Source organism: Castanea sativa, chromosome 5 (assembly GCF_040712315.1).
Source record: "Castanea sativa cultivar Marrone di Chiusa Pesio chromosome 5, ASM4071231v1".
Taxonomy (NCBI): domain Eukaryota; kingdom Viridiplantae; phylum Streptophyta; class Magnoliopsida; order Fagales; family Fagaceae; genus Castanea; species Castanea sativa.
The window spans coordinates 28689101-28761189 of NC_134017.1; the positions used below are offsets into that span (position 1 = coordinate 28689101).

The window sequence follows — 72089 nt, forward strand, 5'->3', positions numbered from 1 at the left end:
ATTGTCCATTTAAAAAAAAAATTATTGTGAAGCACTTTTTTTTTACGATTTATTTATTCTAAACTCTTTAATTTTTGTACTTAATAACTGCTTGGATGAATATTTATGACGTAGTCCCTAATTTGATTTTTAAATTAAGAAATAAAACTCTTTAAGAATAAATAATTTAAGACACATGGTACAAAATTAAAACTCTAATTTATAATTTTAATTTGAATTTTTCTCAGTTTCATCTATTATATATATATATATATATATATGATGTTTATCCGTAACACAGTAGTACACTCATATTGTATCATGTGAAGTATGATCCAATGGGAAACAAACCATACTATTACGTTGTACCAACCGGCAACCAACCACCAAGTAGTTTGTATTGTTCTTTTATCGTGGATCTCCAAATTTCACTAACGCTCTGTTTGTTTCAATAATGATGTTTTCTAGAAAATGAGTAAATTTCTAAAAAGCATTTTTCATAAAACTATCTCATTTTTCAATGTTTGGTAGCAACTTTAAATAAGTTGAAAAACAACCTCTTAACTTCCCTTATTTAGCTTGCTGTGAGATAAAGTTGTTTTCCAAAAAAATTTAATGGAAAACAATCTCTAAAAATAAGCTATACTTTTTAAATTGACCAAAGATAATTTTCCTTTGACTCATATTTTTTTATGCTACCAAACATTGGAAAATAAGGAAAACTATCTTTACACAAGGTTTTCCATTGAAACAAACAGAGCGTAAAATAAAATGAAACTGTTGACCTATTATTTCAAATTTTACCCAATGTTTCATATAATTTAAAGCCTAATCGTTCAAGGAAAATTTTGATTTTCGTTTCAATTTTAAAAATTTTAAATTGATGAGAATTTTAAACCCATGAATTTAAATTTTTATATTTAAATTTCTATTGTTTAGATGAACATATTTATCGATTAAGAAATTAGATACGTATAGAAAATACAATAATGACGGCATTGATAGTAAGAATGATTTTTTTTTTTTTTTTAGAAATAGTGAGAATGATTTGGAGGTGATGACAACAACAACGGTAGTGATAATTTAAAGTATTATTGATTAAGGGTCTGTTTGAGATTTGCTTATTTTGCTGAAACTGAAAATTTTTTACTGAAAATACTGTAGATAAAGGTAAAAGTTAACTGAAATAGTACAGTGAAACTCATGAATAGTATCAAAAAGTGCAATGTGACCCATGAATAATAGTAAAAATAAGTTGAATAATAAAATAAGTTGGTAAAATTAATCATGCCAAATGGACACTAAGTGTTTATTTGGAACAACTTTTTTAGCTGAAATTGAAAATTTTTTGTTGAAAATATAGAAAAATGTTAAAAAATAAGCTAAATAATACAGTGGGACTCATGAATAGTATCAAAAAGTGTCGTAGGACCTATGAATAGTAGTACAATTGAGTTGGAAGTAGAGCTAAGCTGAAAAATTCAGCTCATCCCAAGCGCACACGCACACTATAAATATACAATTCTTATTCTTATTCTTATTGTATGTATATGGTATATAAAAACCCCTCACATTTAGGGTTTGTTTGGGATTCATTTATTTTGCTGAAATTGAAAACTTTTTGCTAAAAGTGCTGTAGATAAATGTAAATGTTAGTTGAAATAGTACAGTGAGACCTATGAATAGTATCAAAAAGTGCCGTGAGACCCATAAATAGTAGTAAAAATGAGCTAAAATAGTAAAATAAGTTGGCAAAAATTAAGCTAGCCAAACATCAGCTTAACTTGACTTTTTATATATATATAAAATTAAAAAAAAAAAATTGTTTACCGGGTTTGGGCTAAACACCTTGAGTCGCCTTACAATAGGGCCCCTTTGTAATCGGACTTTTTTTTTTTTTTTTTCTTTTTTAAAGATACGACTTTGTAATCAGACTGGAAAAGTCAAGTTATTTTAACCCCGTAAAAATAAAAAAAGGAAAACCTTCAAGTTACAAACGTGCTTGAAGCCCGAGTATGAAGCCCACTAGGAAGTGCAGACATTTGTAGACAACGTTTCCGAGGATCATGGTCAATCAAGTCAATGAGCAAAATTTTGTCGGCCTATCAAATTTAGTGGCCGAAACTTCAATCAATTTTAAGAAATTAGGACTTCAATCAGAGTCATTTGTCAGTATCATAATAGAGTATCACACATATTGTATTTTATGTAAAGTAGGGTCTAATGGGAGACATACTATAGCATTACACTGTACCAACAACCAAGTTTTCTTTCTCTATTATTGTGGGTTTCCAAATTTCACTAAAATTAAAAATGAAACTGTTCACCTCTCATTCCAAACTTCTACCTAATGTTTCATAAGTAAAACATAATGCCTAATTGTTCAAGTTGCATTTAGAGGAAGAATTTGATTTTCTTTTCAATTTTCAAAATGTTACATTGATGAGAATCTTAACCCATCAATTTAAATTTCTATTGCTCAGATGACCGTACTCATAAATTAAAAAATTAGTCTATTTGAAAATTACAATAAAGATGTTCTTGAAAAAATTTGAAAATGTAAAAAAAGAAGAAGGAAAAAAGTAAGGTTTTACAAAGCTGTACATAAAAGCTAATGCTAAAATTTGATACCAAACACACTCTTAATGTGACTAACAAAGAATCCTTACTCAAATATGATTAAGATTTAAGAATAAGAGGAGATTGGCTTGTTTATAAAAGCAATGACCGGGTGTCGCACAAAAGAGAAGCCAGAAAGAACAGCCACATAGAGAAAAGAAGACAGACAGAGAGACCTGTATGTGGAGAAGAAATAAATAGTGTATGTGAGAGCAAAGAAAGGACAATTTTTTTAGCCATGAGGCATACACTAGTGGATTTATTATTGTATTTGGAAAATTTCAAGTTTGGCATAAAATTTAAGTAAAATTTTATGTCTAAAATTTCTCATCCAAATACACGTAAAGAAATCAAGACTTCAAAGTGTTATATACAATTCTACATAAGGTTGGCATTAAACATATGCATCTAGCTATTGTTTTTCTTAGAGAATGAAATTTTTTGGTGATTTGAAAATTTTATAGGACGGCCGTCCATGTCTTGTATGTTTTTAAATTACGTTTTAAGGTTTCTCATCATATGGATGGAGGATGTTCCAACATCAATTTTTCATTTTGTTCAAACTGATTTAGCCGTTTCATCGGAATAATATAAATCTACTTCATTCTCAAAATTAAGACTTCCCATGCCTTAAATCTGCTCTCTTCTTTTATTCTTGATTTGAAGTTTTTAAAAATTGCAAAAAAAAAAAAAAAAAAAAAACTCAAAAAAAATCTTTTAAGACCCTAAGATCATCTATAAATTCAGAGAATGAATCTAAAAATTTGAATTCTTATTGGGAGAAATTAAGATTGAAAAAGAAATATATTGGCATGTTGCAATTATACATATCAATAATGTCAGGGTAAAGAGCCCAAAAGTATATATTGGGTTGTGGGCCTTGTCCGAGGACGCTTACTAGTCCGATGATAGATAGACGATAGGGAAGACATAAGAGTCAGAGTGCCACGAACAAACTATGACTGCGAAGGTTTGGGAAGGTAGTCCGAGGAGGAATGCCTCATTGGCTGAGCGCAGAGATTAGAAGGTTTGGTCTGCCTTTAAGAGCAACACTTCGAAAGGTTTTACTGATAAAGATAAACATCAAAGAAATATAGGACAAAGGGAAGTTAAGAAATATCTCAGGAAAAGCTGCTACCATCGCATTGAATGCTCTGCAGACTATAGCTAACCCTCTGGCCGCATTAATGTGAAGGTGATACCTAAACAGTGACAAGCAGCCTTACAGCTACTCCCAAAGATTTTAAGAAGGTGCTGATGGGATAAGGATCAAAGATAATAACTTGACCTACACGTGGAAGGTGGGGATGAAGAAGAGACGAGTATATAATAGAGAAAGAATCCCCTTAAAGGGGGATGGATTGGAGAAAGGAGGGAAAAAACACAGTAGCCATAAGAACTAGACTTGTAACCAAATTCAAAAGAAATATATACAAGAGCTAATCTCCTCGGGTTGTGCCGAAGATGATTTTCTTTGGGTAAAACCAATTTATTTTTGTTTTCTTGTCATTCGGACCCATTGTAATTGTTATCCGACTCATTAGAGCCTTGTTTTCTAGCCCACTCTCTACAAATTCATTGTTTTGGGCTCTTTGGGCTTAAATCATTTTACCTTTTGGGCTTAGGAACCAAATTATGTCCTTACAATGGTTCCGTCTGTGGGGATTACTTGAGCTTTGGTGAGATTAACGTTCAATTATGATAGGCTCGAGGGCAAACCGGGAAGAGTCTGTTGGGTCCTAACGTCAAGATCATTTTGTTAATCTTGTGCGGAGAAGGGACCGGGAGGTTAGTGTGCACACCATACACACTAGTAGGAGCCAATCTCGTAGTGGGAGTCACATTTCTCATAAGGAAAATACTAGAAGCATGCAACTGGAGATTGACCGATTGCAAAGGAGATTATGCCGCGAGCGATGTAGAGGAATTCCCTCGAGTTTTGACCTTTCTTCTAGTGGTGATAGTGACTACAACTACCGGCCTAGGTCAAGGACTCCCCCCAATGAGTCTTTTTCGTGTGACGAGGATCGCCGTTATAGATGGAGAGGGAAGAGCCCGTCTCACAGGGGCTTGGGCAACGATGCTATGAGCAGGGCTCTGAATCAAATTTCTAAGTCACCTTTTACCCAAAGGATTGAGAAAGGAAAGCTCCCTCAGCGGTTTACTCAGCCAACGTTTACCATTTATAATGGCAGAACAGACCCTGTGGAGCATGTGAGCCACTTCAACCAGAGAATGGTTGTACACTTGAAGAATGAAATCTTGATGTGCAAGGTGTTCCCATCTAGTTTGGGGCCCGTGGCGATGAGATGGTTCAATGGTCTGGAGGAAGGCTCTATTACCTCCTTTAAAGAGCTTACAAGAGCCTTTGGTTCTCGTTTTGTAACATCTACCTCTAGACTCCCTGTTGTCTATGACTATGCTAAAGGAGGAAACCCAGAAGACGTACTCTGACAGATACTGAGAAATATTCAATGAAATAGATGGGAACTTTGATGACGTGGCTATAGGACATTTAAGGTCGGCCTACCTACTGAGCACAGTTTAAGGAAATCTTTGACTGGGAAACTTGTCAAAAATGTGCATAAACTCATGGACCACATTGACAAGTATAAACTGGTTAAAGAGGACCAACAACTGGGTAAAGGCAAGGCTAAGGTGGTCCCTCAGAATAGAAGGGATTTCAGGTCAGACAAGTACAATAATAATCGTCCTCAGCGGGATTTTGTTGGACAATCTGGAACTGCTGCTACTCAAGTGGTAAGCACGGTATTCCGAGAACTAGTGTATCAAATCCTAGAAAAAATTAAGAATGAGTCATACTTTTAATGGCCAAATAAGATGGGAGGGGATCCCACGAAGCGCAACCAAAGCCTTCATTGCCACTAGGAGTGAGGGCACACTACATAGGCTTGCAGGACTTTTTGGAATTACCTGGAGCAATTGGTCTGAGGTGGAAAACTAAAACAGTTTCTATCAAGGAAGTCAATACCGTACCGGAGGCTGTACCGATTTAACCAGTGGTACGATATATTTCGGATACCGGTCAATACCGGTGTACCGTTTCGGATTTATCGCTATTATTTTATATATATAGACATACTTGATTATTTATTTAGAATTATTTATAAATCTATATAAGAATCCTTAAATTTATAATAGCATATTTCTCTAAATTAATTGCTTATTTTTAATATGATTATTTATTGCTCAAATATCAACCAATTAATATATCCTTACATACTATATTGTAATAATAATAAAGAACTAAAAAGGTAATATTAATTATTAAAAAAAAACATAAAATGGCTTATCAATTTGAGTGGCAGCCAGCTATAAGTCAAAGCATGTTTGAAATTGCTCATTTCTAGTTCACGTGGGGTGTCAGAAGACTCAGACCTCACACAAAATATATTAAACAAAAGCCACACACAATCAAAACAAAAGGCACATAAAAAAAGAGGACACACACACAACTAAAGTAAAAGCTGGTGCAGTCTCGGTGAAAACTGAAGAAGAAGAAGAAGAAGAAGAAGAAGAAGAAGAAGGAGGAAGAGGAGGAGGAGGAAGGCTGGCAATGGCTGACAACATTGGAAAACAACCGGTGAGGACAAGATTGTGAGCTTTTTGCTTTTAACTTCTTCCATTTTCTTCAAGTTTTCAGTACCGCCGGAACTCAATTTTTCGGCCGAGATGTCCGATATTCGGCGGTACGTCCGGTATAGTCCGGTAAGGACCGGTATTTTAAGCGGTACGAATCATGGGTGTTTTTGTACCGGTTCACCTGCCGGTACGATAAATTCCGGCTGTACCGTCCGGTACGGTACGGAATTCACTCCACTGGTTTCAATATCACCCAATGGGCAAGGAGGCCAGGCAGGGCTAAGATCCTTGGAAGATGCTTCTTCAAGGTCACCTCTGGGCACAATCAACGTTATTCTTACCGCTCCAGGGAGGATTGGTTCTCACCCCTCTAGGGTGATGTCTATAGCTTGGCCACTCACAGAGGACTCATCCCCTGAGCCGAAGAGAAGTAAGATAAAGGTCCAACCTGTATTGAGTTTTTCTAATGAAGATAAGGTTGGAACCGTGCAGTCACATGACGATGCCCTGGTGGTCACCTTTAGGATAGGGGGCTATGATGTGAAGAGGGTGTTTGTGGATCAAGGTAGTGGTGCAGAAATCATGTACCTAATTTGTATTAGGGGCTAAAGTTGAAACTTGAGGATTCGGCATGTTATGATTCATCTTTGGTAGGTTTTGATGGGATAAATGTTATTCCAATGGGCCAGATTAGATTACCGGTACAGTCAGGTTCAGAGGTAGTTAAGGTGGACTTCATTGTTGTGGATGCTTGCTCCCTCTATACCGCCATTGTCACGAGACCCTGGCTTCATGCCAAGGGGGCCGTTTCTTCCACTTTGCATTTGAAAGTGAAGTACCTGTCTAAGGACTAGGTTAAGGAATTGGTTGGTGTGAGAGACCTCGAAAGTGCCCCTAAAAATAGAGAGAGATTTTTAGTAGTGTGCTTCTTAGGGCACCTCTCTTTTTGGGTAAGTGGTGTGGAGTCGCCACTTATTTTTTATACAAAATATATATATATATATACACACACACAAATACATGACTGAATTGTTCCATTCATTGATTGAATAAAAAATTATATATTTGAAAAATTGAAAAATTGAAAAATTACATGGCTTTGGGTCCTAGTTACAAACTACCAAATAAATACATGACTTTTTGTCCTAGTTACATTCTACCCAAAATAAAAATAAAGAAAAGACTTAGATCTGCTTATCCAAAGACCTAAATTTGGAGGCTAGGTTACAGAATGGGAAGGTGTTAGGCACCCATTCCGCCCAGATAGAGTCTGGTCTTCTAGACTCTTGTGACCAATGTACCATTTTATGCATGTCATGAAAGATATGTTGAACATGTGAAAAACATAATTACATGAGTCTATTTTATGAATGAAATCTCTCATTTTGAAAAGAATCAAATCTGTTTTAGTCGGTAAAAATAGTTTGTAAAAAAAAAGTGGTTTTTGGATATGAAAATTCATATCTGTTTTGTGATGATAAAAAAAATGGTTTTTAATATCAAAAAAATCAGATCCGTTTTTATATTTGAAAAAGATATTTTTTAATGGAGAGGATCTTATTCATACAATAATTTCATGCTACATGAACCAAACAAAGCAAACAAAAATACATGATCTCTTTCTTTATTTCAAAAATCTCCATGCATTAAAAAATCAGATCTCTATCTAAAGAAGATACAAATTCCTTTTTGTTTTAAGAAAAATTTAGATCTACATCTAATGAAGATGTAGATCTATTTTGTTTTGAGAAAAATTTAGATCTACATCTAAGGAAGATGTAGATCCAGTTTATTTCAAAGAAAAAAGAGTTAAGTACATGCAGATCTTTAAAACTAAGAAATAGATTATAATAACAATAAAAGACTCAAGAGCATATTTTGATAATCTAAATTAACAAATCAGAATATGAATATTTGAAACGATAAAGCATGCATCATCATGATAAGAGAAGTATAAAAACAAAAGTGTTAGAAAGCAACCTCTTGCATGAGCACTCTTTTACTTGAGAGGATGTTTTAGGGTTCAAAGAAACTTATTCAGATATCTTTGAAAGCTAAAAACCCTAGCTTCAACAAAAAATCAGAGAGGGTATCTAAAAATATGAGCAATTTGAAAAGCCTAAAACCCATGCCTCTCAGAGTGTAAAAAAGGGTCTCTCCCTGGGGGGTCAAAAGTGTGCTGAATTATGAGATGCATCCTCTATTTATAGAGGTTGGAATGCTGAAAAAATAAGCAAAAAACATATGAGGAAAAATCCTAAAAAAAAAAACGAGATTTGGATAAGAGTAAGTTGATTTTTCATATCAAAACTAGCTTCATATTTTGATCATATCTATTTACTCAAAATTCAGATTATGCTGAAATTTTTATAATTGAAGGGAAATTCGATTCTCTACAACTTTTCTAGAAATATCCTAGTTCGAATTTTGAGTTCTACTATGCCAAAAGTGCCTCCAATTGTGAATTTGAAACTTGATTAGTACGTTTTTTTGGTGTTTTCCAACTCTAAGACTATATTTGGACGAATTTTAGAGTTATTTTCATGATAAACCTCATTCCAAAGAGATAATTATGACTTTTAAAATAATTATTTTGAATATAATTATCCCAAAAGCCTAATTATCCACAGTCTTTAAATATTATCAGCTTATTTGTTTTAATCCCATGCAACAAAGTTCACTTTAAGAAAAATACTCCACCAATCACATAAATTCATTTAATTAATTTTAATCATCAACCAATCAAAATTAATTTCAACTAATCACACGTAATCGGCTTTACCCCATACAATGTATGCTGACCGTGCAAACTTGATCATGCGATATCTTTTGATCCGATGACCCAATTTGAAAATCGGGCATACTGTCGTGACCATTAGAATCTCAAGATCATTTTCATGTTATATAATGAATGATTTAATTCATGTCATGCAAGAACAAATTGATGCATGTAATGCAATCATGGTTTTTAGGGTACATGAATGGTCATTCAAGTCATTCTCCTTGATTAAATCATGGGTACAAAATCGAGTGTCTACAGTTGGCAACCAATCTATGGCTAGGCAATGCTTGGTAGCTGCAATTAGGCATCAAACTGAGATGGAGTCCTTGGCCCCTGTTGAGCAGGGCTTATAGCAATCAAGGATGCCAGTGTTATCAACGAGTGCGATGTTAGAAAGGCCAAAGTATGAGGAATTGGAGAAGGGGGTTATAAGTGATGATAAGGAGAAGTTTTTCTAGGTCGAAACACAATTGCCCCTCTCAGGAGAAGGAAGAGCTGATAGTGTTCCTTAGGAAAAATATTAATGTATTTGCGTGGAGTGCTTATGAATCTCCTAGGGTGGATCTAAATTTCATTTGCCATCATTTAAATGTCAACCTAGCTGTCATCCCCAGAAAGCAACCACCTCTGCTCTCATCTAAAAAGCATTCTAATGCTGTCAATGAGAAGGTGATCAAGCTTAAGCAGATTAGGGCTATTAAGGAGGTGTTTTAGCCTGAGTGGTTTACAGTGGTGGTGAAGAAGAAAAATGGGAAGTGGCGAGTATGTGTAGATTTCACAAATTTGAATAAAGCTTGTCCTAAGGACCCCTTCCCCATGCCTCGAATAGATCAACTAGTGGGTGCAATTGTAGGCCATCCTCGAATGAGTATTTTAGATGCCTTCTAAGGGTACCATCAGATACCTTTAGCTTTGGATGATTAAGAGAAGACAGTTTTTGTTACTCCTACTGAAAATTACCACTACAAGGTGATGCTCTTGGTTTAAAGAATGCAGGGTTCACCTATTAGAGGATGATGACTAGGATGTGTGAGCCACAACTAGGAAAAAATATTGAGGTTTACATAGATTATATGGTGGTGAAGAGTAAGGTAGAATTCGAGCACATTGGCTACCTCAAGAATATCTTTGAAATATTGAGGAAACACAAGCTACGCCTTAATGATTCTAAGTGCTCTTTTGGTGTTGGTTCAGGAAAGTTTTTGGGATACATGGTCACTCATCGTGGAATTGTGGTCAACCCTAATCAGATTAAGGCAATTAACAGTTTGCAGTCTCCTCAGAATCCTAAGGAAGTTTAGAGGTTAAATGGGATGACTGTGAATCGATTCATCTCTCGGTCAACAGATAGGTGCAGACCTTTCTTCCAGTTGTTGAATAGGTGGAAGGAATTTGAATGGACAGGGGAATGTGTCCTAGCCTTCCAGCAACTAAAGGAATACCTTTCTCGGCCACCCACCATGTCTAGACCCGAGGAAGATGAGGTCATGTTCGCTTACATTGCTGTAGCTCTCCATGCAGTAAGCTTGGTACTGATACGAGTTGATGATGGGGTGCAGATGCCAGTCTATTATGTAAGCAAGTCCTTACATGAAGCAGAGGTTTGGTATCTACCATTGGAGAACGCCATATTGGCAATGGTGCATGCTACACGTAAACTTCCACGTTACTTCCAACCTTACATAGTGGTGGTGTTGACTCAACTTCCTCTTTAAGCCCTACTTCAGAAAGCTAATTACACAGGAAAGATTGCCAAATGGAGTATGATTTTGGGAGCTTTTGATATCAAGTATATGCCTCGCACCTCTATTAAGGGCCAAGTCCCTGTGGATCTGGTGGTCGAGTTTGCTGAACCTCCTTTGGACAAAGAAGGAGAAAAGCAGAACATGGATGGAAAATCAATTGGAATGGTCTCCTTACAAGAACCTCCATCCTGGAGAGTGTATGTTGATAGTGCTGCTAATCAAAGAGGATTCGGGGTGAGGCTAGTTACGGTATCTCCTGAAGGGATTGTTATTGAGAAATCCTTGAGGTTGGGCTTCTTGGCCACGAACAACGAGGCTGAGTATGAAGCTTTGTTGGTAGAGATGACTATGGTTCAGAAAATGGGAGGAAAGGTGGTGGAAGTGTTTTCAGATTCCAGGCTGGTTGTTGGACAGGTGGAGGGAGAATTGGAAGCCAGGGATCTGAGAATGTAAGAGTATTTAAGTCAGGTTAGACATTTGTAATCAGGGTTCGAGTCTTTCACCTTACAACAAATCCCTAGAAGTAGAAATACTCATGCTGAATCTCTTGCCATGCTTGCAACCTCCTCGACACAAAGTTACCTCAAGTCATCTTGGTTGGGGATTTGTGCAAGCTTGCCGAGATAAAAAGGGAGGGGACGCAGATTCATCAGATTAAAGTGGGATCTAGTTGGATGGATCCCATTGTTATGTTCCTTAAGGATGACATCTTGTTCAAGGAGAAAGGATAGGCTGATAAAGTGCAAAGGAAAGCTCCTTGTTTTTGGTTTTCCGAGGACCAAAAATTATACAAGCACTCTTTTTCTAGGCCATATCTGTTGTGTGTCCATCCCGAGGCAATAGAGCCCTTCCTAGAAGAATTACATGAAGAGATTTATAGAAGTCATACAGGGGGCAGATCATTGTCTCACAGGGCTCTAAATTAAGGATATTGGTGGCCAGGTATGCAAAAGGGAGCACAAGAATATGTGAAGAAGTGTGACCAATGCCAGAGGTTTGTCCCAAACTTTCATCAGCCTGGGGGCGTTCTTAATCCTCTATCTAGTCCCTGGCCTTTTACTCAATGGGGCTTGGACATTGTGGGACCTTTCCCTAGAGCAGCAGGAAACAAGAAATGGCTTATGTTTGACACTTATTACTTCACCAAGTGGACTGAAGTTGAGCCACTGGCAAATATCAGAGATGTGGATGCTAAGAGATTTGTGTGGAAGAGTATTGTCACTCGATTTGGGATTTCTCATACCCTCATTTTAGACAACAAACTTCAGTTTGACAGCAAGGTTTTCAGAAGATACTGTTGTGAATTGGGTATCAAGAATAGGTACTCAACTCCAGCTTACCCGCAAGGGAATGGACAGGCCGAAGTTGTTAATAAAGTCATAGTAAATGGACTCAAAAAGAGGTTGGACGATGATAAGGGCAAATAGGTAGAAGAGTTGCTACATGTTCTTTGGACATATCAGAATACCCCTCGTAGGTCAACAGGAGAAACCCTTTGTAGGCCGTGGACCTTGTCCGAGTACACTTAGTGGTTCGAGGACAGATAGGCGATAGGGAAGACATAAGAGTGAGAGTAACACGAACAAACTATGATTGCGAAGGTTTGGGAAGGTAGTCCGAGGAGGAATGCCTCCTAGGATGAGCAAATCTGAGGTCAGAAGGTTTGGTCTGCCTTTAAGAGCAACACTTCGAAAGGTTCTATTGGTAAGGATAAACATCAGGGAAACATAAGACAAAGTGAAGCTAAGAAATATCTCAGGAGAAGTTGCTACCACCGCATTGAATACTTTGCAGCTAACCCTTTGGCTACATTAATGTGGATGTGATACCTTAACAGTGACAAGCAGTCTTACAACTACTTCCAAAGACTTCAAGAAGGTGCTGATGGGATAAGGATCAAAGCCAAAAACTTGACTTACATGTGGAAGGTGGAGATGAAGAAGAGAGGGGTATACAATAGAGAAAGAAGCCCCTTACAAGGGGATGGATCGGAGAAAGGAGGGAAAAAACACAGTAGCCATAAGAACTGGACTTGTAACCAAATTCAAAAGAAATATATACAAGAACTAATCTCTTTGGATTGTGTCGAGGACGATTTTCTTTGGATAAAACCAATTTATTTTTATTTTCTTATCATCTAGACCCACTGTAATTGTTATCCGACTCATTAGAGCTTAGTTTTCTAGCCCACTCTCTACAAATTCATTATATTGGGCTCTTTATGCCTAGATCATTTTAACTTTTGGGCTTAGGAACCAAATTGTGTCCTTACAAATAATATTATGTATTAATTATTGATCCATAGCATAGTATTTGTGCATCATATTAACATATTTTCTATATAACCACTTTATGTTTGATTATTTTTTTTTTCTTTTATTACCATTGTTATTGGTAAATTACCAAGCCAATGGTCCAAAAAAAAACAAAAAAAAAATGAATTTAATCATTTCATTTAACTATAGTCCTAGGTCCTAGCTAAAGTGAAGACAAAGTTGAAAATCTCGATCCAACAGACTTTGATACCATGATAATAAACCATTCTTGATTGTTCCAATAATTGTATTTGTCCATAATTATAATTGTTACTCTGGCCCCTCAATCATAAACTTCTGAGTCTGACTCCGCAAGCTTTCATATAAATAAAATGCATGCACCTAACTAGTTTTCTATTCCATTATATTACTATTATTCTAGTTTTTTTTTTTATTTAAAAAAGCTGCAGCTTGCAAGGAGACAGTAGTGCCTAGCACAGTATATTTCAAGACTGTGCCAGCCAGTTTCCATGCAGATACCTTACTGACCAACACAGCAAGTAAATCCAAATCAAACTTGCTGTTTTTTGTTATTGCTTTCATCACTAATTAACCAGCCCATTTAAAGAGACTTGAGCTCATTATTATCGATCGTTACCGTCATTATTTTCGGAGTAGCATATTCTGTGTGGTAAGGGTTGAAGTAATCCCAGTGTCTTTATCGATAATCAAAATCCTTAATATTCTTACAAATTGTAAAAATTGCTCCACAAATGCTATAAACTATAGGTGGTTGTTGAATGTTCGTTCAATAATGTTCGCGTACTGTATATATTGTCTTTGTCGTAGATGGACAGGTACTCTTTCGTTTTTTCGTTGAATCAGGTACTCATTCAATTACTCTTGGGACATTGACAGTGATAAAACTTCATTAGTTGGGAGCCAACGAGGTTTCCCACCTTGCCATTGTTGTGGTGGGAACTAGGAAGTATGAACCACGTTATGATACCTCACGTTTATTTGATGCAATTATTATTAAATCTTTTTATATATAAAATTCGATAATTGTGAGAGGGATTTAAACCTGAATATTTCTTCTAAAAATACTATGAAGTGTCAATCAGTTAAGTTACAAGACTCTTGGTAATTCAAAAAATGGTCTGGTTAATAGGTGTTATTATAGTCTTACTCATTTTGTTCATGAATCATTTTAAGAAAATTTTAATACCATTTTATGATTTTTTTATTATTTAAAATCAGTTAAAATTAGTTGCATTTTTTTTTCTTTTTCTATAAAAAGTTTCTAAAATCATTTTTTTAACCAATATTCAGTGGTTTGAATGACATGATTTGGGCATTTGAATTTGGATTTGAGTGATTTAAATTCAAATAACTTGTTCAGAAAGTTTTAAAAGGCAAAATATTTGGATTTGACAAATCCACCAAAGATTATAAACCTTTAAAATACTTGAATTTGAAATAACTTTTAAAATCAATTGATTTAAATCAAGACATTTCAAATCTATTAATTTAAAATTCAAATCCAAGTTTCCAAACACAACCTTAGGGTATTTGTTAACTTTTCTACTGGGAGATATACTTGATAGAGAGTGAGATCGGAAGCCATGTGAAAATTGTGAACATGTGTGATAATTTTGTAGAAGTTTGTTTCCTTTACATCATGTCATTTTTAATTTCGCTTCATTAACTATATATGTGTGTGTGTTCATGCGCGTGATCTAAATACATTTACTCTAATTTGATTGCATAAGTTTTCAGTTCATCAAACTTTTTAATTTTGTGAATCAGCTAATCAAAGATGCGCGTGTTTGTACTTTTTGTCGAAGTTATTTTTCTTAAACGCATGTCAATGTTGTCATGTTGACTGTTAAGTTACGTAGGGTCGTAGACTCTAATGCCAGCTCTCTACTATTATAATTTGTTAATTCTGATTCATTAGTTTTCAGCTTAACAAACGTGTATTTGTCTTTTTGAATATGTATACAAAATTTTGCAGGCCTTTGTTGGAGTATTTTGTCTTGTTTTTGGAATTTTTTTGAAGTAAAAGTTAAACCTAACATTAATAAAAGAGAGATGCTACGTCTACAACATTTTTACAATATTTTAACAACAAATCATAAGTGGTTAGTTGTTATTAGTTCAAATTTGAACTTAACACTAAGATTACTTTTTTGCCCCAACAATAACAACCAGTAACAACTTGCCATTTAAGATTTATTGTAAAAATATTGTGAAAATATTATGGACGTATCATTTTTCTTAATAAAATACGTACCGTCCCTTCACCAAGGAGGATACAGTAAGAGTGATTAAATTACAATCAATTCATTGTTTTGATTCAAAGCCCTTGGCTTTTACAACTTGGACGCGTCTTTGTTTTTCCTCTTTTACCATTTCTCTCTTTTTTCAGTTTTCACTCAATAAGGTTACTTTCTATAATCACCCCAATATAAAACGTCCAAAAGAAATATAACAAAAAAAAAGAGTGAGAATAAAAAGGTTCTTATTGTGAATTAAGGAAATATAAAGAAAAGATAAAGAAATATGAGACTGAGATTATACCTGAGTTTCTTTTATTCTAGTGGTCAACCAGAACATCTATATCTCTATGTTATCTCTGTCTCTTGATGTCTTAGTGTATTACAATGAGAGCTTATGCTCATATATATATATATATATATATAGAGAGAGAGAGAGAGAGAGAGACTGAAGGCTTGTAACTTGTGTAAGAAAATTCCTTAAATCAAGAGCAAAAGATCCCTTATTAGATTGTTGTCTCTTAGAGGGCGTTTGGATCCACGTTCGTGCATCCACATCCGCGTTTTTGCTTTTTTTTTTTTTTTTTACCCAGCCGCATGTATTGACTTTTCAGCCATGAACAGTGCATTTGAAATTTCATTTGTCAAAATTTTTTCATTAAAAATGGGTCCCACAGCACTATTTACACATTTAAAAATTATTTTATTACAGTGTTTTTAGTTTTCAGTTTTCAGTTTCAGCAAAATAAGTTCTATCCAAACGGACTATTAGTATATTAGGGTAGGTGGCTGACAAACCATCCATGCGGACATGAATATGAGCATAACCTCAGTGCCAACTCAATGTATCAGGCAAGTAGGCAACTGTCAAAGGCCCCATTGAAAAAAGGCCCATAAATTTTTAATAATATAGATATTGATTAAGTCTCAAATATTCACCAATAAATAAAAAATATTTTTTTATCAAAGAAAAACCAAAAAATGAAAAATATTTTCATTAGATGTGACAATGATTTTTTGTTTTTCTTGGTTTTAAAATGTAGAACTTATTAATCTCTCACACACAAATTCAAAAAAGATCTCATTAATTTTCTACTAGTAAATAAATTTATACTCAAATTTTATTTAGAGATATTAAATCTATAATTTTATTAAAATTTTCAATAATGATTTTTTAGTATTTGGTGTATCCCTCAATAGATAGTGTGGGGGTAGAATGATTAGAACAAGTATTTGGGTTTTGGGCTTGGTATTGGTGGTATAAGTCTGTCCGAGAAGATTCTTGGAGGCCCATAAGTTTGCTCCTGCTAGAAGAGCATGATGAGGATGTCCGAGGAAAAGCATCTCCTCGGATGAGTTCAGCAGTGATTGCACGACACGTCGTGATGTTTAGGAGGAGAATTCTAGAAGGTTATGTCGGTAAAGATGTGTTTTATATAGTCCTAAAGAGGAGGAACATATGAAAAATATCAAGGAAAAAGTTGCTACCACTGCATTAAAAACCCTGCACCTACCTTTCTGGCCATATTAATGGAGAAATGACCTCTGAACAGTGGAGATTAGCCTTCCAGCTATTGTTTGAAGACTTCCAGAGGGAGATGGATGGGACAAGCATCTAATAGGGTAAGTTTTTGCTACACGTGGAGGAGGAAGGGAAGAAGAAGAATGATATAAAAGAAAAAGAAAGGGCATGGTGAAGGGGGGGGGGGGAGGGAGAGATAAAAGGGAGAAAGAAAGTATTGTATACGGGATCTCTTCAATTTTAGTCTATTGTTCAAGGAAAGAATATCTATATAAAACTTTCTCGGCTTACGTCCAAGGAGGATTTCTTAATGTTTTCATTTTTTGATTGTGTGTGAAGTGGCAATCTAGCCCTCCATCTGTAGTTCAACATCCATAAGACCTAGGTTTCAAGCTCATTCTCTATACATTTGATTGTATAAGGCCATTTGGGCTTGAACTCATCACGTGTTTGGGTCCAGGTATAAATTGTGCGCTTACAGATAGTATTTATTTTAATTGAATAGTTATTAAGTAATACAATTGATTAGTTTTAATTCGTAATTTTACATCTAAAAAAATAGGTTTTAAATTTTAAAAAATCAAGAGTAAAATAAATGTTTTTATTAATATTCAAAATATAAGAATATGCCACACTTTAAATAGTCATCTTAGGCCCCACAACGCCTTGAGCCAGTTTTGCATAATTGTCCTAACAATCTATTTTCATAGTATGTTTGAATCCCCTAGTTTGAATCCCCTAAATGTAGATATATATCTAAAACTTTTCAAGTATTTGATTATTATTTTCCTGGATATGAATATATTGCCCTCCATTCTACACACATAAAACAAGTATTTAGGATTTCTTAAAGATGATCCCAAAAAACTAAATAGAAATTTTGAATATAAGACCTCATGATTCTAATGAGGCTCTGGAAACATTTAAGCTAACCCATCAGGTTGGTACTATATATACCTAGATTTTTTGCCCTCTCCCTTTGCCACCTTTTTTTTTTATGTGTGTGTGTGTGTGTGTGTGGGTGGGTAGAAACGGGTGGCCTTATTAATTAAACAAAGAGTTTATACAACAACAACATTATACGACCTTCGGGCACATAATCTACGACTCCCGAGACCGGCCAAATCCCATACTAAATAGTGATACACAAAACTGAGACAAGTAGTATAAACAAACAAAAGTTGTTGTTGGTGGGCTCCCCATTTTGCTAGTGCATCCGCACATCCATTTGCTTCAAGGTATATATGGCGAGCCTGCACCTCCCAATCTTATTCCATAAGGTTCCTGCAATCACATATCAGAGACATCACATCAAGGGGATAAGAAGTTTTATCAATTAACCAAGATAACACTACTATAGAATCAAGCGCAAGTTGGATAAACGTAAACCCCAGTTGCCAAGCTAACAGGAGACCCTGCCTAAGTACTTCCAACTCTGCCATATTATTAGTTGCTATACCCATCTTTTAAGCTATTTGTATGTTGGACTTACCAAGGACTTCCTCACAAAGAAGGCACCTAGATAGTAGAGACTAGAGACTAGATGCTAAAAGGTCACATGTCCCACCGTCAAGCGGCAGATTGTCCCTAAAATAGAGAGGCTACTTTAATGTGTTTTGATGTTTTCCATGATGGGAATCCCAACCGTATGAAACCATTTGCATGTATAGGTTGGAACGTGAAGCCATATTAACAATTGCCAAGCAAGCTTTAAAGAAAATGACAACACATTGGTATAATTTTGGCCATATTGGTTTCTTGCTTTTGCTGTTCTTCAACTTGTAAACAACATTACTAAACAATTTATAATCTAGTCAAAGAACCAGTGAATAGAAACTGGCTTCTTCTTCAAATTTAGTCCCCAAAACATTGGTAACATCAACATTACTTGTGCATTTTTTTTTTTTTTGGGAATCAACTTATATAATTGTAGCAAGCAATTGTTTCATGCATAGACAAATTTGCTAGTATTTTATTGCATTTATTTTCCATTTCAGTCACATGTGAGCTTGTGTTTATAATAATGACTTCCATCAACTTTGTGTACTGCTGGTCTACTAGTGGTCCAGTAACAATCTTTAACTTGCCAAGAATTCAACAATTTCTTATTCGCCAACTAAAAAGTTTTTCCAGTAGAATTCTAAAAGAAACAATTTTTGGGTCCTATGTGTGTCGCTCAAGTAAATGGCAAGTTTAGCCCTGTTGTGAATTCGTGGGGGCTAAAATTGCATTTTTCAACCCTTTTTTACGCCTAGGCAGTGGATGGGAACTAAAATTTTCTGTGCCTACCAAAAATCAGCGTTAGCCAATAGCCATTAACTCAGTAAAATTGGAGGCAACATTTTCTGTACCCACCAAAAATTAGCATCACTAAAAATTAGCATAAGAGGGAATTGAAGCAGTAAAAGCTTCTTTTTTTGGAGGTAAAAAATTGAAAACACTGAAAGAATTTAAAACATACCTCTAACCATGATTTTTCAAGTAATTTGTGGAAAAAAAAAACTCACAGTTTCTAAAATTTTCTAACCTATGGACTACACTTTTAGAAAGCTTTAACGAAATACATGCTTGTTCAAAAGTTAGGCTAGAGAACTCCCTTTTGTTTTCTTCAGCAACAAAAATAAAAAATTATTGAAATATTTGAATAAATATTTATAAAATAACAGTTCAGGCTGTTCAGCGTATTCTACTCTACAAATAGATTTTTTTTTATTAAATAATAATTTGATAATTACAACTAAACAGATCAAGGATGGATGATTTGAACCTTACATATCTCATAAATACTCGAGACAAGAGGTACAATGCAATTAGCCAATTTCACATTTACGGATTGCCTCAAGGCTCTTTTTGTTTTGTTTTTTTGTTTTTTGTTTTTTTTGTTTGTCTTTGAGAATACTTTATCTATAATTCTTATTATTTAATATAAATCGAACAAATCTAAATATACAGTAATTAATAACTTATTAGAATAAACTCTGTATGATCAAATTAAATCTTGAAGATAATCTTATGTTGGATTTTTTTGTTTTTTGTTTTTTTTGGGACGAATCTTATATTGGATTCTAATAGATGCTACGCTAGCATTTATTTTTATGCCCATTATATTTACATTTGACCCCCCGAACATCTCTTAACTTTGAATGGTAGGTCATGATGTCAACTTCATAGTCCATATGAATCACATTTATTCACTATTCACCATTCACGTTTAAAACAAGTTTTTGCATTTGGATCACATGTATTCACCTTTTGCTTTGATAAGTGTATTCTAAAGCAACACATTTAAGTACAATAATAATAATCTTAATTTGATATTAGTTTTATGGGCACTTATTGTCAGTTTTTATTCCTAACACATATTCCATATTCCCATGTGTTTTGTTTGGTTTATTTTTATTTTTATTTTTATAATTAGATAGTTTGAGGTGGGAGAATTGAACCTTGAATATTTCTATTTGAAATAACAAGAAATGTCAATTAAGTTACAATGCTCTTAGCCCATGTATTATATTAAATGTATAAATTATAATAATTGACTATTGATTAAATTACGCCCCCAAATTTTGACATTTTTTAATTAAATCTTGATTGAATTGCAATTTACAACCTTAAAAACTTAGGATAATTTTGATTTTATTTTCTAAAGTTTCAATTTATATCTCTAATTAGTGACAACTATGATTTGAATTTAGGAGGCCAATATACATATGGCACTTAAAAGACTAATAGGAAATATAATTACATGATATTTTATGTAAAAAAAAAAAAAAACCCAAAATAATGGCATATTCACCATATTTTGTTTGTGTTAAGTTTTTTTTTTTTTGGTTGGGTGCATGAATAAGCCATTTTCTATTTTCTTAAATTAAAATTCCATATATGAAAGAAAAGATTTTTATAATTAGATAGACACCAAGTACAACATATGTAAATTTATGTTATTATATAATTATCCCTAAATTATATTGCTATTGCACAATTTGTATGGAGGAGAATAAACTTTTACGTAAAGAATTAGGATAATTACTGTAAACCCACTTGTGGTTAAGCCCGTTTTCACTTTGCCTGTCCGTGGTTCAATCATTGACACTTTGCCCACTTGAGATGCCTTCCATAATAGATCTGTTACCCACCTCACCCTTTGCCGTTAGAAAAACACATTTTTAGGGAAAAACAAACATAACAAAGATAAAAAAGTTAGGGTTTTTTATTGCTTAAGAACTTCTTTGAGAACAAAATACAGGAATAGCACATAGATCAAAGGCTCAATGAAATCACTTTTAATCTATATCAATATCAACAATCTCATAACAACTCAAAATTGTGAACCAATTTTTACAAGAAGACCAACAATCTCAAAACAACTAGTAGCTTTATTAACAAAAGAGAGTGAGATAGAGATAAGCAATCAACAACCAAAGAATGAGGTAATGAGAAATCCAGTCGTGGGTTTGGATTGTGGTGGATCAGCCATGGGTTTGGTGGCGTGGTGACGACCTTAGGTACTGCTTGTGCCTCTCCTAATTCTCCGTCCTTTTCAGCACAACCAAACACCACCAATTAAGGAAAGGAAAGGAAAGGAACCTTCCAACTTCAAACCCACCCCCAATTCCAACTTCAAACCCACTCTAAATCCCAGCCACAGTAGCAAAACACCTGAATAAGCAACTTGACGAAACCGAATCCGACGATAGCGATAACAGAACCAACCTCTCATTGTCGCCGATAGCGAGCAACGACCTGATTCTGTCATGGGTTTGGGCCCACACCACTATGGTTCACATAGGTCAGCCGAAGGATTGAACCGACGCAACTCTCGAGCTCACTTCGCTGGCTAAAGACAACGATCGGAACAAGAAGATCATTGTCGACGAAGGTGGGGTCTCGCTGCTTCTCAAGCTGCTCAGCAACAACAACATCAACGATCCCAATTTGTCGATCTCCGTTGAAACTCAAATCGCAGCCGCCACTGCGCTTTTCAATATCGCCACAAACCGGGACCGTGTCCGACATGTGGTGGACATGCATGGGATTCCGATAATTGTTCACGTTTTGACTGAGTTGACAATCAGAGTTCAAATCCCAGTTGGGAATAGCAATACTGTTGATTTGTGTTTTGTTCTCAAAGAAGTTCTTAAGCAATAAAAAAATCCTAACTTTTTGATCTTTGTTATGTTTGTTTTTCTCTAAAAATGTGTTTTTCTAATGGCAAAAGGAAGAGGTGGGTAACAGATCCCTAACGGAAGGCACCTCAAGTGGACAAAGTGTAAATGATTGAATTACGAGTAGGCAAAGTGAAAACAAGCCTAACTACAGGTGGGTTTACTGTAATTATCCCTAAAGAATTTGAGATTTAGCAATACCACTTTTAAAAGATAACCATAATGTTCATTTTTCCTTTGTTAGTACTCTAGCTTTATTATATTCCCTTAGCTTTATTTTCCTGTTATAGATTCTGACTTTTGAACCTTATAAGTTATTAGACATCGATAAGAAAAGAAACATTTTCTCTCTCATTTTAATGAATTGTGATATATGAAAAAGATAATAATGCATTGATTATACGTTTGATTATATATATATATATATATATAAACTAGAAATTCATAAAACAAATTTACTAAAAAATTGGGAAAATATGATTTTAACTGGGGAGGAGGCAAGTAGTTGTAAGATTACTATTAATTTATAGATAAACAGTGTATATCATTTTGGGGTTTGACTTACCTCCAATACATTTTTAACTGAACATGTCTTTTTGTTTTAAATATAAAATGACAAGTGATAGTGGGTTTCGATACTATATCCTCCATTTATATTCATTAATAAGATGACCATTAAGTAACATCTTAACTTAAAACAACATAACTTAAAATATTAATTAAACTATATGGCTTTGTCCCATTAAAAAAATAAATATTATACTTTTTTATAATTTTTTTTCTTTTTATTTTTATCAACCCTTCAAAAATTTCTCTTGATCCAAACAACCTTAGAGCAAATCCAAAAATGAAAAAAAAAAGAAAAAAAAAAGAACTCAAGCATTACCAAATATATATATATATATATATATATATATATATTTTTTTTTTTGAGAGACACATTACCAAATATTAATTTGCTTTAATTAAAATCCAAGAAATTATATAAACTAAAAAAATACAAAAAATAATTCAAATCTATTTATCTTTCTCGACTTTCAAACTAAAACTCAAACACAAACCACAACAATTCTTATATTCCTCAGTACTTAACAAAAACCCTAATAATCCCAATCTCCAAACATATCAACCTCCAAACCAAATCCCTGAACAAACATGTCAACAACACAAACTCAATCGAAAAGACAAAAAATAAATAAAAAATCAATGGATGATAACACTGGGAAAGTGAGCATCATCCATTCATCACCACAACCTAGTTGACATCTTGATCTCAGCTGAGTTTGATCCAATGAGCCCTCAGGTTGTGGGGCTCCAACACCACCATACCCATTGAAGAAGAAGATTTTATCTATTTTTTATTTCTCTTTAATTAGGAAAATGTTGATAATTTTTATTTATATTTAATTAGGTGGCATATTTTATTTATATTTAATTAGCTTATGTGCACCTTAGGACAACTTTATTAATATAAATGGATGGAAGGGTTAAAATCAAAACGATATATAACGTAAGGATTGTAGATAAAAAATTTAAAACTTTAAGGAATGAAATCAAAATTACCTCAGAATTTATGGGTGTAAATTGCAATATAATCTTAAATCTCTAACATCTTTTTTTTTTTCAATAATTTAACTTTCATTCGTTTATATTGTAGTCCCATTGTTCAATCTACACCATTGAGTCCACCATAACGACACTATTTTAGGAAGTGAAAAAAATATTAAAACAATGACAATTGACGGGATTGAGCGAAACTAGACAAAATGAGTAAATTGGAAAAAAAAAAAATAAAAGTTAAATGACTAAAAAAAAATATAACTTAAATGATTGAATTGTAAAAAAATCAAATTTAAAATTGTATTTTGTATTTTAGCATTTATTATTATTTAAGTCATGAAGTCATGATTTTGTTTGTTCTAGAAATAAGAATTCTATGGTTTTCAACATTTTACAAATTTGGATGTCAACATCATCTATTTATTATTATTATTTAATATAGTATTTTTACAATTAAAAACTATTAAATCATGTAACATCATAAAAACATTACAACAAGTGTAATGCATCTTTTTGTATATGTGAGTGTAAGCTAAGTATTGACCATGTATTTAAAATTATTCTTTCGCGCTATATTTAACCTTCGACAAATCTGTAGTACATTTTACCAAACAAAAAAAAAAGACAAATCTGTAGTACAAGCCTTTATTGAAAATTATCATACAATAATATTGTAGATTTTTCCTTTTTTCCTATGAGGTTTGTTAATAAAGGTGGGTTCCAATTACCTCAAATAGTAAAACTTTTTATTTTCAAATAAGAAATCTGAGGTTCAATCTACACCTATATCAAAAAATCAATTAGTGTCTTGGTCTGATGATAAAGAGCAATCATTAGGAACGAGTGTTATAGGTTGAAATTTTCTTTCAAACGCACAAAAAAAAAAGTTAATTAATGAAGACTAACTAATAATTATATGAATTTGACAAATCAAAATTTCCGGGCTGACTGATATATAAAAATGAGAGAAGAAATTCTTATGTAGATGTTTATGAAGTGTAATGGACGTTAACAAAAGTTTTGCTAAAATATTGTTTACATCCCTAAAATTTCATGAATTTTTTTTATCCATAAACTTAAAAATATTTATTTTTTGTCCCTAAATTTTCAAAGAGCATTAATAGTTTTTTTTTTTCCTAAATCAAAGAGCATTAATAGTTTATAAGCGAAAATAGAGATGAATTTTAACTTTTGAAGATGCTAGATCATACCTAGAGTTTATATTCACATGTTTAAAGCCCTAATTTTCAAAATTGTAATCATTAATATGTTTTCATGACATTAACATTCTTTGTTATTGATTACAACATGTTTGGATGCTTTGATTGCATGACTTGAATCCATGGCCATCTTATTTTAGAAGACTACGGTTCATCGGGTGGGATGGGTATCTATTGCCTAACACTTTCCTAACCCGTAACCTAACTGTTGATCTTAAATCAACTGTTCGTAAATTAAATTTTATCGTGTAATTTTTATTGTATAGGATATAATTAGGAATCAAAACCTTGTATATTTTTGGATTGTATTTAGGACCAAAGCCTTATAAAGTTATTTTCTATCAAATATAAATTCAATTATTCAATCAATAAAATGAAATATTAATTTTCCTTAAATTAAAATAAGTGGCAACTCTAAATATAAAACCCTTAATCTAGAGGGAACAATATCATCAGTCAAATCATCATTTTGAGAGATAATAACATGAACTCACCCATTCACCTAAGTTTGGCCAAAATGAAATATTAGCGTGCTGAGATCATGGTCTCTCACATGGTGTGACAACATTCTCTCACTGCCAATCCAATTTTCCATGCACACACTAAACATGTGGATATATATTTTCAACTTTTTGGTGACAAGTTTTCCCAAAGGATCTTCAAGTGCATTTCATTTCCACTAATAACCAGCTGTAAACAATCTGTTTTATAAACTACGATAATTAACCTCATCTGGAGGGTAAAACGATAAGTTCACATCTTCAGGGCAAAATTATAATTTTGACCATTGAATTTTCAATTACTTCATATAGAACAAAACTTAAAATCATAATGATCAAAATGATGTGTTATGAACTTATTGGCTCGGACTAATAATAATGATAAGGTTGCATAAACTTGATTAACATATTGTCAAACATTAATGATTTTTCAGTAATCGGTGAAATTATCTTTTTAATATATATATATATATATATATATATATATATGTATGTATGTATGTATGTATATATATGTGTATATATATACATATATATATTTTTTTAATTGGATTTTTAATTTTATGCCACGTGTCTCATTTAATTTTTAATTTTGTGCCAAGTGAATTATTGAGTGTAAAAATCGAAGAGTCCAAATCTAATTAGATTCTAAATTATATTTCAATTGGAGTTCAATTGTTTGCCATGTGTCCATTTATTTTTTAAATTTTTGTGACAAGTGAATTATTGGGTGAAAAAACTGAAAAGTCCAAATCCAATTAAATTCTAAATCATATATATATATATATATATATATATATGAAAAACCATTACATATTTTAAAAATGTATAGTTTAAAGAAATGTAAGCTAATATTATGTATAATTTAAATCTCTTCTAAAAAAATGTATAATTGTGATTGTTTTTAATTGTACCCGTGCATATGCACTATGCCACACACTAGTTGGGATAATTGGACCATGATTTGGGGTGATTAATGCCAAATTTAATGTGATTTGACTTAAAACTAGCTAAAATATAGAAAAATCTTGTGTAAAGAGAGTAAGTATTGTATGAGACGGTCTTATGAGATCTATGTCTCAATACCACGTGAGTCCCAATAACATGTGGGTCCCACACGCGTGAATGGAAAAAAATGTAGGTTTTCACTGAGTCTAAGTGCCAGCCATCCATTCTGATCGGCACTTAAATGCAGTTACTCCAAAATTTTCCTTTTTTGGCCTTTGCATGCTATCCACTCCTACCAACCCTAAATTAATTCACCAACCTCGGAGTGAAATCCTCTTAAGTGACTGTTACAAAATTTAAATACTAAGAAAATAAATAAATTTATTGTTAAATATAAATAAATAATTTATTATATAAATTACTAGATGGAAGATTAAATGATACAAACCCTTGCTAGGTGGTGGAAAGTTATAATAGAATAGAATCTAATTCATTTTAAGGTTAAAATATACATGAAGCTAATTAGAAGATTTAATTAAGGCTAAATGAAAGAATTAAAAAAAAAAACACCACATGGAAAATCAACACACACACACACATGTGTGTGTGTGTTAGTTACACCACCTAATAACTTGTTATTGAATTTATATTTTGAAATTCAACTGTTGAATTATATGTTCTATATGTTCTTAACATGCATGCCAATTGTCATGCCAGTCGGATGCAATTTACCATTCAATTCATAAACCCATCTTTTATGCGTTAGTTTAAGTTACAAAAATTTGAATTTAAACAATTGATTGATAACATGACTATTGATTTTTGATCATCTTTAAATTTTTTAAGTATGGAAAATGTACAAAGATAGTATAATTTAGTGGTGGATTTATCAAAAAAATTCACACGTGTTCGTGCGTGCGCGCGCCCACACACACATATATTATCGAAATTATAAAAATTATCATTTTTTGTATTGTTATTGTAAGATGAACAATTGGCGAAAGAGTTTGACTAATATTTCGTTTCCTATATATTAATTCAGTGAATTTTTTCCCTTTATTTTTTAATTCAGTGGTCTTTATGAAATTTGTAATAGTGTGATCAATATATATTATGTGAACAAGATGTCTTATTAGTTGAAGGAATATGAAATTTTTTATTCATAACAAACCTTTGAATTTTTTGAAGGAGTCAAGAGTCTTATAACTTAATTGGTTGACATATTTTAGTGTTTTTAATAAAAAAATATTTAGGATTTAATCCCCCTTGGGCTCCAACTATTGAATGAGTAAAAGGGTTGACTTTTTATTATTATTATTATTCAATAGTTACAATGGGAGAGAGCCGATTTGTAGCTTGAACATTTTGGTAGAAACTTTAGAATGTGTTAATTGATCATTTATAGTCTTGGCAAATGGTCGACTATTTAATTTCATTAAATATATAATTTCTTGAATAATGTACACAAATGAGAAATAGGATTGTCTATTGGGATAATTTAATTCTTATTCAACATAATTCCTTATTTTGAATGATAATTAGAAGGAATAGCAGAATAGATAATTTTTCACTCAACATAAAAGAAAAAAAGGTCCAAGATTGTGAATTGATATTTATTAAAAAAAAAAATTGTAAACATGGAACGCAGTAAATAGCTTTTTATTATTATTTTATATTACAATAAATAGACTTTTAATCTGATAACTGTGAAAGATTGATAATATTCCTGGAGATTATTCCATAACTTTTGACATTTTATCATCTCAATTCCAAATTGCATATTCGTAAGGTCGTGGCTAAAGAAAATGATGCTGTATATTAAACATTTGGGATATGACTTCTCAAGTTTTAAAAATTTGGTTTTTCAAAGAAAAAAAATTATAAATTTTGCTTCACTCAGATGAGACGAGTCAGCAGGTGAATTTATTAGAGTTTTGAAATTGTGGGATCAATTATGAGAGAATTTATACAAAATGAGTACTCTTTCCAAATTTAAAATCTTATCGACAGATAAAATAATCATTAAAAAAAAAGTGAACCCAAAATGGGGAGAAAGAGAGAGACTATTTCTCACTTTTGTTTCTCTTAAGCATAACAATTCCCAACAATATAAATGAAAAAAATTAAATCACTTTTTGTATTACTTGTTACTTACTACTTAGAAATGCACCTGCTTCCTGGTAGGACTTTAAATGAGAATTGAGTTGTAAAGAAAATGCACATTATGGTGGGTCTAGTTGTGAAGTGATAGCCAAATTAAGGGATGTAAAATTATCTTAAACTATTTTCTGTGATCTTAGTTTTATTGCTTATTTAATTGTTTGGTTGTCTTGACATATTGATGCCTATTTGACAATATTATCATAATTTTAGAATTTCCTCTAATAATTTAGTTAGTTTAATTGAAAATTTCAATTAGCAATTTTTTTTATGGAGAATCAAAATTGATTACTTTAAGGCCTTTGTTAATTATTTTTGAATATTTAATTTCTTAGAAATTATATTGGTTTAAGTATTGATAAGTTTAGTTGCAGTCTTTATTACATATTATAAAATTCATGTCTGGTAGTATTTTTAGAAATAAAATGGCTTTATATTTTAAAAATGCTTAATTTGGATTTGGATTGAATTATTATTTTGGTAGCATTGACTATGGGGCGATCATGTAACACTTTCATAATATAAAAGCTCGTTGAGAACAACTATAATGGGTTCCTTGATTTGAAATAGAAAATTAATTGTATAAAATGATATAAAATCAATGTATTACAGATATTTTATTTCCTTAGAGTTGTATTCATTTGGCAAGAACTTTAAAGCTCAACTAGCTAGTAATGAAGACTTTCATGGTTTAAATTCCTATTTTTCATTGTAATTATCAAATTAAAAAAAAAATTGTATTTATCTGAGAAAATTTGACATATATAATGCTCTATTCATATTTATTGAACATTTATGGACATTGTATGAAATCTACTTAATTTTTTTTCTTCCCTTAGATGCATGGAATCCATTAATTTGGACATTAAATACAATATCTAATCTTGTTTCATTTTTTTTTTCCCCAGGAAAATCTGACTTTTGTGGTCTTTCTTTATGGGTAATTATACAATATTCTAAAAATATAATAATATTGTATTTTTTTACCTAACAGTTTGCTGCGATGGTAAGACCATATCCTAATGGTTTTGATATTAGGTGGGAAGAGGAAGGCCAATGTCATATATGCACTTTTTATAGAAAACTAATTTATGTCTTTAAATTTTATAAATATGACAAAATTTTGGGACATATATATATTAATAGCCAAAACTTATAGAAAATTCAATTAGGTGTTAATTGGATTCTCAATTTTGCATCATGTGTACCATTTAATTTTTAATTTTGTGGCAAATGAATTACTAAATGTAAAAATCGAAGAGTGTAGATCCAGATTAATAGCCAAAATTCTAAGAAAATCCAATTAGATGTTAATTGGATGTAAAAATTGAAGAGTCCAAATTTAATTAGATTCTAAATTGGATTCAATTGGAGTTTAGTTTTCCATCATGTATCCATCTAAGTTTTTAATTTTCGAGGCAAGTGAATTATTGGGTGCAAAAAACGAAGAGTCTAAAATCATTTAAAATTCTAAATTGAAGGTGTGTGTATATATATAATGAGAAACCATTATATATTTTAAAAATGTATGGTTTTAAAAAAGTGTAAGCTAATACTATGTATAATTTGAACATCTTCTAAAAAAATGTATAATTTGAACAGTATAATTATGATTGTTTTTAATTGTACCCGTGCATATGCACGGGGCTACACATTAGTCTATTTATATATATATATATATATATATATATAAATAAATAAATTAATAGGCAAAACTCAAAGAAAATTCAATTATAATTTGAAATTAGAATCCAATTTTGTGCCACGTGTCTAAATTTATGTGAGAACCACAACATAATTATCCACTTAAGTTTGTGCCATATCTCCACTTATATTTTTTAATCTTTGTGCTAAGTGAGTTAAAGAATGCAAAATACTAAGAGTCTAATATTAATGAATTATAAATTTTTTTTTTAAAAAACCAATCACATATACTCAATAAAAATCACCACACAAAAAATATCACTGTACTGACTCCGCATATTCTATCTCATTAAAAATTAGAAAAAAATGATCATAAGTAGTATTAAATTTAGTAAAAATTTTGATATGTGACTAATTATATTTACTTAAAAAATAATAATTTGACTAATTATATATATTTTATGATAAATATTGTTTTTAATTTTAAATGTATGTGTTTGCATGAGTTATATGCTAGTTTCAAAATAGAATACAAAAACAACAATTTGGGACGAAAGGAGTAGTAATTAGTAGACATGGCCAAATGGATGGCAAAACGGGCCAGAATTTTCGGACCTGACCCAAACTTGATTTTTTTTTACCCGAAGCAAAAACGGGTTGACCTGTGACTTGACCTGTGTTTTTTTTGCGGGTTAACCCGACCCGAACCTGAACCATTTTTTTAAACTTTTTTTTTTGGTAAAAAGTTAATAAAATTAAGACAATATTGGTTTGATTGTTTGTTGTGAGCTTTAAGGAAACAATTAAGACATTTACATAACTGCATGCAAATTAATTGAAAGATGAATGGTTGAACATTCTGTAATGAGTAAAAATTTTTAGATATCAAATAGCAAAGTATATGCCAAGATAATTTGATTATAGTAGAGTTAAGAACATAGAATTTAAATTGTAGACATGTGTGAGAAACATTCACAAGTGTGAAAATAGTGAAGCGAAAGTATCAAATTAGCATAAATTATGAATGCTTAGACCTATTTTTAAACAATTTATGTCCAAAATAAACGGGTTTTCAAAATAAATTATGATATTTCCTCGAGTATGTGTTGCTTAAGAATAATATGATATTCATAAAAGAGACCATGTATAAATAAGTAAACAATCAAACTTTAATGTATATCTCAAATTAAAATAGAGTGTCAACCACAATTGATAATAGATTATAAAATTAATTTTCAAAATTGTAAATTTCTTATATGTTTTTATTCTTTGTCAAATGAGTTATCCAATAAGTCATTTGTAATTTTGTTTTATATTTTGGGATGTTGATATTGTGTAGAAATAAAACTTGTGTATTTGTTTTACTTATCTTTGTGTTATTTTATTTTAAATAATAATGTTTGGATTTGTATAATTTTAAAATTATTAAATAAGTATTAATAAGTTTAACTGAGTTCATTCTTGATATAAGTGGTGAATTCAAAATAATACATTTTACATCAAGTAATTTGTTGCGTGACTTTCTAAATGACAAATACATTTTGTTTTCTTTATAAAAAAAAAATCTTGTAAAAAATACGGGCCAACCCAACCCAACCCGACCCAACCTGCTTCTTTTGCAATGGCTAATAATTAGCAAGGAAAATTTTGACAAATTAATTTGGGTTTCAATGATGGAGGTAGCATAATTAAAAGAGAGATTCAACCAAAAAATAATTAAAAGAGATTCTCCATGGTCTCCTAATGCCAAATTAACCGTCCATAATGAGCCCCCTAAAAGTGGCGTGGAAATCTAAGGTTCTTACTAGGGCCCAAACATGCGATAAAACAAAAACGAACGGCCACATCACCCTCTGCCACGTGTCACACATTTAGAGGACACCCTTCTCACCCCCATCAGTCTTTTCTTTGTCTCTCAGTGCACGGGGCCTCCTCTGCTGCTATAAGAGTATAATGCACATCACATGTTAACATTGAGAACAGTCAGACAGAGAAAAGAGAAAAGAGAAAAGAGAGAGAGAAAATCAAGCTCGTTAGCAACAAGGTGAGGCCAGGATTTCTCAAAAATCCATAGGAGAGGTTGAAACTTCGAACCCCTTATCCTATCCTCTTCAACACCTTTCACTATATTTTTGCTTCTACTTATAAAGACTTCTCATTCTCAAAAACTCTTCTCTCTCTTTCTCTCACTCTCCCTCTTATTTATTAAAGTTGTCAATGATTTCTGAATTGGTTGTTTGAAACTGTGTCTCCAATCCAAATATATATATTTTTCTTTTTGAAGTTACAAGAGGAGGGAGATGGCCCCAAAGTCTGGCAGAGGCAAGGCAAACAAAACCAAGGCAGAAAAGAAGAGGAAAGAAGAAAAAGGTTTAATTTGATTCCATTTTTTACTTAAAAAGAAGCTCCTATATGTTTCTTTTGTTTTGTAATGTTTTTGTTTTTGTCTCTACTTCTTCTATGTGGGAAATTTGATTATTGAATCCCTATTTTCCTTTTTCTTGTTTTTATTATAGTGCCTACTGTTCTTGACATTACTGTCATCACACCATATGATTCACAAGTTATTCTCAAGGTACTGGTTTTTTATTTTTTGTTTTTCTCTTCAACTTTTTTTATTTTGTTTATTTTCTCTATGTATTTCTTAATTTCTTAACTAACTAAATTTTGTCTTGGCTGACCAACCAAAATCTTTTGAAGGCAATCTCCACTGACAAGATACTTGATATAAGGAGGCTTTTGGCTGTGAATGTACAAACATGCCACCTTACAAACTATTCTTTATCTCATGAGGTGACCCTTTTTCTATTTATTTTTTTATAATGTTAGATACTCTCTTAATTTATCTAACATTCAGGGTTATAGTTTTTGAATGCTAAATTGGACTTTTAACCTTCTTTATCAGGTCAAAGGCCAGAAATTGAATGATAGGACCGAGGTGGTTACTTTGAAACCATGTATTCTGAGAATGGTTGAAGGTAGGTGAAGCATTCTTACTAGTAATTCAGCATCAACCTTTATGTCGGTCACGTTTTCATTACTCGTCTAATAAAAATTGCTATGTTTAGGTAGAATCCAAATCTTGCTTTCTTGTCTTATTACCATTTTGATGATTTCCTTAACCTTATTACTTATTACATGTATCATGTTCTAGTTTATTCGTTGTATGCAGAAAACATAAACCAAAAGCTCTAATTTATTCAATGAGTGCCAAAAATGGAGATACATGAACCCATTAATTAATATAAAAAGAGTGCGGAGGGAATGATCGATGTTTTAAGGAAATATGTATAAAGTTGGGTAAGACTCATATAGTCACATTTCAAATTAGTACAAATTAGTACAAATTAGTAAGTTGTTGTTTTCACCAACTTTATAATAATGCCTTTTTCCTTCAAAGTAGTAACAATACCAAGTTACCAATTTTAATAATAAGTTTTGGTGTAGTTTTTGGTAAGTTTATTTATAATAAATATGTTTGGGTCTAGTTTTTGATGAACCTACTATTTAAATAAAATGAATCAATACAAATAAATTATACCAAAAGCACCCTGAGAGTTAATTGAAGCACACATGTTTGCAATGAGGCACAAATACATTTGGCTAACTCGGTGAGTCTTTCGAAGAGAGAGTTCAACAATTCCCAAAGTCCCAACTACCATTCTTATTAAAAAACAAGAAAAAGGAAGAGAGAAATTGCATAAGTATCTTCATTCTCCAGTCTAGACTTTCATTGTTTAATCCCCACCGCATAACTAAGTGGCGAAGAACTTGTCTCCTTTGTCTCTTGTGTGAGCGTGCACTGTTTTTTTAAATTCATTTGTATTAAACATGCATTCTTAGTTTTGTTCTAGGTAAACTCATTCAATTATATATTTATTATTAAAATAAAAATATATTAGTACTACACAATTGCTATTCAATATTTGAACTTTCAGTAAAAAAAAAAAAAAAAAAATTGAACTGGTGAGTCTCATGTACAAATTGTGCGTTTGATTGGTTTTTTTTTTTTTCCCACCACTTGTTACTATTCTAATATAATATCAGCTTCTTGGTATTATTTTTTTGTACTAACTCTAAGTGTTTAGTCTGTTTTTTTGGTATAACCTAGATTAGGTGTTAATAATTTTTCCTTCCAGAGACCCCATAAAGTGACTTTCTTCAAAGCAAATCAGAGGGGGGGACCCTAGAAAGTTGTTAATTAAAAAATATATATATATATATATATATATATATATATAAAAAAAAAAATTGAAGGCTCATTGGTTTCGTCGTCAAGCACCGGCACAAGATTTAAGATTTCATTATCAAAGATCCTGAAATGTACCCCTACAAAACTTTTCATATCATTAGCTGTAAAGGCAAAGAACCTTTTTATTTTATTTGTTTTTACCAAGTTAATTTTTTTTTTAAAAAATTTTGAGAAGAAGGTTGGAATTATTTAGAGTTGGATTGACACAATTTTGTTAGCTGAAATTGAAATTTTTTTGTTAAAAGTGTTGTAAATAAAGTTAAAAATTAGTTAAAATAGTATAGTGAAATTTATGAATAGTTTCAAAAGTACAATAGAATCTATAAATAATAGCAAAAAAGTTAAATAGTAAAAAAAATTAGTTTTTTAAGTTAATACCAGACACAATCTTAATCCTCTACATGTCCATGTCTTATATTCTTATATTGTAAATGTATAGACTAGGTAGGACTCTTCTATTTTAGATCAAACTAGTATAGTACTATATAGTACTCTTTTAGTCCTACTCCTACCTAATGAAACATGCTTTACATCGAAGTTTTGAAATAGATGGGTAGCTTTTCAAAAGGAGGATCTAGCTGCTGAAGACTTTTGCCGAATGATTTGTGGGGGGAGAGGGAGAATACAAAATAGAAGGGAAAATGAATGTTTGGTTGGAGGGGTGGATTTTGGAGGGATAATTGTTTTCTTCTCTGTCCACATTTTTGTGAAAAGAGAAGATGAGAGAGAAAGATTATCCCTTTCATACGAAGTTTTTTTTTTTTTTTTTTTTTTTTTTTTCAGTTCAATTTTTTTTGATCTCTTTTAGTATTTTTTTTTTTTGGTAATAGGAGTATAAAAGTAAATTTATAAAATTTTATTTTCTATCCTCTCATTTTTTTCTCAAACAAACAAAAGAGTTTTCTACTCTATCTTTCTACCTCAACCAAACACATATCGGGGCAAACTTCAATTGTTTTTATTCACATTTTTCATCCCACAATTTTCTATTATTTTATTTTTTCATCCCCAAATGGGCCTTAATGAGTTAATGTGAATGGTCAAATCAGCTTCATTGGTAATGTTTAATGGATTTTGCTAATGTGTGCCCTTAGGGCACACAATAATTATTCATTTTTGGAAAAAAATTTATCAGGAATTGAAAAAGTATTGAAAATTGTGTGCCCTTAGAATGGCTTCAATTTCCGAGAAAATTTTACCATAAATGGATGGTTTAATGTGTGCCCTAAGGGCATACATTAATCGGACCCATGTTTAATTTCATATGTACCATCTTTAAAATAGGGGACCGTGAGTTAATGGGTGACCACACCTCTTAGTTAACTTATTAGACCTACATCTGGTTACCTTCTAGCCTAACCAAATTTGGCAACTAACCCAAGACCTTTGATTTTCACATTGACTAATTGTTTGCAAAACACAAATTTTGTTGAGTTTATATGGGGACACAATAAAAATTTCACAATATTTCAAAGTAGCTTTACCATCTCACACAGGAGCCATTAAACATATTTTAAATTGAAGATTGTAGAGGGTCCATGTATGAGGTGATATGCTATTTTATGAATGTAAAATTGTTGTCCCCAGCTTAATTAAATTTTGCTACATAGTATTTATAATTTAATGTGACAATAAATATGATTACTAGATTTAAAAATAATTAATAAATATCATAATTATTTGTTTTGTATTTAATAGACACATAAAATATTAAATTATATAGTAAAATCTAAAATGTGTAGTATTTGATAGCCATTATATATATATATATATATTTTTTTTCAGAGGACTACATTGAGGAAGCCCAAGCGGTATCGCACGTGCGAAGGCTACTGGACATAGTGGCCTGCACCACGAGATTCGCGAAGCCCAGACGAAGCCCATCAGCATCAGAGCTGAAGTCCAAAAAGAGTAAGGCCCAGGCCCAGGCCCAGCCCAAGAGTGGTAGTAACTCCGCCCCACCTACACCGTCCGATGGAGGAGGATCTCCGTCATCAGAACCGTCGGTTGCGGCGGCGGCGATCTCGGAGAACATTGGGATGGTGGCAATTCACCCAACCCCGAAGCTCTCCGACTTCTATGAGTTCTTCTCCTTCTCCCACCTCTCTCCTCCTATTCTAAGTGAGTATTTTATTTTCTCCTTCAATTCTTGCTGCTCCGTTTGGTTCCTCAGAAAATATAAAGGAAAATTAGAAATGTTTGGTAACTCTGGAGACAACACTCATAGGGTTTAAAATGTCACAATTAAAAAACACTCATGGCTTAATTTGTTACTAGGCAGTAGGATTTTATTTATTTTAGGAATTTCCCATTTTTTTATTTTATTTATTTTTTTTTCACTTTTGGGCTTTAAAGTTTGGTTGTTGTCATTTAGGCTCTTTTGGTTTGACCTTTCAGAGCATGTTTTTTTCCCCCTCACAACAATGGCATTCCTGCATTTCATGGTATTTTAGAGCTAGTATTTCATAATAGTTAGACATGCACTTAATGGTTAGATAATATGAAAACGGAATCAAATATTGAAGGGTCGAAATGAAAATTTTGAAACGTGAAGAGTTAAAATGAAAATAACCCAAACTTTAAGTGTCTATATCAGGTGTCAATTTGTTATTTAAACGGTTGTGCAATATTTCTCTTTGTTTTTTTTTTTTTACTAATAATCTGATAGTTCTAATAATGGGGGAGAGGAGATTTGAATCCTGATTTGCTTATAGAAGGAGAGTAGGCAATACCATTGAGATACAAAGACTCTTGGCCATGTGTCATGTGTCATGTTCTAAGTGTAAACCAATGTTATCAAATAAAGAAGTGATTAAATATGCCACATGCCTAATAAAATTATATAGGATAATTGGATAAAGATTAGAGTAATCTCTTTCAAACTATTTTTTGTTGATTTAGTTGACCATTTAGTTTTATTCACACAACTCTATAAGTTATTTAAACGGGTTACATGAATGTCAAATAGGTTGTATGATTAAGAGCAAACATGGGTGATCATTTAAATTTTCACATTCGGAGAATTTTCTTACAAATTTTCAAATTGATTTTTTTGTTGTATAATTTTTGTTTTTCAGATTTAAGGAGATGCGACCAGAGGGATGTGCAAGAAAGGCGTGATGGGGATTACTTTGAAATTCAGGTGCTATTGCTATTCTCCATTTTGTTTTCTATCTTTGTCTTATGGTTCAATGACGGTTGATTGAGCCTATGGTACTATTTTTCATCCCATCCTTAAACCTCTTAGCTTGTCTGAAGGTGATATTTGATCCAAATATCTATTAATAAAGCCATTATTGAGTGAAGTAAAGCGAAGTATTAGATTATTAAAATTCGTTTTGTCCTTTTAGCAAATACTGGACAGGCCTTTTATCAAGCTGATCATTTGAGCTAAGTGACATGGTTTTTCTTCATTAGGGCCTTTTCCAAGAGGTTGTTCAACATTGGCTCATTTGCCATTAGCACAAAACTGGTGGCTAACTTACCAATTAGATCTTGAGCTGAACATTAGCAGCCTAGTGTGTTTTCTAGTCTAGCTGCCATCTTCAATTTTCAAAACAGCTTTATAATACATCATTTTGTAACTTACATAAAATTGTTCTCGATTAAGTTCGATTCTTTTGGAAAAAGAGCATGCTGTTTTTCCTGGGAAGTACAGAACTTCACAACTATTTGTTTGATCATTAAAATTGAACACCAATTCATTCATGCCATGCTATGTATCATGTTCCTTTATGAGAACATGTGCCTCTTTCAAGACATTACTACAACTTTCTTAACATTTTTCCTGTCTTCATGATATTTTTGTTCAATCTTTCTGCAATTTAAGTTGACTGAATCTTATTAAAAAACTTCTTTTTCCATTTTAAATGAAGATATTTAATATGCAATTAATGCATGCAGATTAAGATCTGCAATGGGAAGCTAATACGAGTGATTGCATCCTTGAAAGGGTTCTATACCATGGAAAAACAGTCTCTACAAAGCCACTCCCTGGTGGATCTTCTACAACAGCTTAGCCGAGCTTTTGGCAATGTGGGTACTTTATATATTACTTGAATTTTGATATATATATATATATATATATTTTTTTTTTTTTTCACTTTCTTTAAATCAATTTACTAGTTTGCATATGCTGCATATGAACCACTCTGTATCTCCTTGCAATCACCTCACAGTGAGTGCAAATTGCTAAGTTTAGGCCAATTGTAGTAATTGTCTTTTGATGGTTTATAAAGTGGCACATAAACTTCGTTTATAAAGTAAATTTAAAACTTTATTTGCAACTAAAAAATAAAAGATTATAATTTTTATTTTTTAATATGTAAATTCATTAATCCACTGCCAAACTGCATCACCACATGGTCGTTAATGAATTTGTTATGATTTGCTTAAATTTAACCTTACTTCTGGGAAGCGTTCTAATTTGGTTTCTTTTCTGGATTGAAAAGCTATATTTTCAGAGGAGTTGTTAAAATTCTTCCATCTGAATTTATATTCAAATTAATCAGGTTGTATACCAAACCAAATTTGTAGATTTGCAGAATAACCTTGGCTAGTTGAAGACACCAATGTCTCGGCTAATCTTTCTTATTGGATTCTGCTGAAATTTATTTCATTTGGTGACTTGGTCGAGAGTTAGCTGGAGACTCATGTTTTTCATCTGCTATACTATCTTGCTGATCTGTTTTGAACTTTATTGTTTAGTTTGTAACTAACAAATGTGTTATTAATGCAGGCATATGAATCTTTGATGAAAGCTTTTGTAGAACATAATAAGGTAGATATTCTATCTCAATAAACAATTCAATTTAAAAACGTATTTTATTTACAGCAAAAATGTATAAGCTTTTTAAATAACTCATTGTGTTCTTCTGATTCCCTCCCTTAGTTTGGTAATCTTCCATATGGATTTCGAGCAAATACATGGCTTGCTCCTCCATCTGTTGCTGATTCTCCATCAGACTTCCCATTACTACCAACAGAAGATGAAAATTGGGGTGGCAATGGTGGTGGCTGGGGAAGAAATGGTGAATTTGATCTTCGACCATGGGCAACTGATTTTGCAATTTTGGCTTGCCTACCTTGTAAAACTGAGGAGGAGAGGGTGGTTCGAGACCGGAAGGCTTTTTTACTTCATAGTCAATTTGTTGATGTCTCAATCTTTAAAGCTGTTGCAGCAATACGCCATCTCATAGATTCCAATATGCAAGCGAAGAATACAATAAGCAGTAAACCAGACTCAGTCTTGCACGAGGATCGTGTGGGTGATCTGTCCATTATTGTAAAACGTGATACGACTGATGCAGGCTCAAAATATGATATAAAAACTGATGGCCGTCAATTATCCAATATGTCTGACAAGGAAGTTGCTCAACGGAATTTGCTTAAGGGGTTAACTGCAGATGAGAGTGTAGTGGTTCATGTAAGTACTTTTCTCCTATGCTGCAAGATTATATATGAATGCATGTTTAAAATGTGAGGAATATGTATCTAAATAAGTTTAAAAATATAAGTGAAGGCTACTTTCTAGTTTCTACATTTTTGGATACTATGTATTCAATTGCAGTAGGCTGTCTCTGATTCCTCGGCTGATCAGTCTAGATATTAACTTAGTAATTTAAGCATTTTCAGTTTTCTTTCTATACTGAGCATATGCATGTTGTCCCTACACTAATTCTAGGTTCAATTTTGTTCATTGAAATCGAGTCATCTTTTTCTTTGATATCAAAGGCAATATGTCTATTCCACTTCCTAATTACCCATTATCTTTGGTCTTCTCCTTGTCCTTGTAATGCTCTTAACATGGAAAAGTCATCACCCTAACTGATGCCGTTGACTGATCTTAGTTGCATATGTCCAAACTTTCTCAAATGGTTGATACTTTTGCAGGATACATCCTCCTTGGGCGTTGTCAATGTAAGGCATTGTGGATACACTGCTACTGTAAAGGTTGTTGGTAATGTGAAGAAGGCAAAGTTTCACACTCAAGATATTGAAGTTGATGATCAACCAGATGGTGGGGCAAATGCTCTTAACGTTAACAGGTTTGATCCATAAGCTAATGCCCTCATTACTAAAGAGTCTGGTTTTGATCCATTTGTAGTTGCATGCATATATTGCACACATGCTAGGCAATACCGTTGGCAGGTTTTAACAACATACAGGTCGCCTCAGCTGCATCATATATTAATGATGTTGAGGACGTTCACTGAAAACAGGAAAAAAAGAAAGAAAGAATAGAATGATAATCAGACTTGTTAAGTTAATATGCTTTGTAAGTGAATGACTGGTAATACAAATATAAAAGTTGTTAAAAAGGATTCTCTAGCTTTTTTAGCCAAAAAATGGCAGTATGCCTCTGTACAACATGATGCAGCGGGTATGATTGGTGGCTTAGAACTCTTAAGTTCTTTTGTCTAAAAATCAATAGTAAAATCGTTTTCATAATTTCTGATCAATTCCTTTGAAACTTAAAAAAGAGTTGATTTTTCCTCTCATAAATGTGGAAAATTCTGAAAAGTTAGGCATGTTCTTGTAATGCATAGCTTTAGATCCTCTCAATCAATAATATGCATGTGGAAGTGCAGATTGCTTGGCTCTGAAAACAATTCTCAATGGATTTAGTTCAGTTCCCTTATGCTGGATTCAATAGTAATGATCAAGTACTTTTGAAGTGCTTTAGAGAGTTTAAGATATATTTTTAAAGGTCGACTGTTGCTGCATGCATATTACCCTATGGACTGATTGAATACAAAACTATTTTACAGCTTGAGGTTTCTGCTTCATAAGTTTAGTGCTGAACCATCAGGAGGATGTTGGTCACCTCAGTCTAACTTGGATGGCTTGAAAGTGTCCAGATGTCTGGTCAGAAGAGTAGTTAAAGAGAGCTTGAAAAAGTTAAAGGAGATGCTCGTTGATTCTAAGAGGTCTATAAGATGGGAACTTGGTTCTTGTTGGGTACAACATCTACAAAAGCAGGAAAGTCCAACAGGAAACAAGTCTAAAAGCCCAGATGATGATAATGGGGCTGAACATTCGGTCAAAGGTCTTGGAAAGCAGTTTAAATTTTTAAAAAAGAGGGAAAAGAAAGAAAGTTGTGTAAGTAGCACTGATAAGGAAGAAAATTATTCTAGACCTGGCAATCTGAATTCGGAAACTGATTTGGGAGAGCTAAGCAATGGTGAACTCAAAGGCATAGCAGAATTGGAGAAATTAATTTCTGAAGATGCCTTCTTGAGTCTGAAAGAAACTGGGACTGGTCTTCATTTAAAGGTTTCTTTGGAACTCTAATAATTTTTGTTACATTATGAACCTGTTGATTCAATTTCTAGTACATATGTGCTATTTTGCTTGTTCATTTTAACTGAAATTCTTTAAAAAATAAATTGGGTTGGAGGAAACTACTTAAACCCATTATGTGGTATGGATGACCATCAATGTGTATTGTCATCACATGATTTATTAAGTGATTTTTACAGGTGACATGACTACTTGGTTCCAATTAGCTCAACTAGTAAAGTGTCTTATTGTTGGATGAAGGACCTAGGCTCGAATTCTTCTACGCCAAAAAGAAACGCATTTGTGTGTTGGCCTGATACTCAATAGAAATTATCATAGAGCATATGCCTTAGGTTTCAAATCCTACTTTATGTATAAAAAAAGAAAGAAGTCACATGACTATTAAATAGTCATGTGATTAAAAGTACACATAGATGATTATGTGAATCACCATTTAGAAGGATGAAAGAACTTTGTTCCAAACCGATTTGGAGTGAATTTTTGTTCAAATTTTATTCTTTCCTCTTCTTGTTAGAATGTTTCATTGTTTATTTTTTTTGGTTGTTGTTATGTTGCTATTATGGTACCAATGTTGTTTCTTGTTATCTTTTGGACTAACCGTTTCAATTTGCTTCTTCAAACAGTCAATAGATGAGCTGATCAGGCTGGCACATGAGTATTATGATGAAGTTGCACTACCAAAACTGGTAATATTCTTTTTGTACAGTGAGTTTTGCTCTGTACTTAAGTTTACAATGGTTATATGCGGGGTTATGAACTAGATTCTTGTTTTCTTAGGTAACAGACTTTGGGTCACTTGAACTTTCTCCAGTTGATGGCCGTACATTAACTGACTTCATGCATTTAAGGGGACTACAGATGCGCTCTTTGGGTCGAGTGGTAAGAAACAATCCCTCTATTTCTTTCTTCCTCCCTACCTCCTCTAACAACATTCTAGGGCAAAGCCGTTCTGACTTTGGTCTCTAGAAAACCTGGAGGGGGAGGATTTTAAAACTAGTAAATGTGCAGTGTTTTGTTTCTGTTGGTCCTAATCTCATTGTACAAATCAGGTTGAACTTGCAGAAAAACTTCCCCATATACAGTCACTTTGTGTCCATGAGATGCTTATTCGAGCTTTCAAGCATCTACTTAAAGCAGTTGTTGCCTCTGTTGACAATGTAGAGGACTTACCGGCGGCAATAGCTTCGGCTCTGAATTTTTTACTTGGAAGTTGTCAGATGGAAGATAATGACAAAGAATTGAATGACGACCGTATTCTTAGATTTGAATGGTTAAGAATGTTTATAGCCAGAAGATTTGGTTGGACACTTAAAGATGAGTTTCGCCATGTGAGAAAGTTATCAATTCTCCGAGGTCTTTGCCATAAGGTAATTATTGCTTTTGATTGCTCTTGCTACTATTTTTTTCTCAAAGCATGATCATTCTTTATACTTGTTATTCTTCTCCCAGGTTGGATTGGAGTTGGTTTCCAGAGATTATGACTTGGAGTGCCCTTACCCATTCAGGAAATACGATATCATCAGCATGATTCCTGTGTGTAAGGTGGGAATCTCTCTCTATCCCTCATCTATTCTGTTTTTGATTTGATGGTTACCATCTCTTTGTGCCAGATAATAGTGACTTAAAATAGCTTAGACTTTGAAGTATGTTTTTGATTTGCTAGTTATCATCTCCTTGTGGCAGCTAAAATGGCTTCAAAATATCTCTGATTTTTTTAATTTTGTTGAACAGCATGTAGGATGCTCTTCAGCAGATGGACGGAATCTGTTGGAGTCATCTAAAGTTGCTCTTGATAAAGGAAAGTTAGAGGATGCTGTTAATTATGGAACAAAGGTACTCTCCCATTCTGTCCATATAATAAAGGCGTGTGCACTTTTCTTAGAAAGAGAATAGAAACTGACCTCACTGTAATACTCGCATTTGAAGGCACTAGCGAAGATGATAGCTGTATGTGGTCCCTACCATCGAACCACTGCAAGTGCTTACAGTCTTCTAGCTGTTGTTCTTTATCACACTGGAGACTTCAATCAGGTAACAAAATCTTTAGTTGATCTTTTAGCTTTACTTGTGGGAAGTTGAGCCAAGAATCTATCTTTTATTTCTTGAAGCTGAGTACTAATCTTCATTATATAAATTAAAGGGCCCTATTGTGTCTAGTGCTAATAAAATGTATAATTTTCAAATTCAATCTATAGCAGAGGTCAGATTACAATAACCATACAAACTGGTCAAACTGAAATATGCTTTGTAACAACGACAACAACAATAACTGAGTCTTAGTCTCAAAACTTTGGGGTCAGCTATGTATCTTCAACAGACTTATTAAGGTCAGCCAAATGAATTGTATTAGATTCATTCACAATAAAGTAACTAAATTTTATGTTGGCCATCAATCTACCACAACCTTCCTTCTTTTTCCAAACTTGGGACTACTTGTGAATGAAATACATGACGCCAAGCACAGACACAGGTGGAGTTGATGGCCAATGTGTTTAAATGTTTAAATCTATGATGCACTTTAGAATCTTTTGTTTTTGTTTTGTTTTGTTAATTTTATTTTTTATAATTTGAACCATTTACAATTTGTGAGACCATCTATGCCTGCCAACTGGTCTTGTAGCTCTGTGTCTAAACTTTGGTTGTTACTGTATGATAGTACTTATATTTTTTTTTGCTCTGAAGTTTGAGTTCTTTTCCATTGTCTAGGCAACTATATATCAGCAAAAGGCTTTGGATATCAATGAGAGAGAACTTGGGCTTGACCATCCAGATACAATGAAAAGCTATGGGGATCTCTCTGTTTTCTACTATCGCCTTCAACACATTGAATTGGCTTTGAAGTAAGTTAGAGCAACATATTGTTAAACTTGATATTTTGTCAAATCAATTATCTTTACTCTCTTCATTCTAGATTATTATGCTGTATACTATTATATACTGACATTCTGATAAATGAGTTCCCTGTTGAATCTGTCCCTTACCCAACTATGAAATTCTAATTAATTTCAACAGAAAATTTCCACTATTCTCATTGTTTTTCATTCCTTGTCCTTCTATTGGTTCTCTCGATTAAACCTATTGGGTAATTTTCAGGTATGTAAACCGTGCTCTGTTCCTTCTTCATTTTACATGCGGACTGTCTCACCCAAATACAGCAGCAACATATATAAATGTGGCTATGATGGAAGAGGGCATGGGAAATGTCCATGTTGCTCTCAGATACTTGCATGAAGCTCTAAAATGCAACAAAAAATTATTAGGAGAGGATCACATACAGGTTTCGATCTCTTCTCTCTCTCTCTCTATCTCTCTCCCCCCTATGAATACTGACTCAGGAAAAAACCAAAGCAGATGCAACAAAAAGATAAAATATAGGTAATCTAGGAGTCATCACTTTGGTTTGCTTGGATTCAACAATAAGAGAGAACAATCCTTAAATTCAACACCTAGGGTTGGCTGGAGTCAGCACTAGACCATTAGAAATATTCAAAGAGAAATTTTATTAATCCATCAAATATGTCTTCATAGGAGTAGAATTGCACGCTTATATAGACAACTAAAACTATATACCCTAATTCTAGTTAACTTAAACAAGTTTTTTTTTTTTTTTTTTTTTTTTTTTTTTGGATAAGTTACAAAAATAAAAATAACGGTTGGTCTAGGAAATTAAATACAAACACTAACAGCCTAATTAACTAATCAAACCTCAAATAAAATCCAACTGAGCAATAAAAGTACAATTTAATTCCAAAATTAAATAAAAATAAAATAAAATTGTATTTGCACTTCCAGCACAAACACCCATATTACATGCAATCTTCTCATAAGTTAAATGTTTTATTTTACCTTACAGACAGCTGCAAGCTATCATGCTATAGCCATAGCTCTTTCATTGATGGAAGCATATTCCCTGAGTGTGCAACATGAACAAACTACTCTTCAAATACTTCAAGCCAAACTTGGGCTAGAAGATCTTCGTACTCAGGTCACATATCTTTTACTATTGCTTGATTTCATTAATATTACATCGGAAAGTATTTCCAAGCTTGGTATCTTTACTGGAGTTCTTTACAACAACAACAATAACAAAGTCTTAGTCCCAAAATTTTGGAGTCGGCTATGGATCGTCAACATATTAGTTAGGGTTCCCACGTGTATTGTTTTCTTCAATTCTATTCTACTGGAATTCATTAAAGAAGTAAAATTTTACAACCCAACCAATCTTGGTATCTCTATTGAAATTTGTTATAGAAGATAATTTTGCAATACACAACAGGTTGAACTCAAGGATGTTTTCAGCCAATCTGTCAATGGGGGAAGCTCTTTCCGGAGTTGACATATAAAAATGCTGTATGTTGTTAATTGCAGGATGCTGCTGCATGGCTTGAATATTTTGAATCGAAAGCTTTGGAGCAGCAAGAAGCAGCAAGAACTGGAACTCCAAAGCCAGATGCATCCATTGCAAGCAAAGGTCACCTTAGGTATTGATATGGTATTCCCAAATTACTTGGTTATAAATTGAATTATTATACTTCAGGTCACCCAAACCCTTGGCCTTTTCTTGCAGTGTTTCGGATCTCCTGGATTACATAAGTCCTGATCAAGATTTGAAAGGGAGTGATTCACAGAGGAAACAGCGGCGTGCAAAGGTAGGCGGATATTTCTTTCTTTACTGGGGTTTAGGAACATATTGGTTTATGTTAACTGTCCTATCAGCAAGAAGTGAAAATTCATAACATTTGATACTAATGTTGTTTTGTAAACCATGTATTACCCTTGCACTAATATAACCACCTAGTCGACACAAAGAGTAGGTTAAATTAAGCTTTATTAGTGCCTTTAATTGTTTTGGTTTGGTGAGATTTCTTTGCATGGCTTGCAAACACCATCATTCAACTCAACTACTATAATTTCCACTCCTGTTATTATGGAGCATGGGTAGGAAATGAAATGTAGTGCCAGCTGATTTTTAACTTTGGTTGAATTGGCTGCATCATGCTCATGCATGCTATAAATTTTGTAATAGTTCAGAATTTGATGGAGGTATCTATCCAAGTGCAGCCAACCATTTGGTTTCTCAAACTGCCCATGAAAAGAGAGAATTTTCTAATCAATAAGACCTTAGCAGAACCAGGTTCCATGCTCCTACAATATTCTTACGTGGAATGAATTGCCCCTCATATGAAATTTATCCTTTTATTTCTTATTTATTTATTTATTACCAATGCATCTGAAGCAGATGGGATGTTTTTGAGAAACTGGATTTTTGTTGGTGGGTAGGTAAAGGGTGGTCTTAATCAGCTTGTTGTTCTTTTAGAGTTTGTTCAAAGGTTAATCAATGGGAGTCTTGTTGAACTTTAGAAATTCTAGAGCACGACCTTTTTGAACCCTTGACATGTCTCAAGTTTTCAAAGATGTTCTCAGAGCATGCTAGTAAAAAGATATGTACCAAATTCATATTTTCTGCATATCTAGAATCATTCATCTGATGGATCCACTAGAAAGAAAAACAGAACAATTTCTTTTTGCGCATGCTTATCTTGATTTTTCCCATAACTTCCAGGTTTTGCATTTAAGTGATAAAACCCATCAAGCACAAAATGATGCTATAGGGGATGATGATATGCTCTATGATGGCCCAGAAAACACTGCACATACAACAGATGGAAATACAGAAGTAAAAGTCAGCAAGGTTCATCCTGAAGAATCTGAAGAACCTGAAGAAAATAATGATATTACTAGATATAGGCCGACAGTTGCAAGTGAAGTTGTTGAAGAATCTACTTCAGATGCAGGGTGGCAAGAAGCCAATTCCAAAGGGCGGTCAGGGAAAACTTCTGGCCGGAAGTTTGGCCGGAGGCGACCCATTCTTGCAAAGTTGAACGTTAACAATTCTGAATATTCAAATTTCAGAGAAAGTAGCTATAGGCATGACCTCATTTCACCAGTGCAAAAAACAACTCCAAAGACTGTTTTAACTGAGTTGTCTCCTCTGAAACAGTCAAAGGATGGTAGCTTGAGCTCTGCAGAGGATTCAACTAATCTGAAGGCAAAAGGTCCTGTTTCCAAGGTTACCCCCAGTCCAGCACCTCTTTCTTCCTTGGCCTCAAAATCTCTTTCTTACAAAGAAGTAGCTCTGGCACCGCCAGGTACCATTCTAAGACCGTCAATGGAGAAAGTTGAAAAAATAGATGATGAAAAAATTGAAATTCAGATGTACAACATTCCTCATGGGACATCAAAGGATGAGGAAAGCAGCACTGGCTCTGTAGTTGAAGCAATCCCAAATGATGATGAAATTGAGCAAACTCATAAAGAAAGCACTCAAAAGGAAGACACTACACTGAAAGTTGAAGAGGCTTCATGTTCTTCTGACCAGGTAAAGCCTGTAGAAATAAATGGGAGTAAGCTTTCTGCTGCAGCTAAACCATTTAATCCAGGACCTATGCCACACCTTTTAAACTCAGTTGCAGCGACTAGTATATATGATGTAAACGTTAGTCAAGGCATGCTTGCAGAGCCTGTTCTTACTCCAGTTGCTGCCAGGATTCCTTGCGGTCCTAGATCACCCTTGTATTACAGAAACAATTATTCTTTCCGCATGAAACATGGCTTTTTGAGACATCATACCCTTAGCAAGGAAAGAAGTGGATCTGGGCCTCCAAGAATGAACCCTGATGCACCTGAGTTTGTACCTTGGAGAGCTAGGCAACCATATCCTGGTGATGAAAATTCTCACATTCAAAACGAGTCAAATTCTACGTTTGATATGAGTAGTGCAGAGGAGGAGCTGGGTGATGAATCCAATAATGAAGTTAAAGATGCGGCTTCGAAAAAGAATTTCTCCGAGTCTGAAAAGTCGGAGCTTGCAAGTCAAATACTGCTTAGCCTCATTGTAAAGTCAGTCCAGCATAATATGGAACATGTGAGTGAGCCTCCAGTTAGTGAGAAAAATTTGGATTGTTCAGAAAATTCTTCAGATGCAATAGCAAATGACAGTGCAATTATAAAAATTCTCAATGGAAATGAGGGGAAGGACTTGGTTTCTCAATGTGATGATTGCAAGCAGCAGAAAACAGATGCAAATAAGAATAAAAATGGTGATAGTGAAGGATTCATAACTGTCACAAGGAGGAAAAGAAACAGGCAAAGGTTTCCAAATGGGGTAACTGGGTTGTACAATCAGCAATCTATCTGTGCTTCTGTTCGTTGAAGAGTGGGGATGACCTGAACTTAAATCACCAGGAGTTCATTTGCTATTCATCATCAAGAAGTCAAATGGGGTAACTGGGTTGTACAATCAGCAATCTATCTGTGCTTCTGTTTGTTGAAGAGTGGGGGTGGCCTGAAATAAAATCACCAGGAGTTCATTTTCTATTCATCATCAAGAAGTCACCAGAATGGCATTGCATGTTCATCTCCTAGTTCTAGTCTCGTGAATCTCTTTGCATCGTGTAGAAATTATTGAGAGTGAAGTTTTGGTAATAATTGTTTTTTTTTTCCTGTTGATTTATAAGTTCATTTGGGATGTTTTAATAAATAATGTAATATCTCTCTTATAGTAGAGATTTTGATTAATCAATAAAAAGCTAATTGGCTAATACTTCCATTGTTCCTCCTTATGTTGGTGTGTTTTTGTTTTGGATTTCTCCATTTATAATCTGAAGTGGAATTTTAACCTATTCCAACTCCGTCCATGCTTTGATTAAAACTGAACTACTGTTTATTTTTAAGTTCCGTTTCTGAGAATTTATAAACTTGGGACTGGTAATGTTTTTGCAGGTCACTTTGTGTCCGTTGCAATAAAGAGAAGTTCTATTTGCATTTCACAAAGACAGTTTTTGAAGTGTTGATCTCTTCTCTCTCCACACACACACAGAGTCGCACAAAGATGCAGATCAATAGAGAGAATCTGCAATGAAAAGCATGTCCAAGGCTACTTTAACATAGCTTGATCATGATGCAGATTCTTGTCAATTTGAAATCTTAAATGAGACAATTCAATATACACTGTAGTCCATTGTTGCTCCGAGTACCTATATAACAAAGGATCCATTTTACTAGAGGACGGACGTTCACAATGAGGCATTATAGGAGAGGCTGGAGGTTTCCCTAGAGCATCATTATCCCTACTCCTAAAAATGCAAGCTGATCTCTGTTTATTTCTGTTGGTCTTGCTTTTTCTGCACAGAAAGGTAGTAACTTTTGCATGGCCACTTTTCATTTTCTGACCTGTTTAATGGGAATAAATAATTAAGTAATTAGGAAAATATTAATATGATTTTTAACTAAAATATTTGGGAGAATCATATATACATACATATAAATATAAATTTCAGTGCTAAAATTACATTTCCTGTCACATTAGTTGCACATAATTTAGGGGAACTTTGTCGCAACTATAATTGTGTGATTATCGTATTTTTTTATATTCTCTGCGCTACCACTGATGTATTTAATACAAGCTTTGTCTCCAATGCTCCAGAACTTCATGTTTTCTTTTTTTGTGGGAAACAAATCATTGCAGCCTAGGCAATATTGTGAGGTTACACAAACTTTTAACTTTTGACTGGCACAGGCAACTCAGCTTTAAACTGTGTAGATCCCAAGCAGTGAAATCACAAAAAGTGCAGATATTGCAATGATCAAGAATTTGGTGGTTTTCTAATTTCATCTATTCTTACTTGGGTAACTAAACAGGATGTAAGCTTGATGAATCTGCCCCCCCCGCGTGTACTATTGAAAGAGAGTCTATTGATCAGTAACTCAAAGATAAGAAAAATGGGCCTATTAAATTCAAAAGAACAACACTGATCAATAATAATATCTTGACGTTTCTTTGATGCATGGCTATGACTTTCAGGACTCAGGAGTATGAAATCTTCAATTCATCGTGTCATGTCAAGTAATTGTAATAGTCTACGACGCATTTTTTAAATCAAAGCTTCAAATCGGACATTCCCCTCGTTAGACCTATCCTTAACTATTTTCTACCAATAGGGTAAAGAGAAAGGTTATTTTTATTTTATTTTTAAATTTATAAAGGGAAACGCTTCTACTACTACCTAAACCCCTACCCCACCTTCAACCCCCAAGTACTAAGTTTGGGGAGGTACCACTTGAACTATAGCATTCTCTGGTAGGGTAAAGAGAACTTGCAACTTATATTGAAGTGCCTCAATAGCCTGATCATTTCGCACTCGTTAAACTTCCATCCTGAGTTTGATTGAATGTTAGAGAAATCAAGAATGAATCATAGACATAGTTAAGGCCTATGCCTATTATTGTAGTATAGGGGCTATAGGCCCAAGTCTATATATTATTCTAATTTAGATTCATTTTATTAGGACCTAATTTTAGCGCAAGTAAAGTAAATCTTAATCATATTGCAGTAACCTTATTTAAAGTGTAATTAAAATAATCTTAGAATTGGTATATAATTAGATTAAGGTGACCCTCTCTCTCTCTCTCTCTCTCTCTCTCTCTCTCTCTATATATATATATATATATATTCCTAATGTCCTCATTATAATAAAACAATATAAAATAGTAAAAATGTAGTTGTTTAAAGTTTTTTCGTTATGGACGTAAACCATCAAGTTGTATACCAAAATTAATTATGCTTGTTAATTTGGAGGGCCCGGCAATTGCCTACTGTGCGCGCATTATGTTCAAGAATATAGAGGAGAAGATGATTACTATAGTCTCCACGGTTACAAGGCAATATACATGTATACTAGGAAAAAAAAAATGGTAACGGAAGGAGACGAGTAATTGTACAAAAATGAATGACAGAATGACAATAAAAAATAAAACGTAAAAAAAAATAAAACGTAAAAAAAAAAAAAAAAAAAACCCTTAAACCAGTGAACGTATACTAATCCCAACAACATCGTATCCGGTTCCAAAATCAGAGTAACTAAGAACATATAAAAATAAAATTAAAAAGGGGTTAAATATGCTCATTAATTAGAGGCTCTTTTTTTTTCTTTTTCTTTTTTGGTAAAAGTTAATAATTTGCTTCGATTATAATTTAAGATTACTACATTTTTCAATCACAAAGAAAACTTAGGGGTGTGATGAGAGTATTATACATTTGTGGGTAAAATAATTTGTTCATCATACCTCTAGTTTTTTATTTTTATTTTTTGTTATTGAAAAATGTACTAATCTCAAAATTATAATTGATGCAAATGTTCTTGGCTAGTATTTTACTTGTTGCTCAATTTGTTGAAATTTCTCAACCTGAAATATTAAGTAGTATTTTTTTTATTATTGGAAAGGCTCTCATGTTATGAAGGGTTGTGTGTGTGTGTGATGGAAGTTGTGAAGTTATCTTTAAAATTGTATTAAACTTTTTTAAACACCTTGAATACCATTTGAAAAGTCCACCTATTCTCAAAGTTAAAATCAAGTCACATAATTTTTTTTTTTTGGGTATTTTGGTGCATCTATTATTTTTGTGATCCTAGGCCAAGAAGTTTGTTTGTTTGTTTGTTTTTAATAAACTGGCACAATTCCAAAGCAAAAGTTTCAATTGCCTAAAAAAAACAAAAAATTTAAAAGTATTAATTTTTAAAACACCAAGAATACTGTTTGAGAAGGCCACCTATACTCAAAGTTTAATATCAAGCCACATTTTTTTTATGGTGCATCTATTATTTTTTGAACCCAAGCCCAAAAGTAATTTATTTTTTAAAATTGGCATAATTCTAGTACAGAAGTTTCAAATGCCTACAAAGAGAAAAGGTAGTATTAAATTTTTTTTATTTTTTTTTATAGGAAAGGTTCACGATTGTGAATTTTTTTTTGAAAAATGATATGTCTACAATATTTTTACAACAAATCTTAAGTGGCAGGTTGTTATTGGTTGTTATTGTTAGGGCAAAAAAGTAATCTTAGTGTTAGGTTCAAATTTGAACCTATAACAACTAACCACCTATAATTTGTTGTAAAAATGTTGTGGACGTAGCACCTCTATTTTTTTTTTAAGTCTTTTAATGAGAGTTATCAAGGTTTTTTTTAGGTAGCCACTTAGTCCAAAAATATAGCCACTTAGTACACATCTATAACAAAAGTTTTTTTGAAAGTATCTATAACAAAAGTTTGAAATGCCTACAAAAAAAATTTAAATAGTAGTGTTATTATTTTTTTTTTATGAGATTGCCTCTCACTAAGTTTTTTTTTTGAGAAATGATATGTCCACAACATTTTTACAACATTTTTACAACAAATCTTAAGTGGCAGGTTGTTACTGGTTGTTATTGTTGGGGCAAAAAAGTAATCTTAGTGTTAAGTTCAAATTTGAACCAATAATAACTAACCACCTATGATTTGTTGTAAAAATGTTGTAAAAATGTTGTGGACGTAGTACCTTTTTTTTTTTTTTTAATCCTAAAAGGTAGCCACTTAGTCCTAAAATGTAGCCAATAAGTACACATCCATAACAAAAGTTTCAAATGCCTAAAAAAGCAAATAATAATAATAAAAAAATATATATTTTAAATTTTTGTATGAGAAAGGCTTGCATGTGAACAATATTATCTTTCAATTAATTTTAAAAATTTATTTTCTTGTAAAAAATGAAAAGAAGTTGTAGTGGAAGGCACAACAATTGCTAGGGACAACTAATTTCATATGGAAGAGATGTGATTGAGAAAAATAAAGCTAAACTATAGGAGTTTCCATTAATAATGATACGTACATTACCATTCCAAAAAATAATAAATTGAATCCAATGTAGAATTGCCAATGTAGAATTGCACAAATTGATAAATGTAGACATAGATAGGATGATTTATTTAGTTTTTACAAAAAAGGTCTTAAACAACCAACTACCACTTTATATGAGCCTTGAATCATACAGTATTTTTATAAAGTCTCTCATCTGAACTTATTTAATATGCCTAGTATGCAATCCAACAAAATTGTTGATATGTGACCCTAAAAAAGATACCAAAAAAAAAAAAGAGTAAGGATTAAAAATAAGAAAAACAAAAAACATTAAATAGGAGGCAACATTGGTATTGCACCGTTGTTACTTCGTAATTAAGTAAGATATTCAATCTCATTAATCATTGCAGTCTTACAGTAGTCCAAAAAAAGAAGAGAAAAGAACCACATTTCTATAGAGAATAAATATCAAAACTTGATAATGTTTAAAATAACATAGTCATAACAAAGAATAAATATCAAAGCTTGACAACATGATGTAAATGTTTTTGTAAAAATAATGTACCAATATTCAACAAAAACTAACTGCGAATTGCAAAATCCCCATCACAAAACAGACTGTTAATAGTTGTGATAAAGAAGTATTTTGCTTTTGTAAATAGAGTTTCTTCTTCTTGGATTTTGATGATGGTGTATTGTATTAGACTCCAATAGCAACGCAAACCCACCAACAACTTGTTCATAAAAATTAAATTAAAAAAAAGGAAGGAACATAGCCCATAATTAAATACTACAAAGACAGAATTTGATTCCTTTTGTAGAACACTGTTTTAGCAATAGAGAGAAATGAGGATGAGAACAAATGGAGAGACAATATCAAAAAGAGAAATGATATGTCCATAACATTTTTACAACAAATCTTAAGTGGTAGGTTGTTACTAGTTGTTATTATTGGGGTAAAAAAGTAATCTTAGTGTTAGGTTCAAATTTGAACCAATAACAACTAACCATCTATGATGTGTTGTGAAAATGTTGTAAAAATGTTATTGACGTAGCACATCTCTTATAAAAAACCTGTGTATAGAAGATGACGTGTGAGATGTAATGTATGCTAATTTTTAGGAAAAAGATGTGTCAAACAAGTATGAGATATATTTTTATTTTTGGAAATTGTGTGAGATATATAAATTAGAGATAGCGAGTTTAGGAGAAGTTGTGGTTAGTGAGCTATTAGAATCTATACTAAACAAACCGTTAAAAAAACGTGTTTTTTTTTTAAAGAAAAAAGAAAAACCGTAATTAGAGTTTAGAGATCGAGGTTTAGGTTAGTGGGCAATGGGCTATTAGAATCCTCCGCTAAACAAATTGTAAAAAAAAAAAAGATTTTAAAATTGTTGATTGAATTAATTTGAAATTTAAATTGAATTTAAAAACTAACAAAAAAGTGAATCTTGAATTAAATGTGGGAGGGTGGAAATCAAATGTGCATATCTATTTAGTTGTGTTTTTAATTTTTATTTTTACTGAACGTGAGGATGTTTTTATTTTTATTTTTAAACAAAATATTAGAAACGTGTGTTATTTAACTTGTTTTTCTAATTTTCTTTTAAAGACAAAAAAAAAGTACAGACCATACGGATGTTTAGAATAAGTGGGTTAGTGAGAGTGTTTCTATTTTGTAGGCAATGATTTTTCAACTTTATCTAAAATTTAGGAGTTTTTAAATTAGTAATTTTACATGTTTGACCCTATTATTTTGGACATCGAAATTGAGGATTCCAAATCAGAGAAACCCTTTAAATAGTAGTATAGATAAGTATAAGAAATTAAAAGCAGTTTTTTTTTAAAAAAAATGAAGTTAAAAACAGTTTAAAATTGTAATCAAATGTGTATATATCTATTTTTTTTTTTTTTTTTTATAATAAACTTGAGGATGTTTAAAAAGACTTTTTTTTTTATAGGAAGATAAATGTGAGGATGATTTTTTTTAAAAGGAAAAAAAAAAAAAAAACAGCAATGTGGGGTTGTTTAATTTGTTTTTTGTTTAAATAAATATTAATGTATAGTTGCTTTGAAGAAGTGGGTTAGTGGAAGAGTGATCCTATTTTGTAGGAAATGTTTTAGGTGAGAGTTAGAGATAAATTTTTACAGTGTTATCTTCAAAATTTTCCCCTATTTAAATGTAGGCTATAGGTGTATTTTGGAACCAAAAAAAAAAACTTAAATAGTACTTTTGAAAATAGGGGAAGCCCCTTAAATGTAGGTTGTGTTTTTTTTACTGAACGTAAGGGTATTTTATTTTTATTTTTAAATAAAATATTAGAAACATGTGTTATTTATAACTTGTTTTTCTAATTTTCTTTTGAAGAACCAAAAGAGAATGGTACGGATTGTACGGTTGTTTAAAATAGTGGGTTAGTGGGAGTATTCTCATTTTGTAGGTAATATTTTTTCAAATTTATCTAAAATTTAGGAGTTTTTAAATTAGTAATTTTATATGTTTGACCCTATATTTTGGGCATCGAAATTGAGAATTTCAAACTGGAGAAGCCTTTTAAACAGTGGTATAGATAAGTATTAGAAGTTAAGAGCAGTTAGTTTTTTTAAAAAAAGAAGTTAAAAACAGTTTAAATTGTAATCAAACGTGTACATATCTATTTAGTTTTTTTAAAGATAAACTTGAGGATGTTAAAAAAAACCTTTTTTTTTAATAGGAAGATAAATGTGAGAATGATTTTTTTTAAAGGAAAAAAAAGAAGAGTGATGTGGGTTTGTTTAAAATTTTTTGTTTAACTTATTTTTCTAATAAAAAAAAAAAAAGTAAATGTACAGTTGCTTTGAAGAAGTGGGTTAATGGGAGAGTGGTCCTATTTAGTAGGAAATGTTTTAGGTGAGAGTTAGAAAATTTTTTTTACAGTGTTATCCTCAAGTTTTTCCCCTACTTAAATGTAGGCTATAGGGGTATTTTGGAACAAAAAAAATATCCAGCCCAAACAAGAGAATCCCCTTAAATATTAATTAGTATAGAAAAAAACTTAAATAGTACTTTTGAAAAGTAAATATTCATGAAAACTTGGAGATATAGTGCAATGAAGAGGGAAAAAATTGTTTTGGGCATAGTAGTTTTCTTTTAAAAAAAATGATCCTATCTAATTGTGATGGTAATAGTTTAAAATGTGAAGGTTTTTGAAAAAATGTGGAGAGTTTTTTTTTTTTTTTGGATAAATTTTTAAATATGGTTTTGACTTTTGAATTTGGCAAAAGAAAAAAAAAAGGTGGAGGGATGGAGATTTAGTAATAATTGTTGCAAGTATTTTTTTTAAATAGGAGAAACTGAATTAAAACTTAAATAGATGAAAAGTTTCAAACGGTTTAAAACTTAAATAGATGAAAAGTTTCAAACGGTTTTAATTTTTGAAACAATTATCCCCGAAATTTTGGTTGTGATAAAATTAGAGAAATTTCAATCTAAAATAAAAACTGGTAATCAAATTGGAGAAGAAAAATGAAAAAGTCTAAAACTTAGAAACTTTTTAAAATATAGTAAATTACTCTTTTAACCCGTTTGTATTTTTAAATTTAAAATTATTTAACCAAAAGGTAGGGGTATTTTAAAGAGTTTAAAACTTTGTGTGAGGACATTTTAGTTCGCAAAATGATAAAAGTTAAACAAAAAAAATCCTCTTATATATTAGTAATTTAGTAGTATAGATATATTGGACAAAGCTTAGCTATAGAATTGGTTGTAACCTAAGATTATAACCTAAGATTATAACCTTACTCAATATCTTTTTATTGGAGATGAATTTTTGACAAATTCACCATGGATTACGTTTTCTTCTTATATCCTCCTTACTTGTAAAATTTCTAGAAAATTAAAAATTAATGCTTATGTCATCAATAAATTATTTAAATTGCAAGTTTTTGTAGTTAAAAATTATGCATAAAATATAATTTAGATTATATAGTAAATGATATCCGATTAGCACAAAATTTGACATTTGTATTAAAAGTATAAAGAACATGTAATCCAGCGGTTATATTTTTGAAATATATAGTAATGTTAATGATATTGAATAAGGTTATAGTCTTAGACTACAACCAATTTTGTAGTTAAATTTTGTCCTACATATATATATTCCTCCTACCCCCCATGTAAATCCCTACTTGAGAATTTGTCAAGAAAGAGAAAAATAAAACGAAAAATAGAAAAGAATTATATCATCTTTGGCCAATTTTACTTATAAATAACACTATTTAAAAAAAAATTATTTTGCTAATTAGGAGTACTGTTTTAAAGCATTTGAGGACATAACCATTTTTAAATCTCTTGAGCATTGTGTCTCTTGTCTCTCTAGAAGACTAGATTCAAAAATTTCAAAATAATTTTCAAATATTACTATGCTGTCAAATATATATTTTTAAAAAGTATTATATAGACCGGAAACTTGGCTTAGAACCCAAGGTCCGTTTTCAAGGACTAGCAAAAAGATGTGTACGAAACCATGCAAGTTTTGGCTTAGTTGTATCAAACCCATGTAGGTACGATAGAAGTAATTTGCAAGAAATATGTGAAATACGTACGTAACACACCTTTACAAAAATAGACATGCTAAGGCAGAGCAAAATTACTGTTAATTTACTATATATAATTGGTGTGATGCCTCTTAAATTTATGAATAGTTTTAATTAATCATATAAGATATAAATGCCCCAAAAGTAGAAACATCATCTTGAGTTTCTACTTTTGTGGAATGGCTTGAAGGTGAAATTAGAGCAAGCGATCATTACGATCATAATTTGGCATCATGAGTTTGAGATTTCAGATGGCATAATTTTTTAATTAATATCTTTTTTTTATTTATTTTTTATTTTTTATCAATTGTGAAAATATAATCAAGTCCAGAATGACAGGAAATCAATGGATTTATTATCATCTTGTATGTTTATTTAATATAAATCCCAAAGTGTCTCTCACTTGCTAATAAAGAATAATATCTCACACTTTATAAATAAAAGAAAAGTCAGTCAATTCTACTTATAGAATGGAAGGGTGATGCACTAATATTTAGTTTATTATTATAATTTATGAGATGTAAGAGGCAAATGTTAGAGTTCAAGTTTTCAGAAGAGAGTTTCACATATACACTTAGATTAGGCTAAAATAGAATTTCTATCTTGTATATATATATAAAAAAAAAGAGAGTAAAGAGGAGATATATATATATATATTGGTGAGAAACCAGACCAAAGCAATTTTATTTTTGATTCAACAGAAAAAGTTTGTCATTTATTATAAAAGGAGAAATATTCTAGTAATATTGTTAGGTACACAAATCGTTTACATATTGGTAAGGTGAAAAGTTGTAAATTATTAATAAATAACCTTATTTTACATTTGAGACAAAGATTCTGGAATTTTGTGTGTTATTTACTAAACTTATTTGTTTAAAGAAAGAGTTATCATTTATTGAATATCTTGCGTAGCCCTAGGCTACAAGTGAATGCAAGACAATAGCAGTATTTAAGTAGTGGGTAAAAATGGGAAACGAAAACAAGACGCTAGCTAGCTAGATCTAGAAACCCTAACAACCTAGAAAATGCATTAAAACGCTCATTTGTGATAAATTTTAAAATTTTTTTCCCCGGTGGTGTACTGGTGTTGTAGCTATATATGTCCCAAGGTCATTATTGATGTCCAGCCCAAAGAGCTGGGAATACCCACTAAGGCATAATATAATGTTGAAGAAGTCAAAAAGAGTTCAGGAAAATATCATGTTTTCCTGTCTGATATCCTTATTGTTAGAGATTGGTTATGGTGACTGTTGAACCTTACAAGCAATCACAGCACAATCCATGAATAAACATGTGTTAATATGTGTTCGATGAGATAATTCGTATCAAACAAGCCTAAAGATCAACAAAATTCACTTCTATTTTAAATGTGATTGATGATAGTTGTTAGGATTAAATGCAGCAATGAGTAGGTTTGTACTTCATACCGAGTTCTACATTAGCCTGTTAATCGAATAAGAATAGTTCTTAATTTGATTATTTCTCTGACCTCACTATGTGAGAAAGTTTGCTTCAACCAAATAAGCTTCATGGTTGTAAACTCGTAGGGCTCAGTCGAAGAGGGTTGTCCTCCTCTACTGACTCTGAGTGACCACGTTGTAGGTGGGATGAGGTCAGTCCCTATGCTTTTTCAACAACCAACATTGTGTGCCCGAAAGCTAATAGCCTCTAACTAGTAGTAAGTATACATGCTTACTAATAAAATGTTCTTTTTACCTTTTTCATTAAATTTTCAATCTCTTTGATCAATAATACTACCATTACAATAGAGACATAAGGTACCTCTCTCTCTCTCTCTCGCTATATATATATATATAATATCTCATTTTCTTTTGTTATCTTCTCTCTCATAATAGGTTTTGTTTTCAAACTTAAAGTTCGGGTTGTTTTCATCTTTAACCTTTCATATTTCAAAATTTTTATTTAGCTATTAATATTTGACTATGTTTTCGTATATATTGGTCATGCCATCCATTTTTGTTAGTGATTTAGTCCATTTATTGGCAGATAAATGCTACATGTCACCCATATAATTAATGAGTCCATTTTTTTTAGTAATATGGTATATTAAGTGCCAGATAAATATCATTCATTAAGATATGTCACCAACATAAGTCTATTTTTGTTAACACATTACCTAGGAAATGCATTACTAGTGAAAATGGACAATGGACCCAATATGTATACGAAATCATACATGAATGATTAAAATAAAAATTTCTAAAAATACCCAAATTGAAAATAACCCAAACTATAAGGACCAAAAAGTATACTTTAGTGAAAAAAAAACGCTAATACTAATAGAACTAAAGTAGCTATTAATGTCGTGAAATTATTTTATGCACTTAATTGGACTATACCCTCTTCCGATATAAAGATAAATCCCATGTGTGGAATAATTTCTCCCCATGATGATAGAATTCTTATTCCTTGGGTATAGGTATAGCCCAAATGAAAGGCAAAAAGGCTCCATCACAAGCAAGGACAATGGACATTAGTAGGCTGAAGGGGAACTATGTACAAAACTATGAAAGATTATATGCTCCAAAAAAAAAAGTTAGTAAAAAAGATTTAAAAAAGGTAAGAAATCGGAGGGAGTTTGGAATTCCAGACTATGGTTGGCTCATATCATATAGAGAATAAGGTGCCAATGTTTCACCATTCGTTTTTATAATTATCATCTATGTGAAAATAGAAGAATACAAGTACAACAAGTTGTATTTGTTGCCTTATCCTTAAAGGTCAATCTTCCTTTCTTCAAAGATTCATTACTATCCAAATACCCATGAATTTTTATGCTACTATGATGGACACCCAACACTTGTCTCCAAAGCAATAGTCATCGATCCACTAGAGAACATAAAACCTAGCTTATTACTTTAATAATTACGTACAATTTAATAATCACTTTAACTAAGTGGGTTGGTTGCCTAAGATTAATTGTAGCTATTAAATTAAGTTTCTCAGTTAGTTAAAAACCCATTAATATATATGTTTGGAACAGTCTATTTTGCAATCATATTGTCCTCCATAGCTGACTCATATGATTGAGTGTTCCCTTGGCATCTTCCTTATTTTCAAGGAATCCAAACAGATGACATCTTATAAGTGACTTTTTGACTATGGGAAAGAAGAAAATGAATTATTATTGTTATTTTTTTTTTTTGTGTTTCTGAATATTAGAAGGCACTCATTATGAGCATATTAATTAATCAATTGGCCATGATATAGGCACGTGGTCGGTGCTTGATAATATTGTAGGTTGACCCTTTAAAAGTATGGTGGGGATACTAAATATGGGAATTCTAGGCAAAACAAGATAGTTTATTCTCATTTCGATAATTCAATGTGGAGCATTTTTTTTTCTTCTTTTTGTGCTGAATATAACATTAAACATTTGCTTGGATGGAGTGAGTTTCTCTGAATCTTCATGATTGCTATATTTCAGACCTTCTTATTATAAATTAAAGAGCAGAAGAGGTTTTATTTTTTATTAAAAAAAAAAAAACCATTCCTTTCACTAAATGTACTAGAGGCATATATGTTTATGGTATCTAAGGATAACTCCTTTTTAACACATATAAGTCACATGAACAACAACAACAACAACAACAACAACAACAACAACAACAACAACAACAATAATAATAATAATAATAATAATTGTGTTATTAGAATTTTTGTTTCAATGAGAGGCGGCGTTAAAGCAAAAAAGGGCTTGCATATTTATCTTCAACATTTATATTAATATTTGGATTTTTTTTTTATTAAAAGAAGAGCATATAACATTTTAATTCTCAAAATTTTAGGATTTTTAAAATTAAACTTTATACTTTCAAAAACGTATCCATTTAAACTATAAAGTCATTTATGGTGATGTCGTTAAAGAAAAAGATTTAAACAAAATGACACTTGATAGATAATTTTATAATTTAAACAAGTGCCTATTATATTTGAATATTATCTCATTCTAGGCCACACAATATCACTTTGTTTTTAAAAAATTCAGTAATGGTTACAAGAATAATGAGTTTATGGTTTGAATTAAAATGATTATTAAAATTTAAGGCTTAGTTTGAAAACTCCAAAGTTGCATGTAAGGGTTAGTTCGACGCTAATTCTAAACAATAAAGTTTAAAATTCAATCTATAAACAAAAAGAAGAAGAACATTGTTAAACTCGTTAGTGGGGAGGAACTTTTTAAGAATAAATTCAACGAATCAGGTCTGTTTATTCTTTTTTTTTTTTTTTGAACAGTAGAAAACGTGATACAAATTAGCACTTTCAAGCCAAGTCAAAAATTGACACTTAAAATGTCACAAAAGAAAATAAGAAACCGAGAGAAAAAGAAAATGTTGAAGAATTGAAGGTGATGAACTTTTTTGAAATTTGGAGAAAACTGTAATTTACTCACTGTGCTTTGGACCATTAGGTTCTCTTACAATTTAGTACACAAATTTCAATTATTTGATCGGTTGATCCCTAAAAGTTTAGATTAAATAAAATTATTAAGGCTTTGTCCTAACAACAAATTTTATATATTGTAAACAAAATTTGATGGGGCTGTGTTTGGAAGTTCGCAAGAAGTCGGTATTGGGGTAGTAGTGCAAAACTCTCAATGGGAAATTATGGCGGCTTTGTCTGAAAAGATCCCCATACCATCTTCAATTGTTTTATTGGAGACTTTGGTGGCTAGAAGAGCTATACTGTTCATTCATGAACTTGAATTTTGTGGGTTAATTTTTGAAGGTGTTTCAACCATCTCAATAAATGCGTTACGCCACAAAAAGTTGCCGCATTCTTGGTTTGGTCATATCATTAAAGACACTTTGTCTTATGCTAGGTCTTAACAAAGTTTTTTTTTTTCCTCATACTCCCCAGCAAGGTAATACTCTAGCTCATGTCTTAGCCCAAAGAGTAAGAAATTCCTTTCCTATTTTGGTTTGGATGGAATCTGTCCCTCTTGATATTTATGACTGTTTTGTTCAAGATTTTGCTACTATTAGCTAATAAAATGGACTAGCTTTTCTTTTCTTAAAAAAAAAAATCTTTACAATCTTTTCAAGTATTACATGTTAATCCTTTAAAGTTTGGATTAAAATGAAATCATTTAATTGTCATTGAACAAAACTCTAACACTTTCCTTTAAGTGAAGATTTGGGGGATTCGAATTCAGTAATTGAAAATTTGTGTGGACTAAATCAAGACAATACCAACCACACAGGATAAATTGAAATTTTTCCAAAAATTTTCTTTGCTTTGCTTTTTTTTTTCCCCATCGTTTATATTGTGTTTCATTAATCTTAGGGTCCGTTTGGATACAGCTGAAAACTGAAAACTAAAAATACTGTAGCAAAATAATTTTTAAATGGGTGAATAGTGATGCGGGTCCCATTTTTAATTAAAAAAATTTAAAAAGTATATGAACAGTGCACCACTGTGCGGTTATTGTTCACGCACAGTGGTGAACAGTGCACCTGTCCCCCGTTGAAACGTGTGCGTAGGGAAGAAAAAAAAAAAAAGTCTCAAACGCAGGACGCTGGACGCAGCCTCCCAATCCAAACACATGCTTAATGTCAGAAATTGTCCTTAGCTTAATTTTCCCTAGTTTGTGAAGTTTATATTACTTACCCAAAAAACGTAAAGTTATCCTTTTATAAGAAAAATCTTGGACATATACGTTAAAAAGGGAATGTGATAGAAAATAGTATTAAAAAAAAAAAGGTTTTATAATATGTGAAAGAACTCCAGTTACCTAGCCAATAAAAGAAAAGGAAAAACTAAATTGTAGATGATATGTTTAAAATTTTCTGAATTTTGTTTTCTTGCAATTGCTCCCAACAACGGTCATGGACCATGGTTCATTATACAATTAAAGCCAACTAATTGGTGATGCCTTTAATGACTATAATCTTGATGCGTTGATAAAAGATTTGAGGGGTTTAACGTCTTGGAGTATGATGTGACAATAGTGGGGATAAGGAAAACCAAAAAAAGATTTGGTTTGAATTCCACTTTGAAGATAAGGTTTAAGTTATGTTTGGATTTCAGATTGAAATTCAAATTGAGCTGCAGTCACAGACCCAAATCACGCCATCGCACCACCCCCCTTCCCAAAACATCAAGTTGCCATAGGAAATTTCCACCGTCAACGTTTGAGAGAGAGAGAGAGAGAGAGAGAGAGAGAGAGAGAGAGAGAGAGAGAGAGAGAGAGAGAGAGAGAATTGATTCATGGAAGAAAAAGGGAAAAAAGAAAAAGAAAAAGAAAATTTTATTCATTATAAAGTAAAAAAAATACAAGTGCATTAGATTAGGGTTATTCACAAGTTGAGTCAAGTCAGGTTTGGAGTCAACTCACCATTTGACCTAATTAGATCTAGTGAATGGTTAGTTGAAACCTGGTCTTTCTAGTCTTCAAATGGGTGGGTTGGAATCGTTGGGTGAGTGGGTCATAAAAAATTTTCCAATTCCTTCTTGTTTCATCATTTACACTTCTGATCTTCGAAATTGCATATCTAAGATCGTTTTTTTAAGTGCCCCCACCACCTTCCTCACCTCAACTAACACCACCACCTTAGTCACATCCATCACAAGATCTTATGGTGGAAATTACTTTTTTTATTTTATTTTTACCTTCCCATCATTACAAGATTAGAGGAGGTTCCAAAATAGTTGTGATTTTGGGTTTAGCTTCAAAGCGTATATGAGAGAGATTGGGGATTGAGAGATATTCAATCCATGTAGTAAGTCAATGGCGGAGAGAGAGAGAGAGAGAGAGAGAGAGAGAGAGAGAGAGAGAGAGAGAGAGAGAGAGAGAGAGAGAGAGAGAGAGAGAGAGAGAACTTGGGATCGTGATCCAAAATTATAAGGTTGGATTTCCAATCCATGAGAATGTGACACCTAAACCTAATCCAAAATCTATCTTTCTTTTTTTAAAATTTAATATTTAGTTAAGTCTGTTTCAATGGGTTAGGAATTGTGGGACTTGAGATTGGAACCAAAAATGGTTTTCTAACATTTAGGAGTGTTTGATAGAGTAGTTTGAGATGAGATTTTTGTAGTTTTTTGAAATTTGTGTGGGTGAAAACATGTGTGAAAATGTGTATAAAGTTGTTTAAAATGTAAGAAATGTGAGTTTGAGATAACAAACCAAACAGGTCCTTAAAGACTCATTACTTAATGCATGTGCATTCCGGGATGACCGTAGGTCATTGAGTCAACTTGTATGGGTCGGGTTTTGCGAGTATATGGACAACCCTAGATTTAAACAATATTCAAATGACAATGTTTTATAAAAAAAATTACTTTGTTTTGAAATTATTTGGTACTTAGCATCCAAGTCACTAATAAAGATACTTGGGAAACTATCCTTAAAGGTTGCACTGACTTTTGAGTAGAGTTTGTGGTATATTTTGATGTTAGAACTCCATTTTCTCTCCCTTATGTATGTTTTTGTTTATTTCTAAAAAAAAAAAAAAAATACTAATAAAGATGGATAGAAGAACCTCTGTGAAAATAGTTTAAAAGGGATGAAAATGAAAACTTTCAAATATAAGGGATTAAAATGAAAACACCCAAATATAAGTTATTAAATATAGTTCTCTCTAGAAAAGAGTATAAATTTTAAATAAGTAAATAAACTAAGGAAAAAAAAAATAAAAAAAAACTAACCAAACGCACACAATTGTGTGTGAATGACATCCATTGACATCATACTCATTTGAAAGTTTCTGAGATCAGATTTCATACCAATGGGATGTTTGAAACCGTAATTGAATTGTATAACTGACCAAATTGTAACCCAATAGCATTCCATTGATCTAAAAAAAAAAAAACCAAGAGAAGTGGCAAGGAAAACTGGCAGAAAGTAGAACGAAAACTCGTAAAGAAAGCAAGAAAGTAACAAATGTCAAAAAACGTTTACAAAAACACCAACCCTTCTTAGCAAAGCAATAAAAAGAAAGGAGGAGTAAAGCAAAGAAACTGCAACGAACGAAGCCAAAGTGGACCTGAAATAAGGCAGAAAAAGCTTTTTGTCCAAAACGTCAAAGTGCAAAACCCTCACGCAAACTTAAAGGGAAAAAGCATAGAAAGAGAGAGGAAAAAGAGAATGAAATTTACCTCCCACACACACCAAATTGACACACAAACAAAAAAAATAAGAAAAAGAGAGTAAGAAAGTAAGGAAGGAAGGTCTTCTGAGACTCTGACTTAACAGACCTTAATCTGCTGCTGCTGTTGCCGGCTGTGTAGTCTTTCACCTCGTTTCTTGTTTCATTGCCCCGCTGACTCTTCCATCACTCATCATTCAATGCCAGCTCATTGTTCATAATTCATTGCCCTCTCTCTCTCTCTCTCTCTCTTTTTGTTTTCATATTCAAACAACTGTGGCATTTTCTAGTTTCCACTTGTTCCTCTCATATTTCTTTGATATGCATGTGGGCAAATCTTTCTCGGTTTTTCTCTTTTGTATTTTAATTGCTTATTCATTCTAGTGGAATTGCTATTATTGACACTCTTGAATTAGCTTTCTATTTGGTTCATCCAAGTATATATCTTAATAATACTTTGATGAAAAAAACATACGAATTTACTATATATTATAGAGTTGATGTCACGGGTTTAAGATTATGATTTTGCAGTAACTTCTAATTTGAGAATATTAGAAAAAAAAAAGTTTATCTGAGGAGTGAGGTCAATAATAGTAACATTTACCAAAAATTATAATGTTTGTATGATAGTGCAAATTAGTTGCCGAAAAACCATGGAACAGAAACACCCAAATAGACGCTAAACTGAAAAAGTGCATTGGGTCACTCCTTTTGCCAAAAAAAAGCAACAAATCCAAATAGTCATTTAAAATTAATAACTCCACAAAAGTACCGAGTATTTACTACATGCATATACTTCACACACCCGACTCTCTGACATTTCCCACCACGCACACAGTAACCTATAAAGCATACAACACCCTCCATAAACAAAAACAAAAAGAAAAGTACACGAAAGCAAAAAGACACAAATTTATCCCCATAAAACAAACTGAAAATGTAAAAAGCAAAACCCTTCTCTCTCTCTCTTTTTTGGTAGAATATAAATCCTCACCCTTCAGGCCTCCATTCCCGCTTTCCTTCACATTCCCTCACTCACAAAGACACATTATCTCTGTCTCTCTCTCTCATGGCTTCCACCAACAACAACAACAACATGAACTCACCAAGCTATTTGTCATCAGACCCAACCTCACCCAACACCACTTTCGTCCAAGCCGACCCATCAACTTTCCGAGCCGTGGTCCAGAAACTAACCGGAGCTCCGGAAGACCCATCAGCCCAAAAGCTCCCTCTCAACCACAAACCCCACCACCTCTCCGCCGCCGAAATGGGTCCCAGAAAACCCACCTTCAAACTCCACGAGCGCAGACTCGCCACCAAAAAGCTCGAGCTCAAGTTCAACCCAGGCCTAAACCCATTTGGCCCATCACCATCATCTTCATCTTCTCCGTCTGGGCCTTACGTGAGGCCCATGATCTTCTCCCCAGTCTCACCATTTGAGCTGGAGCTCTACGCGCGTGGAAGTCCACGCACGCCGCGTGAAGTAGTGGAGGAAGAAGAAGAGAGAGCAATTGCTGAGAAAGGGTTCTATTTGCATCCAAGTCCACTCTCTACTCCACGTGGCTCTGACCCTCCTGAGCTTCTGCCTTTGTTTCCTCTCCATTCTCCTACTGCTGCACAAACCATTAGGAATAACAACAACATTCATAATCTTTCTTCTTCTCCTTCTTAATTTTGTAACATAATCTTTATTACTGATAAATTTATTTTATATTTATAATTTTATTGCGGATTTAATTTGCTAATCTTAATTAACATTTCCCTTTAATTATAGGTGTTCATTTGTAGTAGCAGTACAATGTTTGGTGAATTGGTTGGTTGGGTTTATGAGTGTCAAGAATGTGTTGGTGCTTGCACTGTTCTACACGCGCTTTTGTTGTGCGTGGTTTCTCAATTTTATTATTTTTATTTTTATATAATTTGACTATGATTCGGACGATTTTAATTTTAAATGTCTCATTTGGAGCAGTTAAGAGGTGATTATTATTTTCTAAAAAAAATGATGTGATTATCATTTCCTAAAAAATAGATGTACACTTAGGTTAAATTAGAGTAAAATTTTATTTTGTAAAAAAAAAAAAAAACAGATGTGGTAATTAATTGAGATACACATTATCATTTCCTAAAAAAAAGTTGTGATAATCAATTGAGAATATGAGATATTATTTTTTTTAAGAATAATGTTATTATGACTATAAATTATTTTACTGTATTTTTATAAATTGTTGTGAATAGTTTTTATATTAGTTTTTATTTAGACCAACTATTAAATTATTTTTTTTTTTTCATTTACTAGTAACTAATCACTAAATCAGCAATTTTGTAAGTTTTTTTGTAAAATAATTTGTATCTAGCATCACTTTAAAAAAAAAAAATCATTTCTCACAATAATGCTATTGTACACAAGTTCACAAAAAATTTACCACAAAATATAAATAATAAAAAGTTAGTCATTTTAAATATAAATAATGCTATATATTAATTTTCTATTTTAAAACAAAATTTATTGAGAATTGAAAAAACTATTAAAAAAGTTAAGTCATTTTTTTCTATAAAATGTTTTCTAAAATTGTTTCCTAATGGATGCTTGAAACTCTTATTATATTTTGGTGTGAAAATGTTACACGAGACAACTCTATTTTGTTCTTGTACGTGTGTCATAGTGCGTACTGTGCAGCTATTATTTTTAACCGTAGATATGTGGAGACTGGAGAGTAATGAGTACGCCTTGTTTCGTTCCCAAATACTTTTCACAATTTGGACTAATTTGTTCTTAGGGTTGATGTAAAGTACTGGTCTGCACCGTTGGGGGGTTTGTGATCTTAATTATCGAGCGGCTTGGATTGCTTCTTCGAGCCATCGCGTTTGCACGTGTTAAACGGCGCGTGATATATATTTGATTAAATTGAGATTCTCCAATTTCTGTGAGCATTAAATTGTAGAGTTAAAAGCTAGGAGCCGTTCGATTTAATGACAGACTGAGGTAGGAAGTAAGCGGTGCTGTTGTCTGAGTCTGACAAAACAAACGTCTAGGATTCGTTTTTAGGTATTTAATACGATGTTGGCAGGACTATGATTACTTTATTGTGAAGTGCCTGCTCCTGCTGTAAATCTTGCGGTCTGATTCCTCTGACATTGGATTAAGATTGTCCCTATTAAAATGCGTGTTTACACGATCTGGCTTAACTCATAACTGTATTGTCTTGTAGGTAAAAAAAACATAAATGATATGGTCAGATAAAAATGAATGTAAGATTACGAACTTTTTGGTTCCACGGAAATTGATTTTTGTAAAATATTTTTTTGCATTTGCAAGTAATTTGAGCTACGAAAATTGTTTTTCGGATTACTGGAAATAAAGACATAGAAATTAGTTTTAGCTTTTTATTTTTTTTATAAATCATTTTATGTTCTACAAAAAGACTTATTAACCAAACCTCCACTTTCTTATGTTTGTCACCTAACTACCACCCCCACTAACGTTCCCAATTTTTGATGGTCAATTATTGTTGCTAGTTGCCACCTCCGATGGTCCTTGAATTACAATTTTTTATTTAAAATTAATTAATTTTTATTATAAATGTGCTTGAGAGATGAGAAAAGGTAAGAAATTAATAGAAAACATGTTTTTCATAGCATTTTCAAGAACACAACTAAATACTAAAAAATATTTTTAAGAATAATTTTAAGAATGTAACCAAACACTTAAAATAATTTTTTTTCAGAAAATATTTTCACCTAAAAGTATTTATAGTTGGAAAATATTTTCCATCTAACCAAAAACATTTTTAATCAAAATTTAAAATTTTGTATATCATATTATTAATGATAGGTAAAAGTGTGATATTGGTAGAATTGCTCATAACTTTATTGTCGGATTTGGACTAAATTGAGTGGTGGTTCTGTTTGGCAAGAAAAAAGTTAAGGTCTACCACTAGATTGCAAAGTCTCTTCAAATAGAGGCATTGTTGACTTTGGGTTTTAGGGAATAAGGTGCTTAGATATTTCATTGACAAAGACATTTTGGACTTCACCAAAAATTCTAAAAGAACAAAAGAAATGACACGGTTTTGAGCTGGTCAAAGCCACCTCAAAATGTCTTCAAGTTGAATTGTGGTGCAATTTTTGGGGATTCAAGCTTTGCTACCGGTAGCAGTTGTTGCCAGAGATTGAAGAGGGTTGGCGGTGTTTATAGCCTCAAGAAAAGCAGACACCACTAGGCGATAAACGAACCAAACTATTTATGAACAACTCGAGCTCGGCTCGATAAAAAACTCGTTCATGTTCGTTTGATTGTTTACAAATAAGCCAAGTTTGAGTCTTAGTTTTAGGCTTATTTGATTAATAAGCTGAGTTCAAGCAAAAAAAATTGTTCTTGAACAAGCTCATGAACAATAGGGTTCGATACAAAACATGCCGAGCTTAGGCTCGTTTATAGCTCGATATATGTTTACTAAATAAACTCTATATTATAACATTACACATGTTTTGGAATATTAATTTATAGCTTGTTTATTCATATATGTTTTGGAATGTTAATTTATTTAGATTTGTGAAGATTATAATTGCACGAATGACAAATGTGGATGTAAAAATTGTATTTTGAACAATTACTCAAGCTATAGATAATGAATGGTGATGGATGGGTTTAATCATGTAAAGTTGTAATTTAAACAATTTCTAATCACGAGTGTTAGAAGCATGATACAATGAGTATATTATATATATATTGTTTACTTGATTTTTGGTGATATAAGCATTTGATGATGCAATTTTTTTGGACCCCAAGCTAAAAAGTTTGACTTAAGCTCGAGTTTGAGCTTGATATTAAGCTCGAGCTTGGCTTGATTAATTAATTAAGCCAAGACAAGCCGAGCTCAAGTTTTTTGGCACTCTCATGAGTTCGAGTTCAAACATTATTTTTAGGCTTGTCTCAAGCTCAAGCCAAGTTTGAGCATTTGATTTTTATTGACGAGTCAAGTTTAAACACACACTACTTGGTAAAGCTTGACTCGTTTACAGCCCATTCCAAGCTGAAGCCAAGGCAACTGTAAGCAGTGAAGTTAGCTTCCCAAGAAAATTTTGGTAATGTAATTTTTGATAGAAATTCCAGAAGTTTCATTGAGGAATTTAGGGATTGTGGTGCTATAGTTCCTTGGAGAATTAAAAACTTTCTTGTTTGGGTAAGACTGCTAATGGAGTGCTTTGCAAATGTCAGTTTTAATTAGGTTAACCATGAAGGTATTCCACTCCTTAATTAGCTAGATGGTCTATACTTAATTCTATTTTTGGAACTTTTGATTTAGAGAATAGCCTTGCTGCTTTTATAAATGTAATTTTGGAGGAGGCGTAACAGTAATATATATATATATATATATATATATATTTTTTTTTTTTTGCCTGTTTAGTTTTCAATAAAGGTTTTCAGTTATTAAAAAAAAAATTGACATGGTAGTAGAACTATAGTTCCAGCTTTCATTTTAGGCAAAAATATCATGAACAAAATTCTACTTTAAACAATGTGGATGATATGGTCATAACTGGTGATGACCTCAATGGCATTCAAGAACTCAAGGATTTTCTCAGTCAGCAGTTTGAGATGAAAGATCTTGGACATCTCAGCTACTTCTTGGGTCTTGAAATCACTCATTCCACAGATGGACTTTATTTTACTCAAGCCAAGTACGCTTCTGAACTTTTGTCTCGAGCTGGACTCACTGTTGACGCTCCTGTTAAACTTAATGCGCATCTAACTCCCTCAAAGGGGAAACCATTATCTAATCCCTCTCGTTACAGACAATTAGTTGGCAGCCTGGTTTATCTCATTGTAACTTGTTTAGTAATTTCATATGTTGTTCACCAAGTGAGCCAGTATCTGTTTGCTCTACGATTGACTCACTATGTTGCTGTCCTACACATTCTTTAATACCTAAAGGGCACTCTCTTTCATGGCATTTTCTACTCTACTTAGTCTCCTTTTATTCTCTGTGCATTCTTTGATATTGATTGAGTAGGAGATCTCACTGATTGAAGGTCAACCACTAGTTATTACTTTCTTTTTGGTTCTTCTTTGATTTCTTGGATAAATAAGAAACAAATCGTTGTGGCCCGCTCTAGTACTGAAGCAGAATGTCGTGCTCTTGCTGATAACACATCTGAGCTCTTTTGACTTCGATGGCTTCGTAAGGATTT

At 32.4% G+C, this 72089-nt stretch overlaps 4 protein-coding genes across 5 annotated transcripts; all 4 read left to right on the plus strand.

Annotated features, from left to right (window-relative positions):
* The first annotated feature begins 5190 nt into the window (after positions 1–5190).
* Positions 5191–7055, plus strand: LOC142635025 (uncharacterized). The gene is made up of 3 exons (XM_075809245.1): positions 5191–5358; positions 6256–6766; positions 6856–7055. Exons 1-3 carry the CDS (start codon positions 5191–5193, stop codon positions 7053–7055), a joined length of 879 nt encoding a protein of 292 aa, XP_075665360.1.
* Positions 7056–10296: 3241 nt separating this feature from the next.
* On the plus strand, positions 10297–11181 carry LOC142635026 (uncharacterized). Its single transcript, XM_075809246.1, has 2 exons — positions 10297–10623; positions 10711–11181. The coding sequence occupies exons 1-2, from the start codon at positions 10297–10299 to the stop codon at positions 11179–11181; spliced, it is 798 nt and encodes a 265-aa protein (XP_075665361.1).
* A 20762-nt stretch (positions 11182–31943) lies between these two features.
* On the plus strand, positions 31944–49138 carry LOC142636361 (protein REDUCED CHLOROPLAST COVERAGE 3). Of its 2 annotated transcripts, none has more exons than XM_075810555.1 (24): positions 31944–32025; positions 32266–32351; positions 32498–32556; positions 32682–32774; positions 32887–32959; positions 36019–36354; positions 37311–37375; positions 38137–38268; positions 38972–39013; positions 39125–39658; positions 40126–40280; positions 41004–41508; positions 42159–42221; positions 42313–42414; positions 42585–42902; positions 42985–43077; positions 43267–43368; positions 43462–43566; positions 44242–44375; positions 44629–44812; positions 45389–45520; positions 45904–46016; positions 46103–46184; positions 47099–49138. In XM_075810555.1, the coding sequence occupies exons 1-24, from the start codon at positions 31946–31948 to the stop codon at positions 48746–48748; spliced, it is 5238 nt and encodes a 1745-aa protein (XP_075666670.1). In that variant the 5' UTR covers positions 31944–31945; the 3' UTR covers positions 48749–49138. The 2 variants fall into 2 exon arrangements, with proteins under 2 accessions (XP_075666670.1, XP_075666672.1); XM_075810557.1 differs by having other exon boundaries at positions 31954–32060.
* A 17580-nt stretch (positions 49139–66718) lies between these two features.
* On the plus strand, positions 66719–67665 carry LOC142636808 (VQ motif-containing protein 11). Its single transcript, XM_075811110.1, has one exon. The coding sequence runs from the start codon at positions 66964–66966 to the stop codon at positions 67567–67569; it is 606 nt and encodes a 201-aa protein (XP_075667225.1). The 5' UTR covers positions 66719–66963; the 3' UTR covers positions 67570–67665.
* The last annotated feature ends 4424 nt before the right edge of the window (positions 67666–72089 follow it).

What these genes read in the sequence shown, in the direction of transcription:
- LOC142635026 (XM_075809246.1), top strand. Translation starts at nt 10,297, where the DNA reads ATGACTGTGAATCGATTCATCTCTCGGTCAACAGATAGGTGCAGACCT. An exon ending in AGAACGCCATATTGGCAATG is followed by an intron (nt 10,624 to 10,710) that starts GTGCATGCTACA and finishes GCCCTACTTCAG; the next exon opens with AAAGCTAATTACACAGGAAA.
- LOC142636361 (XM_075810555.1), top strand. Translation starts at nt 31,946, where the DNA reads ATGTTAACATTGAGAACAGTCAGACAGAGAAAAGAGAAAAGAGAAAAG. An exon ending in CTTTTGTAGAACATAATAAG is followed by an intron (nt 39,014 to 39,124) that starts GTAGATATTCTA and finishes TCCCTCCCTTAG; the next exon opens with TTTGGTAATCTTCCATATGG. An exon ending in TCCGAGGTCTTTGCCATAAG is followed by an intron (nt 42,903 to 42,984) that starts GTAATTATTGCT and finishes TTCTTCTCCCAG; the next exon opens with GTTGGATTGGAGTTGGTTTC.
- LOC142636808 (XM_075811110.1), top strand. Translation starts at nt 66,964, where the DNA reads ATGGCTTCCACCAACAACAACAACAACATGAACTCACCAAGCTATTTG.
- LOC142635025 (XM_075809245.1), top strand. Translation starts at nt 5,191, where the DNA reads ATGGACCACATTGACAAGTATAAACTGGTTAAAGAGGACCAACAACTG. An exon ending in GAACTGCTGCTACTCAAGTG is followed by an intron (nt 5,359 to 6,255) that starts GTAAGCACGGTA and finishes ATTTTCTTCAAG; the next exon opens with TTTTCAGTACCGCCGGAACT. An exon ending in GAGGGTGTTTGTGGATCAAG is followed by an intron (nt 6,767 to 6,855) that starts GTAGTGGTGCAG and finishes CATCTTTGGTAG; the next exon opens with GTTTTGATGGGATAAATGTT.